Below are 72,089 nucleotides of genomic sequence, written 5' to 3'. Positions count from 1 at the left end.
CAAATACGTTGGAGTCATATTGGATTCCAAACTGAATTGGTCTGCTCACATCAGAGTCAAGAAAGCGTGCATGGCCTTCGGGCAGTGCAGACGAACTTTTGGAAAGACCTGGGGTCTCAAACCTAAATACATCTATTGGATTTACACGACAATTGTACGTCCAATACTGTCATACGGATGCCTTGTATGGTGGCAGAGGGGAGAGGTGGTGACAGTCCAGTCAAAGCTAAACCATCTACAAAAAATGGCGCTCATGGCGTTGACTGGTGCTTTCACCACGACTCCGACTGCTGCTCTTGAGGCACTTCTAAATATCAAACCATTACACATACACTTAAAACAAGATGCACTATCATGTGCATACAGACTGCAGGTTACTGGGCTTTGGAACAGTAATCATGTTGATCTTGCTACCAGTCATACACGATTGTGGTCACAAATGGTTACATGGGGTGAAGATATTCTTGCTCCCAGCGATATTATACTCACTTGTAGTTTTCCTTACAGGACATTCCATGTGAAGATTCCCTCTCGAGAGGAGTGGTTGTCTGGCTTTATGGAAAGACAACAACAAACGCAAGTGGTTTGTTACACTGACGGTTCTCTGATGGAGGGACGTGCTGGTGCTGGTGTCTACTGTCGTGAAATGAGATTGGAACAATCTCACTCACTAGGTAGATACGGTACTGTATTCCAAGCAGAAATCTTTGCGATTATGTGCGGGATGCAATCGGCCCTTCAACTGAGTTTGTCCGGCAGAGTTATAAACTTCTGCTCCGATAGGCTGCAATCAAGGCCCTTAGCTCAGACAAATCCCGGTCCAAGCTAGTGATCGCGTTCCGAACCCAAATTGAAAAACTAAGCATTGTCAACACTATCTACCTTGTCTGGGTGCCCGGATATAGCGGTATTACAGGAAATGAATGGGCTGACGAATTGGCCAGGGCAGGTTCAGCGATTGACTTCGTTGGTCCTGAGCCCGCGCTGCCAATTTCGACAAGTTGGATAAGGGAAAAAATACGGTCCTGGGCTTCGTCCGAGCACCGCAATTATTGGAGAAATCTACAAACGTGTCGCCAAATAAAGGCATTTCTAGAACAACCATGCCCAGTGGTTTCGAAAAATCTCTTACATTTTTCGAAGCTCCACTCCGGCATGCTGACCAGGGCTTTAACCGGCCACTGCAAACTCAATTATCACATGGCAACTATTCAGCGCGCTGAGTCTTTTTCATGTGATCTTTGTGAATCCGACTACGGAACCTCATATCATCTGATATGCAACTGTCCAGCGGTAGCGCAATTGCGATTTCGAGTCTTCAGCCGTCCCTATATAGACGAAACCATGTTTGAACGACTGAAACTCAGAGACACACTAAAGTTTCTTATCCAATGTGGTAAAGAGCTTTAGGCTTATTCGCAGGAAAGTTGAACTACTTGTGAGTTTAGCTTACCTGTTGTTTATTTTTGTTTTGTGCTGTTATTTTTCCCACACTTCCAATTCTACTTCCCCACACCTTCTTGTCCTTTCCTTCCGCTCAGGAAATGATGAAAACACACGGCAAGGTACAAATCCCCGACTATGTACGGGGAACGTGCCATTTGAGCCAATATATTGATTCCTGATTCAGGCAATCTGAGTGGTAGCAGTCGAGACTGCGTTCCACTTCTCCACCGATTGACACATCCGCTGAATAAGGGTATCAGGGGTTGTGTCCCAGCCACAGACGTCAAGCATTGCTACACCTGGGCAGTCCGGGCAGGCTGAAACCTCCGCGTGCCCAAACCTGTGGAGGTACTGTCGGAAACTGCCATGGCCTGACAGGAATTGTGTCAGGTGGAAGTGAACTTCCCCATGGGGTCTTCGCACTCAGCTCGATATGCTAGGTATCAGCCGGTGGGTCCACCTACCTTTCGAGGAGTTGTCCCACTCACGCTGCCATCTGGCGACCGAGGTCACCCTGGTGCGCTCCCGGGCTCCTCTATTTCCACGTAGCTCGAAGCACTCCTCATCTTCCCGAATGACCAGCCCGACTGGTATCATGCTCATCGTGTGATACCGTGCGGTAGACAGATATCACTCTGAGGCACATCACGCGGTAGGTGCTCTCCAGTTTCTGTAGGTAACTGGTTACCCTCAGTGCTCTTGACCATAACGGGCCGCCGTACCTGAGAATAGATACGGCAACGCCTGCCAGTAACCTACGTCTACTGGCGCACACCTTTGAGCTGTTGGACATCATTCTCGATAGAGCCGCAACAGCAGTCGACGCTCTCTTGCATGTATAGTCGACATGGCTGCCGAAGGTCACCTTGTCGTCTATAATGACTCCGAGAGACTTCAGACTTCGCTGTGAAGTGATCGCGACTTCTCCCACATGGATAACTGCATGTTGTGCCGACTTACGGTTGTTGACGATAACTACCTCCGTCTTATGATGAGCGAGCTCCAGGCCTCTCGCGCTCATCCATTCCTCCACCGTGTTGATCGCGTGTTCTGCGGTTAGTTCTACCTCATGGATTGACTCCCCGTAGACCTCCAAGGTTACGTCGTCAGCAAAGCCGACGATCTTGACCCCAGGAGGGAACTTCAGTCTCAGAACCCCGTCATACATGAGGTTCCATAGCACCGGGCCTAGGATCGAGCCCTGTGGGACTCCGGCGGTAATCGGAACCCTTTTGTGACCGGCATCGGTCTCGTATAGCAGTACGCGGTTCTGGAAGTAACTTTCCAGGATCCGGTACAGACCCACCGGTAGGCTAAGCCGGTGTAACGAGAGCGCGATGGCATCCCAGCTTGCGCTGTTGAATGCGTTCTTCGCGTCAAGTGTCACTAACGCACAGTACCGAATGCCTCGCCTTTTTCGTTGGATCGCTATCTCGGCAGTATTTATCACTGAGTTGAGAGCGTCCACTGTCGACTTACCCTTCCGAAAGCCAAACTGGTTGCTTGACAGGCCGTCCGTACCTTCCGCGTACGGGGTTAGCCTGTTGACGATGATCCTCTCAAGCAGTTTGCCAGTCGTGTCGATCAGACAGATAGGTTTGTACGCCAACGGGTTGCTTGGCGGCTTCCCTGGCTTCGGCAACAGCACCAATTTCTGCGTTTTACATCTATCGGGGAAACGGCACTCGTCAAGGCATCTCTGCATAGCTAGCCTGAACATGTTCGGGTTCGCAATGATCGCTGCCTTGAGAGCGTTGTTTGGAACTCCATCCGGCCCTGGAGCTTTCTTCATTGCTAGGCATTTCGCCACTGCGAGTAGTTCTTCATTCGTCACCGGAGCCACCATTTCGGCCGTGCCCGCACTGTCTCGTAGTGCAGGTGGCCAGGGGCTTGTGGCTCGAGACGGGAAGAGTACTTCGATAATCGTCGCCAACCGGTCCGGAGACCATTCTGCGGGTGAAGAGCCCCCTTTGGTCTTGGCCATCACAATCCTGTAGGCGTCACCCCACGGATTCGCGTTGGCACTCTCACACAGGTTGTCGAAACACGCTCTCTTGCTGCTTTTAATGGCATTGTTAAGGGTCAATTTTGCAGCTCGAAACACTTCACGGCGGTTCTCTCTTGCATCCTCGGTGCGAGCTCTTTGCTCCTACGTCTATCTCTGAAGCAGGCTGACCGTAGAGCTGCAATATCGGCACTCCACCAGTATACCGGGCATCTACCGTTTCTTGGCAGTGTTTTTCTCGGCATAGTGGCGTCGCACGCGCGTGATAGAACAGCTACCAGCGCATCCCCGCTTAGACTGTCGGTGTTGGCCACCAGTCCCAGGGCCGCGGTGAAAGCTTCGCTGTCGAAGTGATTGGACTTCCACCCGCGTACCTGACAGGGATCTCCCACCCTCGGATGCTGCACACCATAGTTGATCCTTGGTTGGCTCCAGGCATGGAATGGAGGGTAGACGAAGGCTACACCCATAGCGATCATTTAGCAATCCGCTAAATGATCGCTACGGGTGTAGCCTTCGTCTACCCTCCATTCCATGCCTGGAGCCAGACTCGGGCTGGCAAATGTTACGTCAATCCACGCCTCCACCCCGTTTCTACGGAATGTACTAACGGAGCCATTATTAGCTAGCACAGTATCGAGTTTCGCAAGCGCCTCCATTAGCGCTTGACCCCTGCTATTTGTACAGCGGCTGCCCCACTCCACTGCCCAAGCGTTAAAGTCTCCCGCTATGACTACCGGTTTCCGGCCCACTAGGTCTGACGAGAGCCTGTCGATCATCTGGTTGAACTGTTCTATTGGCCACCTTGGTGGAGCGTAGCAGCTGCAATAGAACACACCATTGATCTTGGTAATCGCAACACCTTCGACGGAGGAGTGTATTACCTCTTGAACCGGGAACCGTCCCGTTGTACAGATTGCCACCATTCCAGACCCGTCCAACACCCAATTGCCGTTGCCGGCAGGGATGTTGTACGGGTCGATAGGAGGGCGACATCTGTCCTCGACTCCGAGACCGACTGCTACAGCAACTGTTGGGCTGCTGCACAATGGTTAAGATTTAGCTGTGTGACGTTCACGGCTTCTTCTTATTTATCTCACCAAAGGGACACGAAGGTCCGCCCATAGCATGTTTATGGGCTTGCTTCTTAGCGGTGCAGATAAGGCACTTGTGCGCCTTAGTGCAACCCCGCTCCTTGTGCCCCTCCTCGCCGCAGCGACGACATAGTTTGCTCCTGTCTATGCCCTTACACTCGTAGGATTTGTGGCCGGACTCAAGGCACCGATAGCACCTATCCACTGAAGGCGGCTGGGGTATGCTAATTGGGCATACCGACCAGCCGATCTTCAGCTTACCTTTCTCGGTTACCTTTTTGGCACCGCCTTCAGTAGCCTGAGGTAGGCTACTTGGAGGCCAGAGGGTCCCCCTCTAAAACGCACAGAGACCCGCTCGATTGTCACGTCGCATTGCTCCTTGACGGCTGCGACGACATCTTCTGCGGTCGTGAACTCGTCCAGAGGCTTGCACTGGAGTTATTTCCGCCCCTAGCGACCTGACCTGGGCGCCTTCACCAAGGACATCTTGGGCCAAGGCCTTGTACACCGCACTAGATTGTGCGCCTCGCTTCAGCACCAGAAGCATTTCTCCTGTGTTGGTGCGTCTCACGCTACGCACATCTTTCCCAAGGGCCGAGAGGCTTTCGGCCGCCTTTATCGACTTTAGGACGTCGGCGTATTTGTCCTTGTTGGTTTTTAACCACAAGGCCTCGCCTCTGTCCTTGACCTTCTTCGCGGGCCGCGGTACCTCCGGTGTATGAGCCGGCTTCTTCTTGGTCACTAGCGTCCAGGGGTTTGCGCCCCCCTGCCCCGTTTGCGCCGGGTTGCTGGTACCTCCGCTCTGCCTAGCGAGGTCACTCTCGCCCTCGCTTACCTCGGCCAAACGGCGTTTGGCCTTAACGGATGCATGCCGTGTGGTGTCGGTTTTTGCACCCTCGCCTGGCGACTTCCTAGGGCGCTTCGCGTTCGACGCCGTCTTGCGATTGCCCTTGCCTTTTCCCTTTGAGGGGAGCTCGGCCACCGCTTCGAGCGACATGGCTGCTCCATAGAAGGTGAAGGCCACTGTCTGAGTACCTGTATCGACCTTCTCTCTTCCCTCCCTCTTGGAGGCCACTGTCTGGGTTTCTCTGTCGGACTTCTCCCGACATTCCACCCTCTTGGCGTAAGCCTGCTGTTCCTGTCTTGCGACACGAACAGCTTTCCGGAGCACCAGGAGGCTCTGCTTCAACTCCTTGCTTATGTTTTGCTTTGCGCTAGTGAACTCGATTATTGAATCGAGCTGCTCCACCACTTTGCGCATCGCGGATAGTGGCCAGTTGGTGCGTTGGTGCTGGGGAGTCACTGCTGTTATCAGATGCAGCACTCGTTGCTCCACTACTCTCCCCACGGGGGGGGGAGACCTCGCCAAACCACTTCTAGCGAAGGGGTTTGGCATCTCCCTTTGTTTATTTGTTTTGTTTTTGTTCTCCATGTTTGTACCCACGAGTTGCGCGAGAATAAATGTCCGCCACGCCAGAGCTCCACAGTAACGTGGTAAGGGACGCTTACTGTGGGGGTTGCCCAGGTACCCCACAGGCTCCGTTAACGATCGAGCATCTTTTTCACCCCCTCGATCACTCATCCCTCGGCACGGGTCGCTTCACGCCTTGGAATTGGGGTTATGACGTATCTTGCTTTACGTGGTGACCGCGGCCCAGATCTTCACAACCATCCTCCTTTACCAGGGCTTTGGACCTGTAGCTCTGGTTCTCAATAGTTCCAGGTACGTATATTATTACAGACATGCTACTATTCTACTATACTAATGTTGGAAAGTGCAAAAATCGCGTTTTTGGCAGTTTTTTTAAATTTGCTGCCGAAATTGACGACGTAACTAAACAATTTATATATTTTTATGAATCTTATACGAATACCTTTCGAACGAACTATAGGTTGTTGAAATCGGACTATTATCAAAAGAGATATTTATCATTAAATGCGGACGAAAGATTTTTATCATTTCCCATAGCCAGAAATAACACCAAAAACAATCAATGAATTAGTAGCGCAAAAACGGATAATATTAGGTCAATAGCATCTTCGGAGAATTTAAAGTATGCAATGTGCCCTTTCTTTTGGTATTGTGATTTTACTGATTAATCGCCCCAAGAGTGAGACATTTTCATGATTTTTTTTAAAATTTTGCCTTCAGCAAAATTGTAGCTCTTACTTTTGCGAATAACTTTACTGAAGACATCACATACATATTTCGAATACTTTAAAAGTTATGGCTTGTTGTTTGTGGATTTCTCTTTGTCGCCTATTTATTGTTCAATATAGTAACAATTCATTAAAATGAGCCAAATATTATTTCGATAAAATAAATTTCGTATTTCATTTTTCTATCTACAACCGCTAGAATAACCACCGAACAATTCCTAGTTGTCTAGATGGAACTTGATCACTTATCGGTGCAAACATTTTCATTTGCGCGAACCTTCTGACTTATAACCATCGGATTGATCTGAAACATATCTCGAAAAATGAAAAGCGAAATGAATAACTCCAAGCAGTGGTGTAGCCAAGAGGATGCTTTGAGGTTTAAATAGCACCCCCCCCCCCTCACAAAAATGGATTGAGGTTAAAAATTTATTGATGCAGACTGATTTAATTCAATATTACAATGATAATTATCTGATCAGTATATGGATAACCTATTGTTTGCAACATCATGAGGACCTTTGAAAAAATGTGGGAATGCGATCCTGATCTGTAACTGATCTATTGGTATTGATCTCACAGTTGTCTAATAAATTCAATATCAAATACTTGCCTAAAAACTTTCCAATAGAAACTCATTCCAGAGTTCTGAAATCAATCATAATCATAATCATAATTTCCTATCATGTTTAGTTCAGTTTTGAAGGGGTGTACTGTTATATGGATTAGGGTCTTTTTCAATAGGAAGCGAAACTGGAATTGCTTTAACACTCGGAATACCAAGGGGGTAAAAAAAATGGGAACGCTTACTTTGACCGGTCATATCTCAGCCGTTACATAATCGATTTTAAATCTATCTTCACCAATAGAAAGGTATATCTTTTGTGAACACGTCGAATTAAAAAAATAGAAGAATAGAGTTGTCTATAGTAAGTTACAGTAAAAAGAGAATAACAAAGTCAGTGAGAAAAAAATGGGAACGCTTCTTTGACTTGCCATATCTTAGCTGTTTGCTCACCAATTTTAATTATTTCTTCATCATTGGATAGGTAAATCTTTTATAAAAACAGTGAATAAAGAATGGTGGAAAGCAAATTTGTATATCTGAAGTAATTGTAAAAAAAAGTAATTGAGAGTCAGTGCAGACGAAATGAGTTTTTTCTGTTCAAACAATCGTATCACGACCATTTGTCAGCCAATTTCAATTTTCCTTACACCAATGCAATCCTTAGAGCTTCTAGACTTGTAATATATGCAATAAATAGTAGATTTTCAAAAATTACTATACTTTTTCGAGGTTTTAGGAGATAAGATTTTTACAATGTACGTGGCATACGGCATTGAAATTCTTTGCGACTTGTTAGTTTTACGATTTGAAAATTACCAGTTTACTCAATAGTTCTACATATTATACATGGATATTATTATATCAAAATGTTTGCACAAACGTGGAGAAACACAATATTGTATGTAAGTTACTTAATAATAGAGTGTGTTAGGACGATTCAGTAAATACGAAGAAGTTCAGAATTTTAAAATATTCGTCATATAACTTCAAATTTGAAGCGATGACCTATACATTTTAATACACCAGTCGATTGTAATTGATGGCGGCTACAATTTCTGAAAAAAGACATTTTTATATTTTCTCAAAAAATAGCCAAAAGTACGTAGAAGTACAGAAATTTCATTTAGTTCGCAAACAACGTCGAATTCAAAGCGATGGCCTATACCTTTTTATATACCAATCGATTTTAATTGATTTTGGTTACAATTTCTGGAAGAACAATTTTTATATTTTCTAAAAAATAGACAAAAGTACGTAGAACTACAGTAATTTCATTTAGTTGACAAATAACTTCAAGTATTCAAAGCTATCACCTATGCAATTTATACACCAATCGTTTGTAATTGATTTTGGCTATAATTTCTGAAAGAACAAATTTTTATATTTTCTCAAAAAATAGCCAAAAATACGTACAAGTACAGAAATTTCATTTAGTGGGTAAATAACGTCGAATTCTAAGGGATGATTTATACTTTTTTATACACCAATCGCTTGTAATTGATGGCGGCCACAATTTTTGAAAGAACACATTTTTATATTTTCTCAAAAAATAGACAAAATACGTAGAAGTACGGAAATTTGATGTAGTTGGCAAATAAGGTCAAATTCAAAGTGATGGCCTACACTTTTATATATACCAATCGATTGTAATTGATTTCAGCTACAATTGTTGCAAGATAAACTTTTCATATTTTCCCAAAAAACGACAAAAATACGTAGAAGTACAGAAATTTCGTCTGATTGGCACATAACTGCGAATTCCCGTACTTCTACGTATTTTTGACTAATTTTTGAGAAAATATAAACAATTGTTCTTTCAGAAATTGTAGCCGCCATCAATTACAATAGATTGGTGTATAAATAGTGTAGGTCATCCCTTTTAATTTGCAGTTATTTGCCAATCAAACGAAATTTCTGTACTTCTACGTATTTTTGTCGTTTTTTTAAAGAAAATATAAAAAGTTTATCTTGCAACAATTGTAGCCGAAATCAATTACAATCGATTGGTGTATAAAAAAGTATAAATCATCCCTTAGAATTCGATGTTATTTACCCACTGAATGAAATTTCTGTGCTTATACGTATTTTTGACTTTTTTTTAGAAAATATAAAAATATGTTCTTTCAGAAATTGTAGCCAAAATCAATTACAATCGATTGGTGTATAAATTGCATAGGTAATAGCTTTGAATACTTAAGGTTATTTGTCAACTAAATGAAATTACTGTAGTTCTACGTACTTTTGTCTATTTTTGAGAAAATATAAAAATTGTTCTTCCAGAAATTGTAACCAAAATTAATTATAATCGATTGGTATATAAAAAGGTATAGGCCATCACTTTGAATTCGACGTTATTTGCGAACTAAATGAAATTTCTGTACTTCTACGTACTTTTGGCTATTTTTTGAGAAAATATAAAAATGTGTTTTTTCAGAAATTGTAGCCGCCACCAATTACAATCGACTGGTGTATTCAAATGTATAGGTCATCGCTTCAAATTTAAAGTTATATGACGAATATTTTAAAACTCTGAACTTCTTCGTATTTACTGAATCGTCCTAACACACTCTATTATTTGGTAGCTTACATACAATATTGTGTTTCTCCACGTTTGTGCAAACATTTTGATATAATAATATCCATGTATATTATGTAGAACTATTGAGTAACCAGGGAATTTTCAAACCGTAAAACTAACAAGTCGCAAAGAATTTCAATGCCGTATGCCACGTACATTGTAAAAATCTTATTTCCTAAAAACTCGAAAAAGTATAGTAATTTTTGAAAATCTACTATTTATTGCATATATTACAAGTCTAGAAGCTCTAAGGATTGCATTGGTGTAAGGAAAATTGAAATTGGCTGACAAATGGTCGTGATACGATTGTTTGAACAGAAAAACTCATTTCGTCTGCACTGACTCTCAATTACTTTTTTTACAATTACTTCAGATATACAAATTTGCTTTCCATCATTCTTTGTTCACTGTTTTTATAAAAGATTTACCTATCCAATGGTGAAGAAAGAATTAAAATTGGTGAGCAAACAGCTAAGATATGGCAAGTCAAAGTAGCGTTCCCATTTTTTTCTCACTGACTTTGTTATACTCTTTTTACTGTAGCTTACGGTAGACAACTTTATTCTTCTATTTTTTTATTTGACGTATTCACAAAAGACATATCTTTCTATTGGTGAAGACAGATTTGAAATCGATTATGTAACGGCTGAGATATGACCGGTCAAAGTAAGCGTTCCCATTTTTTTAGACCCCCTTGGTAGTCCGCGTAACTTTTTACCCCCTTGGTATTCCGAGTGTTAATGTCTATGAAACTTAGAACTGCTCACCGAAAAATTGCATTACTTCCAACATTTGCTGAAAATGTTTTTTTTTAGGAATGCGTCGAGTTGAGACGAGAACGTTATAGAATTAATAACGAGAAAACTACCTTCCAAAAGTAGAGGAATTTATGAAAAATAGCGTTTTCCGTTCCGCCAATTTCGCAGGTTTAGTATCTTCGATGAATTTTACAAACGTTAAATAACACATCATTTGATAAAATAATTTGGCGTTATATCTTCAAGAAGAATTTACGGCGAATTTACTCTTCAAACAAATTTAGTTCCAGACTTAATGTCTTCAGCAAAATTTTGGGGAGTGCTATTACAAACCGCTTTGTTGAAGACATGAAGGTTCCATGTGTTCAAGGAATTGACATATTTTAGGCTATTTCTATTTAATTTTAAATTATTATAATTTTACTGGTTATGATAACTCTGATAATGATTTTATAAATTGGCATTATAAACGATAAAAGTTACATTTTATCCAAAGCGAAAGTTTGTGAAGCTCACAATAGAAAGTTATTTTAGAAAAAAAACTAGATTAGGGAACACTTCGTAAATATCATTTTATAACTAGCATCCATATACGTATTATTCAAGCCTGCAATAAATTTGTTTTAAATGAAAATCTCAACAAATTCGCTAAAGACAGCAACTCTGTTACAATTTTTTGAAAAACTGTTTCTACATAATTTTAAAACTTCCATGATGGCGGTTTCGTAATTAAGTCATTTGGACAGTAAGTTAGATTTTCACCAAATCCCCACCAAACCGAATTTCTGACTACGCCGACTCCAAGTAAGTAGAAACAAAGTCCTTCTACATTTGTCCACAAGAAACTTCTTCGAATTCTGCCTATCTATTATAATACATTGAAGTGTTTTAAGTATTGGGAAGAGCTTCAGAAAGTACGTTTTATTCAGCGTGGTAGTACAGAGCGAACTAACTATGTGATGATGGAGTGACGCGGTCCTATGCTAGCTCATAATATGTATTTGTTAGCGCACCCTACGACAGTGCATATTTGTGTTAGTTAGGCAAGGATGCATCACAGATATGAAGACAGATGAATATTATTACACGCTTTCTTTTCTTTGAAATCAGTAAAGCCATTCTCCGTAATGTTGGGGAGATTTAATTGAACGGCCACTACGACTAGTTCGACATCCCTCATGTGACAAGGGAGGACCATGTGAATTTGGTGGAGGGTGGGACAATGTGGAAGGAATGGTGGATTCAGGATTAGCAGGGGCTGGGACAGACGTCACTGCGTTAGGCAAGGTATCACCAGCTGCATCACTAACATTTGGATTTATCAGCTGAGGCTGAACAACAGAGGAAGGCGACTGATCTACCACGTTGTGTCGAGAAACTTCGAGCGGAATAACTGAACCATTTTGAGGCTGTTCATGATTTTGAGAATACTCGTTTCGCTGGTCTATAATTGGTGAATCTCGCACATCTGTGCTATCGTTTGTAGTACGTTTCATAAACCTGCGGTTACGTCTGAAATGATTTCCGAACCCGTCTTTTACAATGTAGGATCGCCCATTAACGTCACGCGTCACTGTACCATATTGCCATTCTTTCGAGTATTTCTTAAAAATAACACGATCTCCAACATTAAGCGGCAGCAAAGGTTTAGCTGTTTTATCATAGTTCTCCTTTTGAATGACACGTTTACGCTCAAACTTACTGCGGGCAACCCTTTCTTCAATATCTTTACGAACCAAAAGAGACTCATCAACAGGTAAACGCGTTTTAAGTAATCTTCCGAAAAACAGGTGGCTTGGTGTAAGCTGCATACCAGCAATCGGAGTCGTATTAAATTCAAGAAGACGATACTGGAATTGATCCACTTCACCAAGTTCAAAACATCGTTTCAAAATATTTTTGGCTATTGCAACAGCTTTCTCCGCTAGGCCGTTGCTTTGAGGATACCGTGGACTAGAGAAGATGAACCGGATGTTGTTCTTATTCGCATACCTCTCACACTCCAACGAATCGAACGGATTGTTATCACTGCGAATCTGTGTGGGATATCCATACGCATTGAAAAATTTATCGAACAATAAGCTGACACTTCGCATAGATTTATCCTGAAGCCGATCCGAGCAAATAAAACCTGAGTAGGCGTCGACCAACACCAACCAATCCTTACCACCATACTCATAAATATCCGTGGACACCTTCTGAAACGGATACTCCGGAGAATCATCCTGTGTAAGTGACTCTTTTTGATTGTTACGCTGGAATTTCTCGCAAGTCAGACACGATTTTACCATCTCCGAAACATCGTTGGTCATGCCTGGCCAGAAGAACTGCATTCTTGCCCTGGCTAAAGTTTTTTCTACTCCAAGATGCGGTGCATGAACCCACTTACAAATCAAGTGTTGCAATTTCGTTGGAACCACCAATCGATGATCTCTGAACAGTAAACCATTTTCGTAATGAAGCTCACTACGACATTTAAAGAACATCTGACTAAGATCATCGAGTCGGTGATATGATGGCCAACCCTGTTCGACATATCGAACTATGCGCATATAGCGCTCATCATTGTTTAAAGCATCCACATACAAATTGAAGTTATCTTCGGACATACATGCTTCTTTCACAAGTGAATGAACCACACCTTCCAGTTGAACATCAGTTTCACCAGTCTCTGGTAAAGGAGCCCTCGACAGACAATTCGCAACAAGCATGTCCTTTCCCGCAGTGTATACAATTGATAGACCTGGGTATTTAAGAAGCTTTAAGAACATTCGCTGTAGACGAGAAGACACCTCATCAATGTCCCGTTTAATGAGGGTCTCCAGTGGTTTGTGATCGGATTGGACTTCAAATTCACGACCATACAAGAAATAGTGAAAACGTGAGCAGGCAAAGACAACAGCAAGTAATTCTTTTTCAATTTGAGCCCATTTTTGTTCGCTACGCGACAGGGTGCGCGAGGCAAATGCTACTGGTCCATGATCTTGAAGGAGCACACAACCAAGCCCATCTTTGGAACTATCAGTTTGTATTGTACATGGCTTCGATGGGTCAAAAATGGCAAGAACTGGAGCTTTAGTTATGAACGAGAGCAGATCTTCTAATTCCTTTTCGTGTTCTGGAGTCCATACTCATTCCGCTCCAATGTAGGTAAGCTTGCGAAGATTTGCGGTGCGTTGTGACAGATTAGGAATAAACTTGGCAAGATATTTCATAAAACCAAGAAGTCGTGTAACTTCAGCCACGCATTGAGGTTTCGGCATTTGGGTAATTGCCCGTATATCCTTGTCCAATGGCTGGACTTTTCCGTCGCCGATGGTGCTTCCCATGAACTGAACTTGTGGCAACCGAAACTGAAGCTTATCTTGATTAAACTTGATATTATTCTTACGAGCGCGATCAAGAACTATTGCAAGGATTCTGTCATGGTCGGCTTTATCTTCACCCGCAATCGCCAAGTCATCAAAGTACACCTCAACACCGTCTATGTCGCCAAATATTTGAACCATTCTTCTTTGGAACATTTCAGGAGCATTGTTTAACCCAAACGGGACACGGTTCCACCGGAAACGGCGTCATAAAAGTCGTCAAATCAGAGCTCTTCACGTCAAGTTCCATTTGTCAAAATCCGTTGCTCAAATCAAGAACAGAGAATACACGTTTTCCTGCTAAACGACTAAACAGATCTTCCTGAGTTGGAATCAAAAAGTGTTCACGCTTGATGCATCTGGTTGGTTAGGCTTAGGATCGAGACAGATGCGCAGCCGCCCATTTGGTTTCTCCACTATCTGCATATTGCTCACCCAGTCGGTAGGATAGTCAACTGGTGAGATTATTCCCTGCTCCTCCATTTGTTGCAATTCCGTCCTCAAACGCTCATGCAGCGCTTGCGGTATTCGTTTTTTATAGTGGACAACTGGCGAAGAGTTTTCCTTGAGAACGATACTACACTTACCAGGAATTTTACCCAAACCTTCAAAAACATCGTGAAATTGTCTGATAAACTCTTCCTTGCTACTTGGAAACCTGGAGATAGCATTCAATCGCTTAACCAACCCAAAGGCAACGCAAGATGACAATCCAAGCAACGACTCAAAACGACCATCAACAACCAGAAACTCAGCAACCCATTTGGATTTGTCAGACGTATCGACACAAAGAAGTTTCACTTTACCGTAAACCTGAATTGTATTTCCAATGTAATCGAGCACAGGAGTATTCTCAAAATCATTAATTTTAACATTTAGCTTCCGGACAACGCTGATTGGAATACAGTTGACGTCGGACCCAGTATCCAATTTGAACTTGACAGGAATTCCACACACAAGATAAGTTTTTGTCCACCTTTCAACCCGACTGTTACAAGACGATGGGCCACTAACGTTAGCGCTTACTCTATAGGAAGTAGTTTGAGAATCAATACAAAAATCATTATCATATGCACTGTCGACCTGATCTGAACATAAAACATTACCTGCGTCACTCCAATTAACGGAATACACCGCCTTTCCGGATGAAGTTTTGGATTCCGTCCTCTGTAGCTTGCGGTTCGGTTCTTCATGTGACGTCTTCTTGCGGCAGCATTTTCTGAAGTGACCCACATCGCCACACGCATAGCACTCTACACGCATAGCTGGGCAGCTGCGGCGATGGTTTCGCACGTATGGTTGTCCACAATTGTAGCACTTGTTGGTATTCCGATTGATGACAGCAACTTCCTTCGGTTTAGTATCCTCCGCCTTGTCGCCGTTCGCCTTGATTTCCATCACAAGCAGCTTCAAAAATTTTGCACATCTCCACTACCTTGGACAGTGGCTCATCCTTCCCATCCAGAAGTTTTAGCTGCAACTTTTTATCATGTACTCCGATGATAATCTTGTCTCGAAGCATACGATCAGCATACGGAGCTTGACAAGAAGAGCACTTGAATTCACAGAACTGACTTTGAGTGCGCAGCTCTGTTTCGAAGTCACCGAAAGCTTGTTTTTCCTTTTGCGTAATCAAATTGAATTTGAAAGCTTCCATCGTGACGTTTCTGCGCGGCATGCAGTATTCGTCAAAAGCTTTGATGACCTGTACAAGTGTGAGTGCCGCCGCAACATCTGTAGCATCAGCAAACCTCTCTTCGTCGTTTTCTCCTTCCTCTTCGTCGTCGTCTTGCCCAAACATGTTCTCATTGCTGCTATTGTTTGGGTACAGCGTATTGAAGATTTCTACGCCTCGCGGTCCAATCAGCCACAGAAATGTTGCAATTTTATTCGCTTCACTTTCCTTGGTTTTGTTGTTGGCACGTAGAAAAATTCCAAACGCCTGCTTCCATGCAGGCCACTCCTTTGCCAGGTTAGATCCATCGAGCGGCTGGGGCAGCCGAAGATCGAATCCGGAAGCCATTGTTGGCTTTCGAAAAAAAACAACTTTTTACTGCTTTCTGCGATCCGTTTTGCAGACAGCGTACCGAATATGATATTCGAGACCGTTTCACTTTAATTCGCGAGCTTAACTTTACTTCCTGACACCATGTTTTAAGTATTGCGAAGAGCTTCAGAAAGTACGTTTTATTCAGCGTGGTAGTACAGAGCGAACTAACTATGTGATGATGGAGTGACGCGGTCCTATGCTAGCTCATAATATGTATTTGTTGGCGCACCCTACGACAGTGCATATTTGTGTTAGTTAGGCAAGGATGCATCACAGATATGAAGACAGATGAATATTATTACATGAAGACCCGATTGATGATCTTAAAATACGTTTATTTAGGCCCAAATGCTGTAGCTTAACGAGGCCGATAATTCATTTTTTTTTATATTACATGTCACATGTTAGTGGGGGAAGGGAAAGCCGTATTTAGGGGCGGCTTGCTCCCCTCTTATGTAAGTAAAGGAAAAAGGTAGGAAGTGGGATACATATTGTGTAATTGACATCGTCGTTTGCTGATTGATCATTGTGGCGGCTATGCACACTTTGTTGTAGTGTTGCAGTTTCCAGCCTGTAATCGCAGGGGCGAGGGGAGGGTCGATATTTCGGATAATTATTGGCACTCTATATCATCTGCATGTGCGGTATGTCATGATGTTCTGGATAGACGGTTATCAAGAAGAGTGTGCACCGAAGACTCGTGAAGCAATGCCATATTGTAGATACAGGGATAGGTTGGTGAGATTCTACTGTGAATGAGAGAGGGTAAAATGTATTAAACTTGGACATCAATGGTTTTCAAAAAGATATAGATAAGAAAAATATAGGGGTGGTCACGGCTTGCCAGGACGTCCCGGACTGGCACATAGGGTGATCTACCTCGGGCCCGAAGGGAATCTATTAGTTGGGACCTGGCAACACAGTACTCTGCACACAGCCAAACAACATGCTCGATGTCGTGATAGCCGTTCTCACAAACACAATGATTATTTTCAGCAAGCCCTATACGACGGAGATGCGCGTCAAACGAGTAATGGTTGGACATGATCCTTGACATCGTACGAATAAAGTCCCGGTTCACATCCAACCCCTTAAACCAAGCATTCTTTGATACCTTCGGGATAATGGAATGTAGCCACCGTCCCAGATGCCCATTGCTCCATGAGGTTTGCCAACTATCGAGCGTCCTCTGACGAGAGATACTGAAAAATTCGTTGAAGCAAATTGGTCTTTCGTAAGTGTCGCCTTCTAATGCGCCCACCTTGGCTAAAGAGTCCGCCTTCTCATTGCCCGCAATAGAACAATGTGACGGGACCCAAACCAAGGTAATCTGGTAAGATTTTTCAGATAAAGCACTCAGATATTCCCGTATTTTCCCCAGGAAATACGGTGAGTGCTTTCCAGGCTTCGCCGCACGGATGGCCTCAATGGAGCTGAGACTATCCGAAACGATGAAGTAATGGTCTGAGGGCAGGGTGTCAATGATCCCGAGAGTATACTGAATGGCAGCTAATTCTGCGACGTAAATTGAAGCAGGATCATTGAGTTTGAATGAGGCAGCAAGATTTTCGTTGAAGATACCGAAGCCTGTGGACCCGTCGAGAATTGATCCGTCAGTGTAGAACATTTTGGCGCAGTCGACTTGATGGTATTTGTTATAGAAAATATTTGGGATCACTTGTGGGCGAATATGATCCGGAATTCCACAAATCTCTTCCTTCATGGATGTATCGAAAAATACAGTTGGATCAGAAGTATCTAAGAGATGAGCACGGTTGACGTTATATGTAGATGAATTGATGTTCTGTGCCATGTAATCGAAGTACAAGGACATGAATCGGGTCTGAGAATTAAGCTCGACAAGCCTTTCGCAATTTGCAATCACCAATGGGTTCAGAATATCGCATCGAATGAGCAATCGATATGAGAGGTCCCAGAATCGATTTTTCAGCGGTAGAACGCCCGCCAGCACTTCGAGACTCATCGTATGGGTCGAGTGCATGCAACCCAAGGCAATACGCAAGCAACGATACTGGATTCGCTCCAGTTTGATGAAGTGTATGTTCGCAGCGGAGCGAAAGCAGAAACATCCGTACTCCAACACTGATAATATCGTTGTTTGGTACAACCTGATTAGGTCTCCTGGATGGGCACCCCACCATGTTCCAGTTATTGTACGGAAAAAGTTGATCCTTTGTTGGCACTTCTGTTTCAGATACCTAATGTGACATCCCCAGGTACCTTTAGAGTCGAACCATACCCCGAGATATTTGAATGTTGAAGCCTGAGCAATAGTTTGATCCATTAATTGAAGCTGTAGTTGCGCTGGTTCACGCTTTCTAGAAAATACGACTAGCTCAGTTTTCTCCGTGGAGAACTCGATACCCAGTTGGAGAGCCCATGCAGACAAATTGTCCAAGGTATCTTGCAGTGGTCCTTGCAAGTCGACGGCTTTAGGACCTGTAATAGAGACCACACCGTCGTCTGCAAGCTGCCTTAGCGTGCAGGAATTGACAAGACATTCGTCAATGTCATTCACGTAAAAGGAGAGAGGGAGAGAGGAGAGGGCTTAGACATGAGCCCTGGGGAAGGCCCATGTAGCTAAATCGTGATGTCGATAAATCGCCATGCGAGAAATGCATTTGTTTTTCAGACAACAGGTTTAGCAAAAAGTTATTTAAAATTGGCGAAAGACCATGCTGGTGCAACTTCTCATAAAGAATGTTGATCGAAACTGAATCGAAAGCCCCCTTAATATCCAAGAATACTGATGCCATCTGCTCTTTATTAGCATATGCCATTTGAATTTCTGTTGAGAGCAACGCAAGGCAATCGTTCGTCCCTTTGCCTTTGCGGAAGCCAAATTGTGTATCTGACAGTAAGCCATTTGTTTCGACCCAATTGTCGAGCCGAAACAGGATCATTTTCTCGAACAACTTCCGGATACAGGACAGCATTGCAATCGGACGATACGAATTGTGGTCGGAGGCTGGTTTTGGGTCTGGTTTAGGCCGATACGATGACCGCTCGGGTGTCTCCAGTCATGGTGGGACATCGTTCGTGTGGGGACATGTTACTAGAAGTCTAAGTAAATAAATTCAACAAGCGTCTTTTGGCAGAGTCTGGCAGATTCTTCAATAAGGTTAAGATAATGAGAATCTGGCCGCTATGTAACGATGTTTAAGTGGTGTATTGTATACTGCGACGAGCGGACGTGTGATTCTTCGCGGGTTCTGTAAGGCGGAGCAAATCAGGTGGGTATCTGTAAGGCTGATTGCCGCGTGATCAGAATAATGCAGCTCTGTTAGGCGGAGAAGTCGGTTGATCAACGTTATAGGCCGAGCGAAGCACGTGAACTATTCGATGGTTTCTGTGTTCGGTTGTGCCATAAGAGGGTGTCAAGGTGCGATTGTTAGCTTTAGACAACGGAAATTTAACTGAGTTTCTTAGCTTTCAAGAATTTTTCATCGCTTTATAGCGCGTACACTCGATAACATAGCTAGCTATACCCGTCGTTCGGAAGGTTTTATAAGCGGCAGCTTTCTCCGCGAAGATGATTAGTTGAGAAGACGTATGAGTACCACGGGTTGGAAGAGAACGTTTTAGGGGTGTGTTCACGTCGGTACTCGTTTCGTCTGAGTTTGAATCGCGCTATCGAGAATCGAGTTGGACAAAAACTTATATTCTTCCTCAGGGGGAAGTATCTGTGGTTGAATCGATAGTTTTGGGATATCTCAGCAGCGGTAGCTCTTCAATCAATGTTTCGTGTGAGGTCATAGGGAACATTGATTGGTGTCGATGGTCTTGACCCAGTGGTGATTGCAATTACAATTGGTAAGTGGTCACTACCGTGGGGATCAGATATTACCTTCCACTTGCAATCTAACCGTAGTGATGTCGAGCATAAAGATATGTCCAGTGCACTTGCTTGCGCAGCTGGTCTAGGATTTCGTGTCATTTCCCCTGTGTTCAGAATTGTCATATTGAAGTTGTCACAAAGGTCTTGAATTGTCGAAGATCGATTATCGTCGTATAGACAGCCCCACCCCGTACCGTGAGAGTTAAAGTCTTCAAGAAGCAGGCGGGGCGAGGGAAGGTGTTCAATCACATTGGAGAATCTTCGATATCCCATCATGGCCCTAGGAGGAATGTAAATAGAAGCAATGCAAAGATCTTTGCCTTTGATTGTTGTTTGACAAGCGACAACTTCAATGCCTGGCGTCGAAGGGAGGTTGATTCGATTGAAGGAGTAGCACTTTTTGATCCCTAAAAGTACCCCTCCATATGAGTCTTCTCGATCCAAGCGGATAATGTTAAAATCGTGGAAGTTGAGGTTTATATTAGAAGTTAGCCATGTTTCACATAGGGAAAATGCATCACAATGATTGTAATTTAGCAAGTGTTTTAATGAATCAATTTTGGGGATAATACTTCTGCAGTTCCACTGTAAAACAGTGATCAGATCCCTGATTCCGTCTAATAAGTTAGCCATCGAAGGATACGATCGCTGTAAGGAGGGGCCATTGTTCAGACAACTGTTTTAAAAATGTTCTTACTGTTGGTAGAATAGCAACCAGCAAGCTTTTCATAGGATCGGTAATGTTGAAAGCTGTGAATATCCAGTCCACAATGTCAGAAAATTTAAGGAATCCCGTTTTAGGTTGAGTTTCTGACTGTAAAATTGGAGCACTTGGGATTTTTGGTGCCCCGGGGAGTGCTGGGAACTCCTGGTTGTATCTCAATTTCCCAAAACCAGGAGGTATTATCTTCGGATTTGTACCAGCACTTCCAGTTGATGAATTATTTTTATTTTGTACCCTTGTTTGGGACAACCTAGGACCCTTACGAGGAAGTTCAGGTGAGTTTTGATTAGGTCTTTTCCTAGGGTTTCCAAGCGGAGCCAAAGAATGCCCCTCGCAAGGGTCGTTAGAGGCGTTATCGTCAGTTGGCAAGAGAGCGAATGGGTTTTCGGAGATAAGTGGGGCAGGTCTTTTAAGCATTTCTGCGTAAGAGCGTCTGGAGCGATCTTTGGCGGATCGCTTCAGTTTATCCGCGCGAAGTTTGTACGTTGGGCATGTCAAAAGTGCATGCGGATTCTCCCCACAGTAAACACACTTCTCAGCGGGGCTACTGCAAGTATCATCCGCATGGCGTTCCCCACATTTACCGCACCGTTGCTTGTTGCTACAGTAGGTGGCCGTGTGACCTAGCTGCTTGCAATTGGCACAGGCGTACAGGTAGACGAGCTCCTCCCACTTCAACGTAGCTCGGAAGTGCAGATCCGGCGAAGGTTACGCGAAACGAGTCTGATGGATAGTAATTACCATCTTCGATGGACTTTGAGTGCAATTGCTTGCACTCCAAAATCTTAACTGATTGAAGGTTAGGGTCCTTAAAGCGGCCAGCCCCATCATTCATCAGATCATCGACAGTTAGACCCGCATCACTTACCACACCGTCGATCTCCACATCACGAGAAGGGATGTAGACGCGATACTCCAGCGTAAAGAGGCTATTGCTAACGATATCATTGGCCTGTTTCAAGTCAGTAACGACTACGCGCAGTTTATCTGACTGAACCTTTTTAATCTCGGTTACGGCCGAGTAACGTTTTGTCAGCTCCCGTGCAACAGTTATGCTGTTTAACGGTTTATTTTTGGGCCGAAAGTATACCACCCAAGGACCAGCGGATCCATCCTGGTAAACCTTGACTCGGGGGGGCTGTGAGACATTGGGGGAAAGTGGGGGAAGTGGATCGACCATAATATTATCTGTCTCAGTATCAGATATACGTTCTTCTTCTTCATAATATTCCTCTTCGGAGGGTGATCCTCCTTTTTGGTTAATTTTGTTGCGGGAGCAACACGCTCGACCGCACTGTTTAACTTAAATCAAAATAAAAAATCAAAAGCAATAAAAAGAAAAAAAATCGATAAGAAAAGTAAAAAACGAAACACTTCACCAGTTGGTTCCTGACGAGCTGGTAGGTGAATTGATCCTTCGTTTGTTTTATCCGTCACCCGCGTGACCTTCACACAGTAGAGCTGATATAGCTCGTCTAAACAAAGCCGTCTTTCAGGCAAGAAAAATGTTTAGTAACGCACTTCACTGCACTACTTTAACTGATATCGTAGGTAACAATTATCACTCGCGGGACTGTTTATTAGTAATGCTTTACTGCAGCCTCTGCCACAGCAAGCACCTTCGTACCACCGAAAAAACTAAACCACACCGGAGAGAACAAAAAGCACTTGTTTCCCGGTACAAAGTTGGGTTACGAATGATGAAGACCCGATTTGATCAGCCCCAAATGAAAATATGTTTGATGGGCTCTAGCAGACAAACAAGGCTGAATTTGAGTAAATCCTTTTCGACCATGTTTTCCTTATCTTAAAAATGCAAATATACAAAAACAAAAAAAAATAATTTTTGCGCTAGAAGACTTTTAAATATTAAATAATCAGAAATAGTTATTGCACTACTAAAGGGAAGGAAATAATATTTTAACAAATGACAGAGATACCTACCAACCAATTTCCCGTGATCGAACATCTCGCATTGAGAAACGAAACAATAACCTAGTACAACGCCTCCAAAACCTAGAACTCATTGACAGAAAAACAGCAAGACACTTATCCACATACAACGCAGTTTGTCCTAGAATCTACGGACAACCAAAGGCACACAAACCAGGACTTCCATTACAGCCCGTTGTGCCCAACATCACCGCCCCCTCATATAAACTCTCAAAATACATCGGGAAAATCATCCAAAACTTCATCAACAGCCAGTACAACATAAAGAACCCGTTCACATTCTGCATATTCATCAATTCTTTAAAACTATCCCCAGAGTTCATCTTAATCTCATTAGACGTTACCTCACTTTTCACCTCTATTTCGAAGCATTAAGTCATTCACGATATCATCAATAATTGGAACTATATCAAAGAACAAACTGATATAAATTTGAATCTTTTTCTTGAACTAGTAGAATTTTGCATAGATTGTACCTATTTCAAATACAACAACCAACACTACCAACAAGTTTTCGGTACAACTATGGGCAATCCTCTATCGCCAATCTTAGCTGAACTAATTATTGAAAATTTTCTTAATTCAGTCATCCGGTTACTAGACTTCAAACCACCGTTTATCAAAAAATTTGTTGACGATCTGGTACTAGCGATTCCACCCGACAAACTACCACACGTACTCGAAGTTTTCAACACGTACAATGAAAACATCCAGTTCACCTCTGAATTGGAAACAAACGATTACCGTTCTTGGATATGATGCTCGTTCGGCAAGATGATCACCAAATAAAAACGGAATGGTATATGAAACCCAGCGGTAGGTTTCAATTTTTTTACTCTCATCATCCACTACATCAAAAGCTAAATATGGCTAAAAGCTATGTTAGCTGTGTGAACCGTTTATCGACCAACCTAAACACATCACAATAAGCTGCAATAATTGAACAACAACTAAGCCTTAACGACTACCCTAAGAGTCTACACTGCAGATTCATAAATCGCATGAATGAACACAGCGTTGCACCAGCAAACCAACCATCCGATATTCCGCAGCATACCTACCGTTCTATTGTATACATACCACAGCTGATCATCAAAATCGATAAACACCTGAAAAAAGAATACCCGAACATACAACTAGCAACATACAACATCAATACAGTAGGACATTTATTCTCCAAAATCAAAGACACCATCTCCACAATGCGTGGGACAAACTTCTTTCTCAAGGCACCAGCAACACCGATCCACAAATCATAACACTCTAATAAAAGAGAACGGACAGCACTTATGGACCACAGCATAGCATTTGAGCACAGGTTCGATTTAAAACGAAGCAAGATTGTAGACAGACACAACAGAAAACAGTAACTAGCATATCTTGAAGTTTTTCCACATTATGTCCACCGAAAATAGCATAAACAAAAGAACCGACACAAAGGGACTAAGTACTATATACGCAGGAATTATACACACATTAAAAACTCAAATCAACACAAACACAATCCCGATAGACAAGAAAATGACAACCCGGGAAATGTCATAGTTGCTATAAAAACTTGAAACACAAACACCAATGTGACAAAACTAGCAGAAAGAGATTAGGCAAACAGATAGATAGGAAATTTTTCAAACCGTACCAGCAGACTAGAAGTTCGATGCAAAAAGAGAAAATACAATCGACCACAAAAATATCGATGCATTTGCATATTTTTCAGACGCCATTACATTTTTACCAAGACGCTTTGATGTTAGAGATACACACACACTTAACAACAAAACTAAATCGCCTCTGTAAGTCTAACACACAGTAAACTCTCCCTAACGCAAAATGAAACAAAAAATGAAATATTATATAAAAATGAAATTAATTGTAGATTCTTTTAAAAAGGTGGAATAAACCACCGAAACGTCGAAGTTGAAGCGATACATTGTTTTTGCTGCTACCATAGACTGCATAGCCGAAAAAACCCATTCATATGTTCCTAATAAGATTATCTAAATTATAAAGCATTTGAAATTTTTTAATAGAAGTGACGGAAGGTTATCGAAAAGTTTCGTGAAAAGGAAAATTCCAGTAATGATAACGATTTTCCCTAATGGGTTTCGGGAGTGTTTTATTTGTTCTTTAGCATTAGGATTAGGGATAATAATTAAGATCAAAGATACTAATGGGAAGTCATTTTTAGAAAAAGTCGATATCGAAGTAAAGTTTGAACTATGCACGCATGTACTTCAGAGGTAGCTATCAAGAGCTGAAATTTCAGTGCATAGTTCTCAGCCGCATTGGGAATTTGAGTAAACGCTATTGAGTATGAACTTCAAAGCCATTCGAAAATTTGTTTTTCGAATTTTTTGACTCAGCACAACATATATAACCCCTTTAGGAAAATTCAGTTTTCCCTACACAATGCATTCATTGAAGAATTTGTATATGTTATTAACGGAGCATTAGCAGTAATTCGTTTGTATTTCTATTTTATGGGCCATTTTTCCGCTTTTCCATTAAATAGGTTAATATGAGATTTCTTGCACTGACATTGTCCTATGCTAGAGCGATTCTCTGAGTCCTGTCACTATCCCATGTAGTATGTGTTATCAAAAACATCACGAAGCATCAAGTTCTAAATGTTCTCAATCAAGAAATGTATCATCACAATGTTAGGTGGATTAAAAGCGTTTTTTTTTTTCATTTTGTTTGCTTTTAAACAGTAAAATGATTGAAATGAAAAAAATCAGCGATATTAAAAATTAATAGAATTAATAGAATAAATTAAATTGTGTATAATTAATGTTCTAGATCAAATGTATAAAATGAATGACTGAACAAAATTAGTCAGATTCTTAAAATAAATGTGTGAACTAGAACAATAATATAGAATTGCATAACACGAAAAAGTGAATAAAATAAATTAAATGAATGATACGAATAAGATGCATGAGATAATAAACTGATCGGAATGCAAACAAAGAATGAAATGAATGCAATAGATAAAATGAGGTCAAAAAAACAAAATGAATAAAAAGAATGCAAGATGAAAAAAATCATTAAAATGAAATTATAGATTTAAAATAAGTCAAATATTTAAAATGAAAAAAATAAACAAAGCGAATATAAGCCATGTAATAAATGATCTGCAAAAATGATCATATAGAATAAAATTTTAAAAAGTTATTTAAATGAAGTAAATGAATAAAAGAAATTGCACGAATTCCAAAACCATTGTTTCAGAATATTCTGAAATATTTGTGAAAATCCCATCGCAAAGAGCACACATATAGTTCGATAGTTCAGGGGTCTTTGGGCGCCATTTTTCCCTGTTCTAATTTGTGGAGATTTTTGGAATTTGATGCGTAATTTTTCATAAAAGTGCATTCCAATACAATGAATCTGCATTTTCAATAATATCAACCCAAAACAGGTGTTCTCAATGTCAATATCATCATTTCTGTCATTAAACAACCATATTACTACTTTGAAATGCCCAAGAATATCCGTAATTATAGTACATACAAACGCTCAGTATAGAATTGAATTAAATTGGAGTTGATGAAGTTTTCGGTGTTTGGTCATATGACTATTCTTAGTGAAACGTTTCGAAGGAGTAGCCCGTCATCTTCAGGGGAAAGGTGAATTTGAACACAAATAAGTTATAGTTTTCCCATAACACAAATATTTTGCAAATTTTGCCAGGACCACAAATATTTTCTTTTTCAAGTAGAATGTAATATTTAGTTTGTTTCCGCAAGTGGCTCTGTTCTACACTAAAATGGAAACCTATTTAATGGGAAACATAAGACAAAATTAGGTTTGTTATTAGGAGATCGGTTTATGGTTAGTGCTGCGACATTATTTTTGTACATATGGCGAATTATGTTAGAAATCTATTTTCTCACTACTAGATGGATTACTTGATCATCTGTGCATTCATATACCATCCAACGTCTATCTCACGATTGAACGCAATGCTTAATCCAACGGATGAATACATCAACTCTAGACAAATTTTCACTTTGAAGTGAATTTACACATTGATTTGCCTTTGAAGAAAACTTAATTTTTATTTATTAACGCATTAATTTTTGAGAAATAGTTAATTAATTTTTAAGTAAATTCACAAAATGTTTTCGGAATCGAATTCCTTGAATCACGCAGATGTGTTTTCATACCCCAATATTCAAAATCGGTTTAGTTTAGTTACCCCTAAAACACCCGTAAAGCAATACTCTGTATGCAACGATATCATTTTTAGTTAGTGAAAATTGGTAAGCGAAAAATTAAAATACAAATTGTTTAATGTTTGTGCAAAAATATTTTTAGTTTATGTAGAGTGAGAAAGTGGCCTCACAACAATAAATAACACGTGCTGTTGATCTGTGGTTCTGAAAAAGAGATACAGTAATGTTTCGATTATATCACTATGCGTTTATATCAATACTCGTTTATATCACCCTCGATTATATCACGGTTTTGTCTCGATTATATCACGCTTTTTCAAAAACGGACAAGACACACTACGTTTTGATCCAATTAAGTCACATGTTGTGTCCTGGTACTTTCAGGATTTTTTACAATTGATTTGCTTATTTACATGAAGGGTAATGAGCCTATTATTGGCTTTCGGATTATATATGATGAGGTCGGTCAAAAAATCGATCTTTTATATTAGTTTATCTTAAAGTACAGATTCTTAAGAAATCTGAAAGTATCTGAAAATCGGTATGTTTATAGATGTTTAAGCAGTAGAAGCAAAGTTGTAGCGCAGTTCCTTTACGTGAGCGTGGCGCGAAACTTTAAACGTGAATAATCTCGAAATCATGTTTTACCAAAAACTTTGTTGCAGTGAATAGGATTGCCAAAATATCTATCGGCCGATTCCAATTTTAGTTTTAAATTCTTCGTAACTTATTTGCCGTGACCTCAAGGGGCCGTCTGGTATAACGAGTAAACAAATTGACTTCTTTTTATTCACTTAATTGTTATCCAAAAGAAAATCTACCAAACATAATGAGAAAACCAAAATATGCGATATGGCAGGTCGTCGCTGTTGTGCTATCTTATGACAAACGCCATTTTGGGGTAAACTGAGTTAGATATGCCACATTACTTGTTTGAAAAATCTCCACAAAGTGGCGTTTTCAGAATTTTGAAATTCTACTTGGTTACTTAGATATAGCGAGAAACATGATGAGAAATTCTGAGTTTTTTGCTTCAAATCACTGTATCTAGGGATTTGCTCAAGTTATGTTGAAGTTTTAGATGTTTTTATGTGTGAAAATGTCTGAGGAACACAATGGCATAAACATTTTCAAAAGAAAATTACACGAGTTGTGAGAAAAACACAGTTTTAGTTTTAAACTGGAAATAAAGGATGTTTGGCAACACTGTTACCAAAAATAACATTTTTTTCTAGATTCCTTGACTCATTTCCTTCAAAATGCATTTCACCGATTGTTTATAGACCATATGCACGATTATGACACGTCATACAATTTTTGTCATCAATACACGCCTATGACACGTGTGAGTGCGACTTTTGTTTACATACATAGTAAAAACTCGCAACATAGTCAACCGATCTTCGTAATATTTGAGAGATTAATACAGAATAGATAGAAGCATCAATTGTCTTCTTTGGATTGATTATAGCATTTACAAGTCTCAAGATATTCAATCTCAAACTTTAAAAATCGTTTTTCTCGAAATGTGCTAAATGGCGCTTGTCATAAGATAGCACAACAGCGACGAGGTATGACGAGACATGCATTACTCTTGAATTAATGTGAATACTTTTCTTTTGAAAGGGTTGTCCTTTCAAAAGAAAAGTATTCACATTAATTCAAGAATTCATCAACAATTGGAGACGGGACTATCTCTATGGATGTAGCAACAACGAAAACTGAATCGTAGTCTCTTCGAATTCACTGATTTTAATATTATATGTAATAAGATATTTGTCCAAAACCTTAGCGTGCCAGATTCCTTCAAGTTTAGTTTTAAGTGGTTCAACAATTTTAAGAAACGGTACGGGATAGGTAAAGTGAAGCTGTGTGGAGAAAAATTATCCGCTGATGCCATACCGTTTGACCCAATGCGTTGAACAAAGATGGCAGACGCTGCTCTAACCAACGGTTTTAAATGGGTATTGTAATAATAGAAATATGGCAAAAATAGGCTCATTTAGGGTTGCCACCTCTGGAGAGACTTTGACCCGGAGATTTTCACTGATCTGGGGGGTGGTGGATTTTGAGTAGAACGAGACAGAAATTGGAATCAAAGCGATTGCTAGGCATTTTAGAGCACTTTAATCGCTTTTTATTACCACGTTAAAGCAAAACTGTAAATTTTTCACGCTTGATAACGGTTTTATCGGTTTAATGAGGTGTAGTATTTCACTTCGCCGACTAAGTGCCAAGAATACAAAAGCACCAGCTACTCTCACTGTGGAGGTCGAACGAGCATTGCTCTCCTCCACAACTAACAGGAGAAGGAGAGCAAAGGAGGCAGAGCTGCGACATCACACTATGTGGTGTCGGTTATTCGCTGCTCCCCTAAGACGATTTCGATAGATTTTCAGAGCAGCGTGCACTCAGTGCACTAGCGCGACTTCCGGAAGGTTAATTTGTAGTAAATTTTATTTGTTTTTCATTTTCATTGCTTTGTGAAAGAAATTAGCAATATTTGGTGAACTCTTCGCCACCTTGAAACGAAGGGTTAGTCGGGAAAAATAGAGTAATAGTTAATTTAGAGTTATTAAATATTTTGTAAAGAATCAATTATTTCCAAAAAAATTGAACCTATGCTTCTTCCCAGCAAACCCGGAGAAATTGATGTAAAACCCGGAGATCGCTCCCGAAAACCGGAGTTTCCGGGTCAAACCCGGAGGGGTGGCAACCCTAGGCTCATTACACTACTATGATTGATTATTTTTGACACTTTTGTTTATAGAAATACATGGGTTAATGCTTGAATGTAATTTTTTGTTTTGTTTTGAATATATCACGCTTCAAATATATCACGCTAAAATACAGACCGACCGTGATATAATCGAAACATTACTGTATTTGTAAAAATTCAGACTCCATAATCAGTAGTGCTAAGTGTCTGTTTTGTTAGCCTATTTTGCCCGGGCCAAATGCCCGTGGATATGAACGCTGAAGAAAAAGAGCCCGGTAGCTCTAGCCAGCCGTGTGCTACGCCTATTATTGATGGTCATGCGAGTGTTGAATGCTTCGGTCGATGTAAATTATCGACCCATGTACGTTGTCTACCCGGGGCGATGGAAGAAGAAATAGTACTATTGCAGAAGATCAACAATGTGCGAGGATAGGCACAGTAAAAAAAGATTACATGAAATTGCCAAAAAATTAGATGATCTCGCGGGTGTTATAGAAATGACAAAAAATTTCAAACAAACGGTTAAAAAAATAATATGTGGAGAAATAGTCCGAATTAATAAACGGTCTACTGACGCTGGTGGAGATAAGGATGAGCTGCCTCGACGTATACTAACGCGATCATCTGTCAAGCGGAGGAAAGTGGATGAGTGTGAAACCACATCGACGAAACACCAAAAACAAGCTTTGCGGATGCGGTGAAAGGTCGAACCGACAACAAAACTCTAGAACAAACCAAGCGAAAGGACTCCATTCAAAAGCCTGACCCAGTAGTCATCATCAGACCAAAAGTAGGTATACAGGTTGACGATGCGCGTGCTGAGCTGCGAAGGAAAGTGGATGCTCGAAGTGTGAATGTGAAGCAAGTGACTAACGGCAAGAATGGTGAGGTTGTAATTGCGCCGAAAGGTGACGAAAGGGTTGAGCTGTTAAAGAAACACGTAGCGCAAAACATGGATGGCAAATACGATGTCAGCGTCAGGGAGAATTTAAGACCCACTATCAAGCTAGTCGGTATGAGTGATGTACTGGATGAAAATGAACTGAGAGTAACATTAGTGATCCAAAATCACGCCTTTGAAAATCTGACGCACTTCAAGCTTCGAAAAGCATACCGCAATGAGAAATTTCTGTTCAACAACTGCAGCGCTATCATTGAACTCGATGCTAAAACGTTCACTGCGGTCATGAAGAATGAAAAACTTAATTGCGGGTGGTATCGATGCAGAGTGCTTGATGAAACAAAATCCAAAGCAGTTTTGGTCTTTCGTTAACGGGAAACGTAAATAAAATGGGCTTCCTTCCAGTATGTTCCTGCAAATGAAACATCAAGCACCCCAAGTGTTTAAAAAAGTATCGGCCAACTCCACTCAGGTGGAACATACCCTTCAGGACGTCCCTCATGATGTAATTAATTTAGGTATTATTCAATTTACTGACGAAGATATTCTAACTGCTATGAGAAAGCTAAAGTCTTCAACATCGGCAGGACCAGATGGTATTCCTTCCATTATACTGAAAAGATGCGTAAGCGCCTTGTGTACGCCTTTAAGACTAATTTTTAACCAATCGCTGTCGCAATCAGCGTTCCCCGTATGTTGGAAAAAATCAGTTATGTTTCCCGTTTTTACAAAAGGTGATTAGCAAAATGTTGCATGGAACTACAGCAACACTTAGATGCGTTCTCTCCGGGTGTCCAAGTGCTCCATAATATCTTTTACGCGTAGAAAAAATCCAATACTGTGGAACTACACCATCTCCTGGGAATTGCTAGAGAGAATTACAGTTGTCAGAGACCTCGGTGTACTTCTGAACTCACAACTGACATTCAGAAATCATTACTCTCATGTTACAGCACAGGCAAATAGAAATCTCGGTTTCATTATAAGAATCGCCAAAGAATTCACTGATCCATATTGTTTGCGGGCACTCTATTTTTCACTTGTTCGATCGGTCCTGGAAGCTTCAGCACTCATTTGGTGTCCTTATACGAGCATTTGGATCAACCGAATAGAAGCAGTGCAGGCAAGATTCCTCCGTTTTGCTCTTAGAACACTGCCGTGGCGTAACCCAACATACCACCGTACAGCGATCGCTGTCGTCTGCTCGATATGGAAACCCTAGTCAAAAGGCGGAACACATTTAGAGCAGTATTTGTTGGAAAGATATTAACTGGCCAAATAGATGCTCCAGATATTCTCTCACAAATACATGTCAATGTGCCCTCGAGAAGTCTCAGATCGCATAATTTTTTAAGACTCGAGTTTCAACGCACCGAGTACAGTCAAAACGAACCCATTAGGGCGATGTGTAATGTTTTTAATAGTGTTTATGACCATTTTGACTTTTCTGTATCTTGTGAGGTTTTCAAAAATAGGCTAAGAAGGTTGACTTAGATTTTATGAATCATTTTTTGTAATATTTGTATTTTTTATTTTTGTAATGCTGTGTACTATGTGATTATATTTTATTGTAGTGTGAATCCATTGTAATTAGGTTTTTACGCTCATTTGAGTATTGCTTTTAAGTATATCCTGAAATGGGCTTTTCCCATTCAACTACATTTCATGTAGACCAACATAGGTCAGATGAAAAATAAAAATAAATAAATATATAAATATCTCCGCCCTTCGTGAACGAGTTTTGACAATCTATAGCTGGTACGAACGGTATTTTTATAAGGCTTTCTAATTATGTGCACATAGTGCGACTGTATCGCTTTGTTCAAAAGTTATTTGCTCTAAGCCCTTTGTGTTCTGACAAAACCATCCATATCTCAAAAAGTAAACAACATATCGAAAAACAAAAATCATAGTGTCAAATGGCAACAAGCTTTCCATTTGAAACTAATTTCGTTGAGATCGGCTCAGTGGTTGGTGAGATAATTACATGACATTATTGCACATACAATCATAACACCCCCGCCCACCCACACACACACACCCTACCCTTAGCCTATATGGTGAGGGCGGCGGGAAGAGAGAAGGTCGATAGAGGTATCCAAACTGAGGCCTTCTCCATCATCGGTCGAGCGACGATGGCGCAGGAGGCGATAGACTTCGCTTTATAAGCCACAAAGCGCTTAATGGAGGGCAAGTCCGCGAAGCGGCCTAGGCAGTCACCTAGTGAAGGTGCGTGGGGTAACGCCAAACGACGTGCAACCAATAAGGCCAAACGTCGTTTGGAAGGTGCGGATCCAGGTGCGAAGGATCCCGCAGGGCGGCGACCCAAGAAAGCGACTTCTCAGCCCAAAAAGGCAAAAGTCGCCAACCGGGTGCAAAGCGTGGAACAACGGGGTACCAGCCAGCCGGCGCCATCGGCTGAAGATGGCGAATGGCAGCTGGTCAGTAAAAAGCGGAAGTCGCACCTCGACCCGCGAAGAAGTAAAAGGCGATAGACAGAGGAGAGGCCCTGTTGGTGAAAACCAACGAGGGTAGCTACGCTGAGGTCCTTAAATCGATGCGGGCGGCCGAAAGTCTCTCGAAATTGGGACAGGATGTGCGAAGCGTCAGATGCACCAATGATGGCGAAATAATCTTGGTGCTGGAACGTAGTGCACAATCCAGCGGAGTGACATATAGGAAATTGGCCCAAGACGTCTTGAGAAACGGCGTTCAGGTGAGGTCCTTGGGAGCGGAAGTGACTCTCCAGTGTAAGCAACTGGATGAGGTCACAAACGCAGAGCACGTCGTCTCAGCCGTACAGGAGCAGTGCAGCGTAGAGATCGATCTGTCCTCTGTACGTCTAAGAGAGCGGATGCTTGGCACGCAGGTAGCCACTTTAAGGTACCGGTCGCGGAAGCCAAAAAGGTAAGCGGAAAAGGGAAGTTGAAGATCGGCTGGTCAGTATGCCCAGTAAGCATACCCCAGCCGCCTTCAGTGGACCGGTGATTTAAATGTCTGGAGCCAGGCCACAAGTCATACGACTGTAAGGGCCCAGACAGAAGCAAGTTGTGTCGCCGCTGCGGCGAGGAGGGGCATAAGGCGTGTGATCAGCTGATCACTGATCACCTAGCAATACGCTTTAGGATCAACTATGGTGTGCAGCATCCGAGGGCGGGTAATCTCTGCCAGGTAAGCGGGTGGAAGACCAATCACTTCGACAGCGAAGTTTTCACCGCGGCCCTGGAACTGGAGGCCAAAACCAAGAGTCTAAGCGGGGATGCGCTGGTAGCTGTCCCACCACGCGCGTGCGACGTCACTATGCCGAAGAAAACCCTGCCAAGAAATGGTAGACGTGCGGTATATTGGTGGAATGCAGAGATTGCAGCCCTACAATCAGCTTGCCTCCAAGCTAGTCGTAGGATGCAGCGAACCCGCACTGAGGAGGTAAGAGTGGACCGCCGTGAAGTGTTCCGAGCTGCGAAATAGGCCGTTAACAAGGCCATCAAGAGCAGCAAGAGAGCGTGTTTTGACAATTTGTGCGAGGGTGCCAACGCGAATCCGTGGGGCGATGCCTAGAGGATCGTGATGGCAAAGACCAAAGGGGGCTCCTTACCCCCCCGAACGGCCGCCGGATCGGTTGGCGAGGATTATCGAAGTACTCTTCCCACAAGTCCCTGGCCACCTGCGCCGCAAGGCACGGTGGGTAGGGACGACATGGTGGCCCCGGTGACGAATGAAGAGCTACTTGCAGTGGCTAATTCTCCAGCAACGAACAAAGCTCCAGGGCCGGATGGAGTCCCAAACAGAGCTCTCAAGACAGCAATCATAGCGAACCCGAACATGTTCAGGTTAGCTATGCAGAGATGCCTTGACGAGCGCCGTTTTCCGGATAAATGGAAAAGGCAGAAGTTGGTACTGTTGCCGAAGGCCGGGAAGCCGCCGGGCGACCCATCGACGTACAGACCAATCTGTCTGATTGACACGACTGGCAAATTGCTTGAGAGGATCATCCTCAACAGGCTAACTCCATACGCAGAAGGTACGAATGGCCTGTCAAGTAATCAGTTTGGTTTTCGGGCGAGAGCACTGGAAGTAACCAGTTACCTTCGCAAACTGGAGAGCACCTACCGCTTGATGTGTCTTAGAGTCACATTTACCTACCGCACGGTATCAAACGATGCATCCTGCGTGATAGCGGGCATGGTGCCAGTCGGCTTGGTCATCCGGGAAAACGACGAGTGTTTTGAATTGCGTGGCAATAGGGGAGTCCGCGAGCGTGCCAGGGTGACATCGGTCGCCAGATGGCAGCGCGAATGGGATAACTCCTCGAGAGGTAAGTGGACCCACCGGCTGATACCTAACATATCGAGCTGGGTGGGAAGACCCCAAGGGGAAGTTCACTTCCATCTGACACAATTCCTGTCAGACTGCCCAGGTGTTGACGTAACTGCGGAACACATACTATTCGTATGTCCCCGCTTCGGCGTCGAAAGAGGAACAATGCTAGACGTCTGCGGATGGGACACAACCCCTGAAACCCTTATACAGGGGATGGGCCAAGCGGTGGAGAAGTGGAACGTAGTCTCGACAGCTACCACTCAGGTTGCAGAGAATATGACGTGCCGAGCAGCAGGCGATGAGCATGACTAATTTGGAATTGGTTAGCTAGAGAGGAATGGGTTATGCACGGAGAAATGAATGAATGGTCTGCTCATGCCGAGATGGGAGGGTCGTAGCGTAGCGTAGATTGCTGGTACCTATCGCTATTGACACCTTGTGGCACCATTGGAGCCCAATGGAGTTTAGTCGCCCGACACACCAGTACACTCCCGTATAGTAGGTAAGCAACTACTAAGTACGTGTGCTGGGAAAGTGCGTAAAAAACACACACACAGGGGGACAGGAAGGACAGGAGTCTAGAGGTTTAACGAACCAACCGGTGCCAACCGGTACATCAGGATCGATGCCAGTAACATCCTGATTATGGCATACTGGTCATGGCGAACGTCAACGGACAGAACACGGATCACGAATAGGATGGCGACAGGCGTGCTGTTCTACTCCCTGAGTAAGGAAGGATGACACCGACTTGAAATGGCGAGTGGGCTAACAGCATGGCTGCCTCCGTCCCAACAAAACCCTGGCAGGTCTCCAGGTACGTTCGAAACTCGTCATCATTTGGTTGGTGGTACTAGGTTCGGTTGGAGCATTCCCGATTTACGTCGATCCGGCTCTGAACACTACTCCCCATGAAGGATAGTGTCAACCCTTGCATGACCTCACTACTGCTTTTGGCATCATAGATAATCATGGGATCGCGATAGGCGACTATGTGCAGCTAGTGGAGATAGCGGCCAGGAGTTGGGACCCAATAAAATGGAGATAATATAAACGGAGCAGGCACGGTGAATCCGTTTGCCAGAGGTGGGTTGGTGAGGTCACCACCACCAATAGTAGCTGAAGTCATTCAGCAAGAACAGAAGGAGGGGAAAGCAACAGCAGCAGCAAAAACAGCCAGAGCAGAGCGGAATGAGCTGCACCCCACAAACGCCAAAAGTAGTGGCAGCGAAGCACTTGGTGGAGGAGCTCCACAAGTTTGTGGACACGAGAAACAATGTTCATAAAGATATTAAGAAGATGGTCATCAGAATCCGGAAGGCGCTACTGTCTGCCGTGAAAGAGTATGATACGGCAACGCAGAGGGTGGATGCAGCTGAGCGAGCATTGGCGTCGGCTAAGGCCACTATCCTCCTAGCCCCTCCGAAACAGGGTAAGGAGAGGCAGATTGGAGTGGAGAACACGTCAGTTCCCATAACTTCAAAGAGGACAAGATCCTCGCCAGGAGATGAAAGACCAAGCGGGTCAAAGAGGCAGACGCTCGAGGACGCTGTTGCTGCCGAACGAAAGTACGCCACCTTACAGGGTGAAAGCTGGCGCACCGTTGTAGGTCGGAAGGAGAAACACGGGAAACAGCAAAAAAGGAGGACCAAAAAGGGGAGCAGAAGAGAAAATCAGAACCTTCGGCTCGTCAGAAGGCGCCTAAGGGAGAAGCCGTGCTCGTCAAAGCAAATGACGAGACTACGTACGCAGCACTGCTCAAAAAGGTCAGAGAGGACCCGGAGCTGAAAGATTTGGGGGAAAACGTGGTAAGAGTCAGGCGTACCCAAAAAATGAGATGCTGAAGAAGAATACCACGACTAGTAACTCGACCTTGCAGGAGAGTATTACTAAATCAATGGATGGAAAGGTAGAAATTAAAGCCTTAAGCCCGGAGATGGTAATTGTGTGCAAGGACCTTGATGAAATCACGACGGTAGACGAGCTGGGAGGTGCAATGAAGCAGCAATGCAACCTGGGCGAGCTGTACATGACGATCCGGTTAATGGAGGGATACGGAGGAACGCAGACAGCGATGATTCGTTTACTGGTAAACGCTGCAGACAATGCACTGTAGGTAGGTAAAGTTGCAGTTGGATGGTCGAGATGCCTACTGAGAGCCGCCCCACGAGTAAATAAACAAGCGGAGAAATGCTTCAAATGTTTAGGCTTTGGACATTTAGCAGGGGCTTACAAAGGCCCGGACAGATCCGGGATGTGCTGGAAATGCGGAAAATCAGGCCATCTTGCGAGAGACTGCACGCATAGACCGAAGTGCTTGCTTTGCACCCCAGCGGAAGGAAACGACCATCACACGGGTGGCTTTAAATGCCCAGCCTACAAGAAGGCGACTGCAGACCAACGGTGATGGAGATGACCCAGATAAACCTGAATCACTGTGATACCGCACAGCAACCGTTGTGGCAGTCTACGACAGAAACTATGTGCGATGTCCCTTTGATCGCAGAGCCTTATCAAGTCCCCCCTAATAACGGTAACTGGGTGGCGGATAGAACAGAAACCGCTGTGATACAAGTAATGGGTAGATTCCCTATCCAAAAAGTGGTAGAACGTTCATATGAGGGTTTCGTGATAGCCAAAATCAACAGCATCTTCATGTGTAGTTGCTACGCTCCTCCAAGGTGGACAGTAGAGCAGTTCAGCCTGATGCTGGAGCAGTTAACCGAGCAGTTGATCGGTCGGAAGCCGGTAGTCATTGGTGGTGACTTCAACGCCTGGGCTGTGGAATGGGGCAGTAGAGTACCCAACACAAGAGGGTGTATCCTGCAGGAAGCTCTAGTGAAGTTAGACGTACGATTGTGCAATGAAGGTTCTGTTAGCACATTTCGAAGAGACGGGAGGGAGTCCATCATTTTGGTGTAGCTTTCGCTTAGTGGTAGAGATGTCACATTCACTGATTTTCTTGGAAGGATTTGCAAAAACCTTCGGGTTTGTAGATTAATTTGAAAAATATTTTCTTATGATTCACTGGTAAAAGTACAGAATTAACAAGCGCAAACTTAACAAATCAAAGAAAGCCCCTGGTCCGGATGGAATACCAAACGTGGTACTGAAAGCTACGCTACGATCCTGGCATATCCGGACATTTTCAGGATAGTGCTGCAGAGGTACCTAAATAAAGGCAACTTCCCCGAAATGTGGAAGGTCCAGAAGCTGGTGTTGCTGCCAAAGCCAGGGAAGCCACCTGGCGATCCGACCTCGTACAGGCCCATATGCCTGCTGGATACACTCGAAAACCCCTGGAAAGGATCATTTCTAATAGGTTGACGAAATTCACGGAGGGTGAGCGCGGACTGTCTAAGATGCAGTTCGGTTTCCGCAAAGGAGCATCGATAGTGGTCGTCTGGAGTGCTGTGCTGAAAGCCAGTCGGAACCGTGAAAAGCTTAACAGGACATTTCGGCTGCTGGCCGTACGAGTCGCGATGGCCTACAGAACAATATCGTCGGAGGCAGTATGCGTTATTGCCGGGATGATCCCCATCTAGACTGAGTAGACCGCGAAGAGACACCACCAGTCGCGGGTCGTCGGAGCACCAGCGAACCGGACGCCCTGCTCCACCGGAATCGCCGAACTGACCTCGACACCTGGCTGGCTGACTCGGCTTCGGGAGAGCTCCTCTCGCCGGGGAACTCTCCTTCGGGGTAGGCTAAGTCCACCGTCAGGGACTAGACCGAATAGTTCGCGAACAAGTCGGGACCTCAACAAGTAAATGGCGCTGTATTAGTCTAAGTCTCGACTCACAGCCAGCTTACCGACTGCAATGCAAAAATTGAATTAGGGTGTGTGCTATGCACATAAAAACCCCTCCCCAAAGTAAAGCCGTAGGGTAGTGCCGGGGAGAAATCAGGTTCTGGGAAAGAGCAGTGGTTTTTTAGCTTGGTCGGGTGATGGCAGCCCAAATCCGTTCCCTGAGACATTAGGGTTTTTGTACATTGTCCCTGTCTCAGGGCTTTCCATAAATTTTTTTACTGCTCTCAAAAAACACACACACTCACGCGCGCTCTATAAATGGATAGTCCGCACCGTAGCCGCAAAAAAAAAATAATAAAACCGCACCGCTTACCGCAACCACACTGCATTTACCTTACCGCACCGCGCGGTAATGCGGTAAAATTCATGTATTTTTTAAAATTGTGTTGAAATTATTCATTTATTTTTTATTACCATATATAATAAAGTGTTATTCTTATTTGCACGAAAATTAACTTTGACGAACTCCTCAGAATGTAACATTCATGAAAAAAATCACATTTTGCAATTTTTAATAATAAAATGCCCTACATTTTGAGACCAATACTTTCGAAACAACGTAAAACATTGTCATTCCTCTAAAACGGGAACGTGCCATTTGAGCCAATATATTCTGATACCTGATAGCCTGCTATAGCGTAGCGATTTTTTTGCTTCTGCTTTGTGCGACGTCAGAAAATAGACTGACTTGTACCATTTGAGAAGGACGCAACTAAATTTATTCTGCTACGGGATAACACGATTTCGATCAACATTAATAAAACTCGTGTTAGACCCACAGTTCAGGAAGTGGAACAATTAGTTAAAGTGAAAGTGGAGCTTAATCTCGCTGAAGTTACGTACATTCAGGTACATCACGTAAAAAACTGTGTTTTGATCACGTTTAGAAGCTTAGCACAGGCCGAAAACTTCATTGCAAAGAACAACATGCAACACGAGGTAGAGTTTAATAACACCAGAATCAAGATCCCCGTGCATATGGAAAACGACATGGTGGACGAACGTATCCATGATTTGGCCCCGCGCACGAAGGAAGATTTCATCAAACGAATCATGTCGCAATATGGAGAAGTAGAATCAATTACGAATGACACCTGGAGAATTTTTTTCACCGGCATTCCCAACGGCGTTCGTATTGTGAGGATGCGAGTGACTAAACCAATACCTTCTTACATGACTATCGAATGCAAATCATCGAAGGATGGCGTGACATATAAGCAAACAATGCTAATCACATATCCCGGGCAGACCCAAACATGCCAATTATGTAACCATACAGCCCACTACGGAAAAACATGCGCCGGAGCAACTAGTCAAAACTCATCTACTACAGCCAACAAGCCTAACAAGCAGCCGCCGACACCTACAGATAAACCAAAAACAACGATCCAATTAACCAATAATGCAGGTACAACGACCACGACAACCGCTCCTAAACCAAGAACTAGCATCGCCAATAAAGAAGCAAATACCGATGAAGACGGATATACAACAGCGACCCGTAAGAATAAGAACCTATGATCGTGAACAGCAAGAAAGCAGTACCGATGACGACATGGACGGGAACGATAACGCGAGAGAAGGTAGACTGAATGACCCCAAGTGGCTTCACCGCCAAGGAAAAAGATCTCAACACGCATCAGCAGTTTGCAAGATCTGGCAGACCGACATTCTTATTTTTTTTTATTTCTACTTATTGTAAAAAAAATTAAAAGACCAATGGCTCAGTTGTGCTAACGCATTGAGCCGGTTCAAATAAAACTTTAGATTAAAAAAATGGTAAAAGTTTTAATTCACTTTTTAATACAGACTGCAGACTTCATCAATTTTTTTTTTGCGGTAATACCGCGCGGTAAAAGCTTATTTCCCGCACCGTATCCGCGGGAAAAAGTCTCTCACCGCACCGCAGTTTTTGTGGTGCAGGGGTGGTAAATACCGCGCGGTTACGGTAATTACCGCAACTGCAACGAACCCTACAAACAGACGTCCCAATTTGTCGAGCCAAGTCTATTGGTATGTAAGACTCGGCCCTCCGGGCCTCGGAAAAAGTTTTCAAAGTTTGAGCGAATCCTATACATTTCTTTTGTAAGAAATGTAAAACCGTCCTAATAGATATGACGGATTTTGTTACAATAGACAAATCTGAAAACCTTCAAACTGGGTGGTTTTAGAATAGAGATGTCGAGAATATTCATGTTGATTGGGATATAGAGAAATTCGCTAAACGGCATGTCGCCATCTTGGTTTTCAAAATGACGTCAAAAATCAATCTCTGGCATCTACTCGTCAAACCCGTTCCGAAAATACTCATATTGATTGGGTTGTAGAGAATTCAGAATTTGCCACAAAAAATGGGGTGCCGATAACCGACTGCAGTGTGTCCCACATAAATACGTTCACTTCATTTTTTCAGGATAACTTTTTCTTTATTTGAATAAACTGGACCAAATTTTCAGCATTTGTTTTAAAACTTGATAAGCGATGTTCCTCGAAATTTCGAAGCTGTGGTGCGTTCCATTCGTTTGCTTAAGTGAAAAAGTGGTGTCCCACATTCATACGTTCACCCTACTATTTTTTGGACAACTTTTTTTCTTTTTACACAAACTGCTCCAGATTTTCAATGTTTGTTTTACAGCGTAATCAACGATTTTTTTCGAAGTTTGGAAACCCTGGTACATCTTATTCATTTGCTATGGCAATTTAAGTGAAAATGTGGCTCTTATTTATCCGTTTACCCTATTTTCTCAGAATAATTTTTTTTTCATTGAAACGTACTGCACAAAATTTTCTAAGTTTATTTTAAAGTTAAATTTACGATGTTTCTCAAAATTTGGAAGCTTTTGTGCGTTTTCGTTTGTTATGGAAGTTCAAGTGAAACCAGTAACTGGAACAACTGTTGTTCCTTCATTTCCCGTTTACTAAGGAAAAAAAAATAGTTGTTCCCAAAAATGCTTTACTCAAGTAAATATACAGTAATAATCAACACTACATATATCAGTCAATCGAATTCCCATCATTTTTGAATATTAGTTTCATTCGCTTCGGCATTTAATTATTCCGATTTTTTATATTTCTTGCTCTGTTTTTGTACATTGTCCCTGTCTCAGGGCTTTCCATAAATTTTTTTACTGCTCTCAAAAAACACACACACTCACGCGCGCTCTATAAATGGATAGTCCGCACCGTAGCCGCAAAAAAAAATAATAAAACCGCACCGCTTACCGCAACCACACTGCATTTACCTCACCGCACCGCGCGGTAATGCGGTAAAATTCATGTATTTTTTAAAATTGTGTTGAAATTATTCATTTATTTTTTATTACCATATATAATAAAGTGTTATTCTTATTTGCACGAAAATTAACTTTGACGAACTCCTCAGAATGTAACATTCATGAAAAAAATCACATTTTGCAATTTTTAATAATAAAATGCCCTACATTTTGAGACCAATACTTTCGAAACAACGTAAAACATTGTCATTCCTCTAAAACGGGAACGTGCCATTTGAGCCAATATATTCTGATACCTGATAGCCTGCTATAGCGTAGCGATTTTTTTGCTTCTGCTTTGTGCGACGTCAGAAAATAGACTGACTTGTACCATTTGAGAAGGACGCAACTAAATTTATTCTGCTACGGGATAACACGATTTCGATCAACATTAATAAAACTCGTGTTAGACCCACAGTTCAGGAAGTGAAACAATTAGTTAAAGTGAAAGTGGAGCTTAATCTCGCTGAAGTTACGTACATTCAGCTACATCACGTAAAAAACTGTGTTTTGATCACGTTTAGAAGCTTAGCACAGGCCGAAAACTTCATTGCAAAGAACAACATGCAACACGAGGTAGAGTTTAATAACACCAGAATCAAGATCCCCGTGCATATGGAAAACGACATGGTGGACGAACGTATCCATGATTTGGCCCCGCGCACGAAGGAAGATTTCATCAAACGAATCATGTCGCAATATGGAGAAGTAGAATCAATTACGAATGACACCTGGAGAATTTTTTTCACCGGCATTCCCAACGGCGTTCGTATTGTGAGGATGCGAGTGACTAAACCAATACCTTCTTACATGACTATCGAATGCAAATCATCGAAGGATGGCGTGACATATAAGCAAACAATGCTAATCACATATCCCGGGCAGACCCAAACATGCCAATTATGTAACCATACAGCCCACTACGGAAAAACATGCGCCGGAGCAACTAGTCAAAACTCATCTACTACAGCCAACAAGCCTAACAAGCAGCCGCCGACACCTACAGATAAACCAAAAACAACGATCCAATTAACCAATAATGCAGGTACAACGACCACGACAACCGCTCCTAAACCAAGAACTAGCATCGCCAATAAAGAAGCAAATACCGATGAAGACGGATATACAACAGCGACCCGTAAGAATAAGAACCTATGATCGTGAACAGCAAGAAAGCAGTACCGATGACGACATGGACGGGAACGATAACGCGAGAGAAGGTAGACTGAATGACCCCAAGTGGCTTCACCGCCAAGGAAAAAGATCTCAACACGCAGCAGCAGTTTGCTCAACAAGATCTGGCAGACCGACATTCTTATTTTTTTTTATTTCTACTTATTGTAAAAAAAATTAAAAGACCAATGGCTCAGTTGTGCTAACGCATTGAGCCGGTTCAAATAAAACTTTAGATTAAAAAATGGTAAAAGTTTTAATTCACTTTTTAATACAGACTGCAGACTTTATCAATTTTTTTTGCGGTAGGGGAATTGTGGGAAAAACCGACACTGTGGGTAAAACCGACACCCCACAACTTTTCCTAGAAATCAAATTTTTATTCATTTCATAATGATACAATATTATTGGTACGTTTATTTAGAGCATTTGAAGAAAAATTGGATTTACGTTAGTGCGCCGAATGTCATAAAAATTAACAAAACATTCTACAGCAGCGTTCATACTCGTCTGGATGTAAAATTTCGTTGGTAGATTTTAAGGTTTTAACCGAACGAAAGCTTTTCAAATCACCCCATTTTTCAGTACCTATTATTATCGGCCTGTCCTATGATCAACTAGGTGCATTGAAGACGAGTTTGAAAAATTCAATATTTTTAATAGCTTTTATAAAAAAATGTGCGCTGTTGGGGTAAAACCGACACCCTATGGTTAGGGTAAAACCGACACCCTGTTAAGATGGTTGTGTATAGTTGCGATTCATTTCAAAATACTGGGGATCTTTGTGACACTTCAATTAGCCTATTAGAACACTATAGTATTAGCAGAAATACATAGAAATACTTTTATTGTGTTTATTTCTTGTAAGTCTCTTTAAAAATCAAAAATTGGAATTTTTGCTTATCTGATTCTAACGAAGCTTTTGCTATTTCTGCAAAAAGGTCATCAAACCGAATTTATAGTGTTCTCTTGGTTTGTCATAGACGAATTTTATCACAATGAGACAATGATCTTATGTATACTCCAATAGATCGTTGATGATCAGAGTCCGAAAAATCAAATCTGAAAAAGATAGTTTTACTAAGAAGTGTGTGTGTCACTTATAAGTGAATGAATCCAATTAGCAGAACGTAGAACACCTGAAAATCTTCTCTTATGAAATAAAATGACACTGGAGGTTACAATGATGTGCGCAAGGATTATTTGGAAATACTCATATCTATAAATAATCCTATAGCATAAAATACTCTTATTTATAGTACTACGCTTTCGAACTTTCTTCCCCTCACTACATGATGAAGCAATAAAAAGCACATATTTGCATCATACATACTCACACTTTATTAATCACGCATATATCTCATGTTTAATAAAGATAAAGATTTTAATAAAGTGGAGAGAAAATAAATTAAAGGGGGTGTCGATCTTACCCCTATGGGGTGTCGGTTTTACCCGCAGTGCTTACAAATAGTCACTTTGTTTTCCAAGTTTTACAACCAATATTTTTTAATGAAATTAATTTTTTGAAGCGCTGAAAAAATTAAGTCTTGTTAAGAATTTTCTGATGAAGAATTCTGCTTAAAAATTATAATTTTATTGGTTTTGTGGCAACTTAGAAAAAGTGTTAAGCTTAAGGTGTCGGTTTTAACCATAATTCCCCTAATACCGCGCGGTAAAAGCTTATTTCCCGCACCGTATCCGCGGGAAAAAGTTTCTCACCGCACCGCAGTTTTTGTGGTGCAGGGGTGGTAAATACCGCGCGGTTACGGTAATTACCGCAACTGCAACGAACCCTACAAACAGACGTCCCAATTTGTCGAGCCAAGTCTATTGGTATGTAAGACTCGGACCTCCGGGCCTTGGAAAAAGTTTTCAAAGTTTGAGCGAATCCTATACATTTCTTTTGTAAGAAATGTAAAACCGTCCTAATAGATATGACGGATTTTGTTACAATAGACAAATCTGAAAACCTTCAAACTGGGTGGTTTTAGAATAGAGATGTCGAGAATATTCATGTTGATTGGGATATAGAGAAATTCGCTAAACGGCATGTCGCCATCTTGGTTTTCAAAATGACGTCAAAAATCAATCTCTGGCATCTACTCGTCAAACCCGTTCCGAAAATACTCATATTGATTGGGTTGTAGAGAATTCAGAATTTGCCACAAAAAATGGGGTGCCGATAACCGACTGCAGTGTGTCCCACATAAATACGTTCACTTCATTTTTTCAGGATAACTTTTTCTTTATTTGAATAAACTGGACCAAATTTTCAGCATTTGTTTTAAAACTTGATAAGCGATGTTCCTCGAAATTTCGAAGCTGTGGTGCGTTCCATTCGTTTGCTTAAGTGAAAAAGTGGTGTCCCACATTCATACGTTCACCCTACTATTTTTTGGACAACTTTTTTACATTTCTTATAAAAGAAATGTATAGAATTCGCTCAAACTTTCAAGATTTTTTCCGAGGCCCGGAGAGCCGAGTCTTATATACCAATCGACTCAGCTCGACGATTTGGGACAATGTCTGTGTGTGTGTGTGTGTGTGTGTGTCTGTGTGTGTCTGTGTGTGTGTGTGTATGTAACGGACAAATTCTCATTCGTGTTTCTCAGCAATGGCTGAACCGATCTTATCCAAACCAATTTTAAATGAAAGAACTAAAAAACAGTATGAACGCTATTAATTTGTTTTTGATTCTGATGTTTAGTTTCCAAGATATGAATGTTTAAATGCGTAAAAATGGCGTTCTTTGCAGTTTTTTTTGAATTATCTGCCGAAATTGACAATATAGATTAACAATTTATATATTTTTAGACAGCTTTAACGAATACCTTTCGAACAAGCTATAGATTGTTGAAATCGGACTATTATCAAAAGAGATATTTAACATTAAATGCGGACGAAAGATTTTTATCATTTCCCATTGCCAGAAATATGACCAAAAACATGTAATCTATTATTAACGCCAAAACGGCTTATTTTAGGTTAATAGTATCTTCGGAGAATTTAATGGAGGAAATATGCCCTTTCTTTTGGTATTGTGCTTTTGCTGATTAATCCCCCTATGAGTGAGATATTTTCACAAATTTTCTTGGAAGTGATTATATCGAAATGATGCCTTCAGCAAATTTGTAGCTCTTACTTTTGCGAATAACTTTACTGAAGACTTCAAATATCTATTTTGAACACTTTAAAAGTTATGGCTTGTTGTTTGTGGATTACTCTTTGTCGCCTATTTATTGTTCAATATAGAAATAATCCATTGAAATAAGCCAAACATTATTTCGACAAATCGAATTTTGTATTTCATTTTTCTATCTACAACCGCTAGAAATAATCACCGCACCGAACACTTCCAAGTTGTCTGGAAGGAACTTGATAACTTATCAGTGCAAAAATGTTCATTTGTGCGAACCTTCTGACTGCAATTTTTCTAACTAATGACCATCGGATCGATCTGAAACATATCGGAAAATGAAAAGCCAAATAAATAACTACAAGCAACGGCGTAGCCCAGAGAAGGTTTTGGGGTTTAACACCATACAACCCCCCCCCCCACCACACCCAAAAAAAATATTGGATTGAAGTTGAAAATTTATTGATGCAGACTGATTTAATTCAATATTAAAATAACAATTATCTGATCCGTTGATTGATAACCTGTTGTTGTAAACATCATGAGGACTTTTGATAAATTGTCGGAATGGGGTACTGATATGTACCTGATCTATTGGTCTTCATTTCACAGTTGTCTAATAGCATCAATATCAAATTCCTGCCTGAAAACATTCCAATAGAAAATTACAGAGTTCTGTAATCAATCATAGTCCTCAGATTTATTTTCAAATTGATCTCGTTTTTGTAGAAATGTACTGTAATAAGGGTCTTTATTTAATAGGAAGAGAAGTTAAAATTGATTCAATGTCTATGAAACATAGAACTGCTCACCAAAAAAATGCATAACTTTCAACATTTGCCAAAAATGTTTTTGCCTTTCTCATTCACTCTAAAATTCGTCAATCTAATCCCGACCCGGAGGGCCGAGTGTCATATGCCAATCGACTGAGTTCGTCGAGATCGGAAAATGTCTGTGTGTGTATGTATGTGTGTATGTGGAAAAAATGTGACCTCTGTTTCTCAGAGATGGCTGGACCGATTTGCACAAAGTTAGTCTCAAATGAAAGGTACAACCTTCCCATCGGCTGCTATTGAATTTTTTATTGAGTGGACTTCCGGTTCCGGAGTTACGAGTTGAAGAGTGCAACCACACAGCAAATTTCCATATAAACTGAAATGAAAAATTTTCAAAATCAAATTTGTATTTTGACTTTTTTTGGACTTTGGTACATTTTTGTCTTTCTCATATAGAAAGGTTATGCAATCACTCTAAAAATCGTCAATCATACCGGTCCGGAGGGAGTATGCAGTGAGGGGTAGCTACTTTAAAATTAAAACTAGTTTAAAATTTCTTAACAAGTTGAAAATTTTCGGCAGGATCTGGAGCTCCCGGACCTTTCTCCATGATCCGCCCCTGGTTTCAAGCGACGTTTCAGTATCACATAGTATCTCAAGATCGTGGCTGTCGATCCATTGTATGTATGTGCAAATCGTACTGAACATGTAATATTCATTTCCACCATTGTATTGAACATAACCAGCCATGGAATCGTAGTCTGGACAAATGAGACAAGCACAATTGCACCACTAGGTGGATTAAGACAGGTTTTTTGGGAATGCGTCGAGTTGAGACGAAAACGTAATATGATTAATAACGAGGATAACACTTTCCGAATGTAGAGAGAAATTTATGAAAAATAACGATTTCCATTCGATTCTAGCAGGTTCTGATCGATTTTGATGAGCATTTGATTTTTGTTGTATGACCAATTATATGTATAGGTCAAATGTTTAAAATCAGTAATTTAAGGTCAAGATAGAATCATTTTGAAACCGCCAACTTCGGAGGTTTAGTATCTTCGATGAGTTTTACAAACGTTAAACAGCGCATCATTTGATAAAATAATTTTGACGGTATATCGTACAAGAAGTATTTATGGTGATTTTTCTCAGGTTAATATTCATGACTACAATAAAGTCTCAACAAATTCGCTAAAGACACGAACTCTGTTACTATTTTCTGAAAAATTAATTCTGCATAATTTAAAAACTTCAAAAAATTACGGTTTCGGAATTATGCCGTTTGGACAGTATGATCGATTTTCACCAAACCGAATTTCTGGCTACGCCGCTGATTTTAAGTAAGTAGAAACAAAGTCGTTCTACACTCGTTCAAAAGAAACTTCTTCGAATGCTGAATATCTATTATAACACATTGAAACCCCGATTTTATCAGCAAAATATGAACATATGTTTGATGGGCTCTAGCAGACGAACAAGACTGAATTCGAGTAAATCCTTTCTTGAGCATGTTTTCCTTATCATGAAGATGGAAATATGCAAAAATAAAAAGTTCATCATAATCAGAAATAGTTATCAGACTACATCAAGGGACGGGAAGAATATTTTAACAGCTTCAGTTTATTATAAAGAAAAAAAAATTGCCCGATTTAGTCAATGTCCCCATTTTGTCAGCCTAAAATACACCATGAGACTGATAAAAATGGGTCTTTATTGTATGTATTATTCACTGTGTTTCACATTAATAGGTACATTTCATTTTTGGGGATTTTTATTGTATCGAACTACAACAATTTTTAGGTAATTTTCAAGGGGTTTTTTATAGACTTCTTCCAAAATTTGGCGAACCTATTCCAATTCGTATACCAATTAATTGGTATACTTAAGGGTTAATATGTTGCAGATAGAGAAAATACTGAAATTTTCAGCTTTTTACATTTCTTATAAAAGAAATGTATAGAATTCGCTCAAACTTTCAAGATTTTTTCCGAGGCCCGGAGGGCCGAGTCTTATATACCAATCGACTCAGCTCGACGATTTGGGACAATGTCTGTGTGTGTGTGTGTGTGTGTGTGTCTGTGTGTGTGTGTGTATGTAACGGACAAATTCTCATTCGTGTTTCTCAGCAATGGCTGAACCGATCTTATCCAAACCAATTTTAAATGAAAGAACTAAAAAACAGTATGAACGCTATTAATTTGTTTTTGATTCTGATGTTTAGTTTCCAAGATATGAATGTTTGAATGCGTAAAAATGGCGTTCTTTGCAGTTTTTTTTGAATTATCTGCCGAAATTGACAATATAGATTAACAATTTATATATTTTTAGACAGCTTTAACGAATACCTTTCGAACAAGCTATAGATTGTTGAAATCGGACTATTATCAAAAGAGATATTTAACATTAAATGCGGACGAAAGATTTTTATCATTTCCCATTGCCAGAAATATGACCAAAAACATGTAATCTATTATTAACGCCAAAACGGCTTATTTTAGGTTAATAGTATCTTCGGAGAATTTAATGGAGGAAATATGCCCTTTCTTTTGGTATTGTGCTTTTGCTGATTAATCCCCCTATGAGTGAGATATTTTCACAAATTTTCTTGGAAGTGATTATATCGAAATGATGCCTTCAGCAAATTTGTAGCTCTTACTTTTGCGAATAACTTTACTGAAGACTTCAAATATCTATTTTGAACACTTTAAAAGTTATGGCTTGTTGTTTGTGGATTACTCTTTGTCGCCTATTTATTGTTCAATATAGAAATAATCCATTGAAATAAGCCAAACATTATTTCGACAAATCGAATTTTGTATTTCATTTTTCTATCTACAACCGCTAGAAATAATCACCGCACCGAACACTTCCAAGTTGTCTGGAAGGAACTTGATAACTTATCAGTGCAAAAATGTTCATTTGTGCGAACCTTCTGACTGCAATTTTTCTAACTAATGACCATCGGATCGATCTGAAACATATCGGAAAATGAAAAGCCAAATAAATAACTACAAGCAACGGCGTAGCCCAGAGAAGGTTTTGGGGTTTAACACCATACAACCCCCCCCCCCCCCACCACACCCAAAAAAAATATTGGATTGAAGTTGAAAATTTATTGATGCAGACTGATTTAATTCAATATTAAAATAACAATTATCTGATCCGTTGATTGATAACCTGTTGTTGTAAACATCATGAGGACTTTTGATAAATTGTCGGAATGGGGTACTGATATGTACCTGATCTATTGGTCTTCATTTCACAGTTGTCTAATAGCATCAATATCAAATTCCTGCCTGAAAACATTCCAATAGAAAATTACAGAGTTCTGTAATCAATCATAGTCCTCAGATTTATTTTCAAATTGATCTCGTTTTTGTAGAAATGTACTGTAATAAGGGTCTTTATTTAATAGGAAGAGAAGTTAAAATTGATTCAATGTCTATGAAACATAGAACTGCTCACCAAAAAAATGCATAACTTTCAACATTTGCCAAAAATGTTTTTGCCTTTCTCATTCACTCTAAAATTCGTCAATCTAATCCCGACCCGGAGGGCCGAGTGTCATATGCCAATCGACTGAGTTCGTCGAGATCGGAAAATGTCTGTGTGTGTATGTATGTGTGTATGTGGAAAAAATGTGACCTCTGTTTCTCAGAGATGGCTGGACCGATTTGCACAAAGTTAGTCTCAAATGAAAGGTACAACCTTCCCATCGGCTGCTATTGAATTTTTTATTGAGTGGACTTCCGGTTCCGGAGTTACGAGTTGAAGAGTGCAACCACACAGCAAATTTCCATATAAACTGAAATGAAAAATTTTCAAAATCAAATTTGTATTTTGACTTTTTTTGGACTTTGGTACATTTTTGTCTTTCTCATATAGAAAGGTTATGCAATCACTCTAAAAATCGTCAATCATACCGGTCCGGAGGGAGTATGCAGTGAGGGGTAGCTACTTTAAAATTAAAACTAGTTTAAAATTTCTTAACAAGTTGAAAATTTTCGGCAGGATCTGGAGCTCCCGGACCTTTCTCCATGATCCGCCCCTGGTTTCAAGCGACGTTTCAGTATCACATAGTATCTCAAGATCGTGGCTGTCGATCCATTGTATGTATGTGCAAATCGTACTGAACATGTAATATTCATTTCCACCATTGTATTGAACATAACCAGCCATGGAATCGTAGTCTGGACAAATGAGACAAGCACAATTGCACCACTAGGTGGATTAAGACAGGTTTTTTGGGAATGCGTCGAGTTGAGACGAAAACGTAATATGATTAATAACGAGGATAACACTTTCCGAATGTAGAGAGAAATTTATGAAAAATAACGATTTCCATTCGATTCTAGCAGGTTCTGATCGATTTTGATGAGCATTTGATTTTTGTTGTATGACCAATTATATGTATAGGTCAAATGTTTAAAATCAGTAATTTAAGGTCAAGATAGAATCATTTTGAAACCGCCAACTTCGGAGGTTTAGTATCTTCGATGAGTTTTACAAACGTTAAACAGCGCATCATTTGATAAAATAATTTTGACGGTATATCGTACAAGAAGTATTTATGGTGATTTTTCTCAGGTTAATATTCATGACTACAATAAAGTCTCAACAAATTCGCTAAAGACACGAACTCTGTTACTATTTTCTGAAAAATTAATTCTGCATAATTTAAAAACTTCAAAAAATTACGGTTTCGGAATTATGCCGTTTGGACAGTATGATCGATTTTCACCAAACCGAATTTCTGGCTACGCCGCTGATTTTAAGTAAGTAGAAACAAAGTCGTTCTACACTCGTTCAAAAGAAACTTCTTCGAATGCTGAATATCTATTATAACACATTGAAACCCCGATTTTATCAGCAAAATATGAACATATGTTTGATGGGCTCTAGCAGACGAACAAGACTGAATTCGAGTAAATCCTTTCTTGAGCATGTTTTCCTTATCATGAAGATGGAAATATGCAAAAATAAAAAGTTCATCATAATCAGAAATAGTTATCAGACTACATCAAGGGACGGGAAGAATATTTTAACAGCTTCAGTTTATTATAAAGAAAAAAAAATTGCCCGATTTAGTCAATGTCCCCATTTTGTCAGCCTAAAATACACCATGAGACTGATAAAAATGGGTCTTTATTGTATGTATTATTCACTGTGTTTCACATTAATAGGTACATTTCATTTTTGGGGATTTTTATTGTATCGAACTACAACAATTTTTAGGTAATTTTCAAGGGGTTTTTTATAGACTTCTTCCAAAATTTGGCGAACCTATTCCAATTCGTATACCAATTAATTGGTATACTTAAGGGTTAATATGTTGCAGATAGAGAAAATACTGAAATTTTCAGCTTTTTTCTTATACAATATTACGAAAGATTATTAAACAATTTTTCTTAATAAGTTTGTGAAAATTATAAACTATTTGAAATTTTTTAATAGTATAATCAAATATATTTGTATTTGGTATAATTTTTTTTATTTAACCGTGATTTTTTAATAAATAGTGACCATCGCTTCACAACGTAGTCTATTTTTCATGGCTTGCGGTGAGCACGATCTCTCGAATTGCTGAACTGAAAATTATGGAATAGAAATTAATTTTTAGTATTCTTTACTTTACTCGCCGCGCAGATAGCTCTGAATTAGACCCGCTGGTGCCCTAAGACGATTTCGCTAGATTTTCAGTACACTGTGCACACAGTGCATTAACGCAAGTGACGGAAGGTTATCGAAAAGTTTCGTGAAAATGAAAATTCCAGTAATGATGATGATTTTCCCAAACGGTTCGTTTTCGAGAGGTTTTTATTTGTTCTTTGGCATTAGGATTAGCGATAATAATTCAAATCAAGGATACTACTGGGAAGTCACCTTTAGAAAAAGTCGATGTCGAAGTAAAATTTGGAACTATGCACGCATGCACTTCAGAGATAGCGTGAAATCCGGAGCTGCGATTTCATTTCAACCCTTTTTTGTGAAAATGGCGATACTTACAAATGTAAACATAAGGCTTTTTTCATACATGCGAATGAGGGCTTTGAAACGCAACAAATTAACCTAAAAATTTTGATTCTACGATATTGCTTTCTTAAACTACAGCAAAAAATACAACGGGCGAAACTGTATTTTTGTTTGTTTATTTAAAGTTTCGCCCTCCACGCTCCATGCAAACAAACAGGGCGATACTTTTTTTGCTAGCAGTTTAGAAGCGAAACTGTCATTTTCGTATTTTTTAGGATTATCAAGCTGATATCAGCTGTAAGTAGTAACAATGATCGCTATTGAAAAAAACCCCGAACGAAATCGGTGGTGTAGAACTGTAGTTATTGTAAAAAACGTAAGAACGATACTTCAATGCTGATAGGTGGGACCGAAAAAGTAAACAATCGCCAAAGGGTAAAGTATAAACTTCAAATCGATTAAAAAAAAATGCGATTTTTTTGGCTCAGTACAATATATATAACCCCTTTAGGAAAATTCAGTTTTCCCACCACAATTTAGATATTTTATTAACAGAGCATTAACAATAATTCGTAGCTATGTCTATTTTATGGGCCATTTTTTCGCTTCCCATTGATTTGATTTGAGATTTCTAGCACTGATGTTGTCCTATGCTGATTTGAGCGATTCTCTGAGTCCTGCCACTTTCCCATGTAGTATGTGTTATCAAAAACATCGCGAAGCATCAAGTTCTAAATGTTCTCAAACGATATAATATCCGAAGAGAGTGATAAGAGTTATAAGAAATGTCTCATCACACTGTTAGGTGGATTAAAAGCGTTTTTCTTATACAATATTACGAAAGATTATTAAACAATTTTTCTTAATAAGTTTGTGAAAATTATAAACTATTTGAAATTTTTTAATAGTATAATCAAATATATTTGTATTTGGTATAATTTTTTTTATTTAACCGTGATTTTTTAATAAATAGTGACCATCGCTTCACAACGTAGTCTATTTTTCATGGCTTGCGGTGAGCACGATCTCTCGAATTGCTGAACTGAAAATTATGGAATAGAAATTAATTTTTAGTATTCTTTACTTTACTCGCCGCGCAGATAGCTCTGAATTAGACCCGCTGGTGCCCTAAGACGATTTCGCTAGATTTTCAGTACACTGTGCACACAGTGCATTAACGCAAGTGACGGAAGGTTATCGAAAAGTTTCGTGAAAATGAAAATTCCAGTAATGATGATGATTTTCCCAAACGGTTCGTTTTCGAGAGGTTTTTATTTGTTCTTTGGCATTAGGATTAGCGATAATAATTCAAATCAAGGATACTACTGGGAAGTCACCTTTAGAAAAAGTCGATGTCGAAGTAAAATTTGGAACTATGCACGCATGCACTTCAGAGATAGCGTGAAATCCGGAGCTGCGATTTCATTTCAACCCTTTTTTGTGAAAATGGCGATACTTACAAATGTAAACATAAGGCTTTTTTCATACATGCGAATGAGGGCTTTGAAACGCAACAAATTAACCTAAAAATTTTGATTCTACGATATTGCTTTCTTAAACTACAGCAAAAAATACAACGGGCGAAACTGTATTTTTGTTTGTTTATTTAAAGTTTCGCCCTCCACGCTCCATGCAAACAAACAGGGCGATACTTTTTTTGCTAGCAGTTTAGAAGCGAAACTGTCATTTTCGTATTTTTTAGGATTATCAAGCTGATATCAGCTGTAAGTAGTAACAATGATCGCTATTGAAAAAAACCCCGAACGAAATCGGTGGTGTAGAACTGTAGTTATTGTAAAAAACGTAAGAACGATACTTCAATGCTGATAGGTGGGACCGAAAAAGTAAACAATCGCCAAAGGGTAAAGTATAAACTTCAAATCGATTAAAAAAAAATGCGATTTTTTTGGCTCAGTACAATATATAACCCCTTTAGGAAAATTCAGTTTTCCCACCACAATTTAGATATTTTATTAACAGAGCATTAACAATAATTCGTAGCTATGTCTATTTTATGGGCCATTTTTTCGCTTCCCATTGATTTGATTTGAGATTTCTAGCACTGATGTTGTCCTATGCTGATTTGAGCGATTCTCTGAGTCCTGCCACTTTCCCATGTAGTATGTGTTATCAAAAACATCGCGAAGCATCAAGTTCTAAATGTTCTCAAACGATATAATATCCGAAGAGAGTGATAAGAGTTATAAGAAATGTCTCATCACACTGTTAGGTGGATTAAAAGCGTTTTTCTTTTTACACAAACTGCTCCAGATTTTCAATGTTTGTTTTACAGCGTAATCAACGATTTTTTTCGAAGTTTGGAAACCCTGGTACATCTTATTCATTTGCTATGGCAATTTAAGTGAAAATGTGGCTCTTATTTATCCGTTTACCCTATTTTCTCAGAATAATTTTTTTTTTCATTGAAACGTACTGCACAAAATTTTCTAAGTTTATTTTAAAGTTAAATTTACGATGTTTCTCAAAATTTGGAAGCTTTTGTGCGTTTTCGTTTGTTATGGAAGTTCAAGTGAAACCAGTAACTGGAACAACTGTTGTTCCTTCATTTCCCGTTTACTAAGGAAAAAAAATAGTTGTTCCCAAAAATGCTTTACTCAAGTAAATATACAGTAATAATCAACACTACATATATCAGTCAATCGAATTCCCATCATTTTTGAATATTAGTTTCATTCGCTTCGGCATTTAATTATTCCGATTTTTTATATTTCTTGCTCTGAGCTTGTTTTAGAATGATTAGATTGCTTTCTTGAACTTTGCAACTGACGAATACTGCTTCTATTATTAACACCAAAACGGCTAATTTTTGGTCAATAGTATCTTCGGAGAATTTAATGGAGGTAATATGCCCTTTCTTTTGGTATTGAGGAATTCCACGAAGATCCGTCCGAAAATCTTTAAAATCGTGACCGACCATCTTCGATTCCGATGAAACTTTACACGTTTCACCGGCATGGAAGACTAAACATTTTCCACAGGTAATAAGATTATTTTGCCTCAAGAGCAACTTTTCAAAAGGGCGTAGAGGTTTCCACGTGTATGAATTTCAAATTTTTTTTGTTCGATTACTGTATTTTATACAGCAAAACTATCGGAGAACGAGTTACAGGGAATGAATACTTCTGCCCGAAAAAATATGCACTGAAAAAAATATGTCATTTTAAAAAAAAAAAAAAATTATTTTAAAAATTTAAATTGCGAAAAAACCCATTTTTTTAATTTTTTATATTTTGTCAACAAAAACCTAAAGAGAAAAGAAACATTTTGAATGTGATTGCATGATGGATAACTTATCGGTAAAAAAGTTTTTCTAATAATAACTTTATACATGTTTTTAAATTTACTACTAATTGACATACAAAACTGTAATTTTATTACGGAATATAATTCTAAGCTTCATTTAAAATCAAAATGCATTTAACAAAAATCTTCCAAAATGCGATAGTTTTCGAGATATTTGGAATTTTGCACCAACTAAAACAATTAATTCGTGTAATTATGCTCTTTTTAAAAGTTATTCGCATTACCCCATCATTAAATTTCAACAATCTTGCTTTGCTTTCATGTAACCTTCAAATAGTTTACAATATCGCCTTGATATCAAAGGGAAAGTTGCAGTAAAGTTTTTGGGCCTTTTGAAAAGCCCTATTATTGTTGATGGAGAAACGCGAATAACTTATGAAAAGGTCGTAATGAAGCAAAATAATTGTGTTGTTAAAACAAAAGTTATAATATCTCGAGAACTAATACATTTCAGAAAATTTTTGTTATAAGCATTTCGATTTAAAATGGCGTTTAGAATCATATTCAAAATTTATTTTTGACTGCAAATAGTATGAATTATAAAAATATGTCAAAAGTTGTTGTTAGGAAAACTTTTTTATTGAAAGTTTCTCCATGATCCAAATACACTAAAAAAGTTGCTTTTACGTCTTTAAAACGATAAACATTAGATTGTTGACATTTTATGATGGGGTAACGCGAATAAATTTTAAAAAGAGCATAATTACTCGAATTAAATGTTTTTGATGGAGCAAAATTCCAAATATCTCGAAAACTATCGCATTTTGGAAGATTTTTGTTAAATGCATTTTGTTTTTAAATAATGCTTAAAATGATATTCTGTAATAATATTACAATTTTGTATGTCAATTAACATGAAATTTAAAAGCATGTATAAAGTTATTGTTAGAAAAACTTTTTTACCGATAAGTTCTCCATCATGCGATTACATTCAAAATGTTTCTTTTCTCTTTAGGTTTTTGTTGACAAAATATAAAAAATTAAAAAAATGGGTTTTTTCGCAATTTTAAGTTTTAACATAAATTTTTGTTTTTTTTTTAAATGACACAACATTTTTTTCAGTGTATATTTTTTTCGGGCAGAAGTATTCATTCCCTGTAACTCGTTCTCCGATAGTTTTGCTGTATAAAATACAGTAATCGAACAACAAAATTTTGAAATTCATGCACGTAGAAACGTTTACGCCCTTTTGAAAAATTGTTCTTGTATCAAAATATTCCAATTGCCAGAGAATATCATGGAGATTCATAAATCGAACACACCTGCAAAGTTTCGTTCGAATCGACGATGGTTATATTTTGCGGTCGGCCGGTTTCTCATGGAATCCCTCTATTGTGCTTTTGCTGAATAATCCCCCTATGAGTGAGATATTTTCATAAATTTTCTAGGTAGTATTGAAATGATGTCTTCAGCAAATTTGTTCTTACTTTTGCGAATAACTATACTGAAGACATGAAATATCTATTTTGAATACTTTAACAGTTATGGCTTGTTGTTTGTGGATTACTCTTTGTGGTCTATTTATTGTTCAATATAATAATAATCCATTTAAATAAGCCAAACATTATTTCGATAAAACGAGTTTTGCGTGTCATTCTTCTATCTACACCCGCTAGAAATAATCACCGATCAATTCCAAGTTGTCTGGAAGGAACTTGATAACTTATCAGTGCAAAAATGTTCATTTGCGTGAACCTTCTGACTGCAATTTTTCTAACTTAGAACCATCGGATCGATCTGATACATATCGGAAAATGAAAAGCGAAATAAATAATTCCAAGCAACGGCGTAGCCAAGAGAAGGCTTTGGGGTTTACCACCATACACCCATCCCCCCCGCGCACCCAAGAAAAATTGATGGATTGAAGTTAAAAATTTATCGATGCTGACTGATTTAACGCAATATTACAATAAGAATTATTTAACCTGTTGTTGTAAACATCATGAGGACTTTTTTAAAATTGTCGTAATGAGATCCTGATATGTAACTGATCTGTTGGTCCTGATTTCACAGTTGTCTAATAATATCTATTTCAAATACCTGCCTGAAAACATTCCAATAGAAAATTCCAGAGTTCTGAAATCAATCATAATCCTCCGATTTCCTTCCTTTTACCGTAATAAGGGTCTTTATTTAATAGGAAGCGAACTTGATTCAATGTTTATGAAACATAGAACTGCTCACAAAAACATTGCATAACTTTCAACATTTGCTAAAAAAGTTTTTGCCTTTCTCATTTAGTCTAAAATCAGGCCAGCCATCTCTGTTTCTTAGAGATGGCAGGACCGATTTGCACAAACATAGTCTCAAATGAAAGGTACAACCTTTCCATCGGCTGCTATTGATTTTTTTATTGATTGGACTTCCGGTTCCGGAGATACGGGTTGTAGAGTGCGACCACACAGCCAATTCCCATATAAACTTAAATGAAAAATTCTCAAAGGGGGGAGTAACGGAAAATTTCAAAATCAAATTTTTATTTTTGATGTCAAGTGACTTTAAAATGCATGAAACGTTGAGATTGGATGTAGCATCGAAAAAAATTTTTTTGACGAAAATTGACTTTGGCACATTTTTGCCTTTCTCATATAGAAAAGTTATGCAATCACTCTAAAAATCGTCAATCATCCCGGCCCGGAGGGAGTATGCAGTGAGGGGTGTCTACTTTAAAATTAAAACTAGTTTAAAATTTCTTAATAAGTTGAAAATTTTCGGCAGGGCCGGGACCTCCTTGATCCGCCGCTAGTTTCAAGCGATGTTTCAGTATCGACACATAGTATCTCAAGATCGTGGCTGTCGATCCATTGTATGTGAAAATTGTACTGAAAATGAGCGACCGAAAATAAAAGTCGTAAGGACAGAACATGCTTCATAAAACTTGTTTCAAATATATTAGAATATAAAAACCGACTTAATCCACCTAGCAGTGAGATGAGACATTTCTTACACATGTCACTGTTGGATCATTCATTAATTTGTTTATTAGTTTGCAGTTTCTGGTCCTGCATGAATAAACTGAATAAAATATAGAAAATCAATAAAACGAACCAAAATAAAAATAATTAAGCAAAAAATGCAAAACTAAATGTTTTCAAATTCATAAAATGAGTACAATGATTTATACAAATCAAATAAATAAAACACATAAATCAAATTGGATTAGCTCATTAAATGAAAAATTAGTCAAAATTTAAAAATGGTTATAAAATTAATTGAACAAATTAAATTGACTGAATAAAATGAATCAAATGGAACAAATGGATCAAAAGGATCAAATGAATCAAATGAATCAAATGAATCAAATGAATCAAATGAATCAAACGAATCAAATGAATCAAATGAATCAAATGAATCAAATGAATTAAATGTATCAAATGAATCAAATGAATGAAATGAATCAAACGAATCAAATGAATCAAACGAATCAAATGAATCAAATGAATCAATTGAATCAATTGAATCAAATGAACCAAATGAATCAAATGAATCAAATGAATCAAATGAATCAAATGAATCAAATGAATCAAATGAATCAAATGAATCAAATGAATCAAATGAATCAAATGAATCAAATGAATCAAATGAATCAAATGAATCAAATGAATCAAATGAATCAAATGAATCAAATGAATCAAATGAATCAAATGAATCAAATGAATCATATGAATCATATGAATCATATGAATCATATGAATCATATGAATCATATGAATCATATGAATCATATGAATCAAATGAATCAAATGAATCAAATGAATCAATTGGATCAAATGAATCAAATGAATCAAATAAATCAAATAAATCGAATGAATCAAATGGATCAAATGAATCAAATGAATCAATTAAATCAAATGAATCAAATGAAACAAATTAATCAAATGGATGGAACGAATTTAATGAATCCATTTTCACTGGATTCATTAAATTTTATTAATGAATCCAGTGAATTTTTTCTTATGAATCCAGTGAATTCATTTAACTAGAAAAAAATTAATTGATTAAAATGAAAGATACGGCGATATTAAAAAGTTATAAATTAATTGAAAAAAATAAATTGTGTCAAATAAATAATTTGGATGAAATGAATAAATCTGAAAAATAGTCAAATAATTTAAATAAAGAAACTAAAACATGTATGAACTAGAAAATAACAAAGAGTGCATAGAAGGAAAACAATGAATAAAATAAGTTAAATGAATTATATGAATAAAATGTACTAAAAAAATGAACTGATCAGAGTGAATCCAAAGTATGAAATGAATAAAATAGATTAAATGAACCCAAATGAACAAATTGAATAAAGAAAATGCTGAATGAAATAAATAATTAAAATGATATACTTAAAACTAGTCAAATATTAAAAATGAATAAAATAAACAAGACGAATAAAATCCATGAAATGAAGAAACTGAAAAAATTGGCTATTTAGAATTAAATTAAAAACCATTTTTGAATAAAGTAAATGAATAAACCGGATTGTACGAATTTGAGAACTATTGTATCCGAAAGTTATAAATTGTTTTGTTATCATCTGAAAAATGGCTAATTAATATGCAATGAACTTTTTTAAGTTTTCATTTTTTTTTGTTTTCACCTTTTTGTTTTCGTTGTTCTTTTGTTGGCGGTGTCGTTTAAAATTATCTGGTGTTTCTACCTTATTGATGGACCTTCATTAGTTATCAGGAACCTGGAACGTTCAATTTCTTTTGGAGTTGTCATTTTGGTCACATATGAGTAAAGCCATGTCAAGTGATCCTCGATTTTTTCGCAAAATCACCGATCTTCTTAAGGTATATTTTATTGTATAGGGATTATGGTGAATAGCTTTTGGTATTAATATTTCGTTACAATTCCTTTTTTTCTTTAAGATATTAACCCTTAAACTTTATTGCATGATAAAATTGAAAATTTTATATCTCAAAAACTACTGAAGATAATTCAATGAATTTTTGCACACTTATGGCATGATATTTGCACTATCTTATAAAAATATTTTTACTTTATAATTGCGTGAATAACGGTACTTTGCATCTATTTAAAATTTTCAATTGTATTTTTTCTTGTGTTCTTCACGCTAAAAAATTTCAAAACGTATGTTAAGTTATGCGGCAATCTTTCACCTTCAATAATCTGTATTTATAATTTTTCATTTTTGTTCCTATCGAGAGTTATGGAGGATTTTGTAACAGTGCGCTGTTTCAACGCACGGCCCACTTTGATGCAACCCGCGAGAACGTTCATATTGGCAACGTCGCACGTCACTACGTCAGAAAGCGCATCGTGTAGGAAGTGCGCATCGCATGACTAAAAGAAACCATATCTCTCGATTAGCGCAAAAGGGCAAACTTTTCAATACGAATTATCGAAGGTAATTTTTTTCCGGATATTTTGAGATGCGTTAAATTTTTTTGACTGAAGTGCAACGAAAATTATAGTTGTTAAATATATTTTTTATTATTATAATTTAACGCTACTAACGATTAACATCTTTAAAAACCCTTTTGTTAGTCAAAATTCATCTACGTTATATCCAAATTCTTTTTTAGTCTACAACATTACTATATGAAAGTGGAAAATCTTATGCCAACAGCATTTTATTTCACGTTTTTATTTTCACCGAGTGAACAACGATGTGTCTTTTGAAAAAAGTTTACGTAAAATCTGTTGTTCAATCGCATCGATGTTGGGGTTTTTTATCACTATTGTTTCTGTTAATTCTGTTGATTGGTGGTTCTCCAAGTTCTGGTACGATATTATTTATTTTTGTCGAATTTCAATTATTCATCAACGATTTTTATTTCAAAATCCTCGTTACAGTTTTCCGCATGTACCTGTTGAGTCATCGAATATTCCAGTTCCATTACTTTGGCAAACACTATAAGAAGAAAAATTAAACGCGTAAATTTTCCTATATTTTAAACGCGTTATAGAGGAACCCATTACTATAAACATTGGATGTAAAATCGAAAATTTAAGGAAAATTGTGTTTTGTTCATGTCCATATTTATTTTCGTTGTATTTTTTGCGCCCATTACGACATATGCTACACATGTGTTGACCAATATAATTTTTAAATTTATCACTCCACATGGATGCCATAAAAACAAGATACGACGAATATATTTATGATTTTTTTAACGGAATACATCATTCGTGTGATCGACCCATATTTATAACATAAATCAATCGAATGTTTTTTTGAGCAAATATTGTATATCTTGAGATAATATAGCATTTCGTCCAGTTCTCTCTATATGGGAAACACCCAAGTGCGATCGAAACAAAAACAAACGTCAAAACGTTTTCTCACTCGCACTGATGCAAATTAAATGAGCGCGTAATTTAACGCACGACCCGATGACGCATGGCTGAAAAGGCGCTATGTGGATTTAAGAAATGATTCACAATCTACCTCTTAGACAGAACCAAGTGAAAATAAAACGTGGTGAAGTATGTCAATTTGTGAAAAATATGCTAACGCAGATTAAAACATGCCCACTGCTCAACTTTGCTCATCGGCTGGCAACAACCGAGCGCACTTGTCCGAGGTATTGAGTGACAGAAAATTAAATAACTCTTGAACAATATAATAACGCTAAAGAGCATGCAAATTACTCAGAAAAAATTCACTTTCAATTATCCATAAAGAAAAGCTTGTCTTTTTGCTTTAATCTCAGAGATGCCATTTTTGAACATGAGATACGCTCCTTCAAAGCGATGCGCATTAGGACGTTGCGACGTGCGGCATTGCCAATAGGTACGTTCTCGCGGGTTGCATCAAAATGAGCCATGCGTTGAAACAGCGCACAGTTACAAAATCCTCTATAACTCTCGATAGGAACAAAAATGAAAAATTATAAATACAGATTATTGAAGGTAAAAGATTTTCGCATAATTTGACATAAGTTTTGAAAATTTTTAGCGTGAAGAACACAAGAAGAAATACAACTGAAAACGTTAAATAGATGCAAAGTACCGTTATTTACACAATTATAAACCAAAAACATTTTTATAAGATAGTGCAAATATCATTCCATAAGTGTGCAAAAATTCATTGAATTATCTTCAGTAGTTTTTGAGATACAAAATTTTCAATTTTATCATGCAATAAAGTTTAAGGGTTAATATCTTAAAGAAAAAAAGGAATTGTAACGAAATATTTATACCAAAAGCTAATCACCATAATCCCTATACAATAAATTATACCTCATGAAGATCGGTGATTTTGCGAAAAATTCGAGGATCACTTGACATGGCTTTACTCATATTCATTTGTCATTTTGGTCACATATTCCAAAAAAAAAAGATTTTTCTGTAGAATACCTAAATATGCGCATTTGGAAATAGTAAAGTAAGTCAAGGTCACATATGCTTTCAAACCCCTTAAACGGAGAGCGACAGAGAAAGAATGCGATTCGTGAATGAGACAGTAGAATTTTCAAAATTTTCATTTGTATTGTTGTAAATAGTGTGAAGTTGCTAGAATATGTGGATAGTACCAATGCCGTGTATTCAGGTGAAAATAATGTACTCTCTTTCCAGTCATCCTTATAGCACAGACCTACCAGACATGACAGAAAATTTAACGGCTTTTTCAAACGTTAATTTATCATGCTCATTACTTTCCGTGCTCACCGCAAGAGGCGCGTAACCATATGAGCGGCTGTTATTGTCGTTATTGTTATTGTGCCAAATAAACAGTTTTAGATTGAAACACGGTAACGATTGTCACGGTAAAGATAGATACGTCTACCTTTATCAGGACACATGTTAGTGAACTCGGGTGATTCGTAGTTATTCTGCCTAAGCTCGACCCTCATTAACAGAAGGCAAAGATTAAGCCCGTACGATATTAAGCCTGTTCTAATGACCCTGCCACTTCTAGTTTTCCGACCTGTTTACTTCACATCCTTGCTCTCACTTGAGTACTATGGCTCTAAGTTTCATAACTTTCCCTACCCAGTAATCTTGCAAAACTAAATGTTTTCAAATTCATAAAATGAGTACAATGATTTATACAAATCAAATTAATAAAACACATAAATCAAATTGGATTAGCTCATTAAATGAAAAATTAGTCAAAATTTAAAAATAGTTATAAAATTAATTGAACAAATTAAATTGACTGAATCAAATGAATCCAATGGAACAAATGGATCAAATGAATCAAATGAATCAAATGAATTAAATGAATCAAATGAATCAAATGAATCAAATGAATCAAATGAATCAAATGAATTAAATGAATTAAATGAATTAAATGAATCAAATGTATCAAATGAATCAAACGAATCAAATGAATCAAATGAATCAAATGAATCAAATGAATCAAATGAATCAAATGAACCAAATGAATCAAATGAATCAAATGAATCAAATGAATCAAATGAATTAAATGAATCAAATGAATCAAACGAATCAAATGAATCAAATGAATCAAATGAATCAAATGAATCAAATGAATCAAATGAACCAAATGAATCAAATGAATCAAATGAATCAAATGAATCAAATGAATCAAATGAATCAAATGAATCAAATGAATCAAATGAATCAAATGAATCAAATGAATCAAATGAATCAAATGAATCAAATGAATCAAATGAATCAAATGAATCAAATGAATCAAATGAATCAAATGAATCAAATGAATCAAATGAATCAAATGAATCAAACGAATCACATGAATCAAATGAATCAATTGAATCAAATGAATCAATTGGATCAAATGAATCAAATGAATTAAATAAATCAAATAAATCGAATGAATCAAATGGATCAAATGAATCAATTAAATCAAATGAACCAAATGAAACAAATTAATCAAATGGATGGAACGAATTTAATGAATCCAGTGAAAACATTTTCACTGGATTCATTAAATTTTTTTAAATGAATCCATTGATTTTTTTTTAATGAATCCAGTGAATTCATTTAGCTAGAAAAAATTAATTGATTAAAATGAAAAATACGGCGATATTAAAAAGTTATAAATTAATTGAAAAAAATAAATTGTGTCGAATAAATAATTTGGGTGAAATGAATAAATCTGAAAAATAGTCAAATAATTTAAATAAAGAAACTAAAACATGTATGAACTAGAAAATAACAAAGAGTGCATAGAAGGAAAACAATGAATAAAATAAGTTAAATGAATGATATGAATAAAATGTACTAAAAAATGAACTGATCAGAGTGAATCCAAAGTATGAAATGAATAAAATTGATCAAATGAACCCAAATGAACAAAATGAATAAAGAATGAAATAAATAATTAAAATGAAATACTTAAAACTAGTCAAATATTAAAAATGAATAAAATAAACAAGACGAATAAAATCCATGAAATGAAGAAACTGAAAAAATTGGCTATTTAGAATTAAATTAAAAACCATTTTTGAATAAAGTAAATGAATAAACCGGATTGCACGAATTTGAGAACTATTGTATCCGAAAGTTATAAATTGTTTTGTTATCATCTGAAAAATGGCTAATTAATATGCAATGAACTTTCTTAAGTTTTCATTTTTTTTTTGTTTTCACCTTTTTGTTTTCGTTGTTCTTTTGTTGGCGGTGTCGTTTAAAATTACCTGGTGTTTCTACCTTATTGATGGACCTTCATTAGTTATCAGGAACCTGGAACGTTCAATTTCTTTTGGAATTCAAAGTTGTCATTTTGGTCACATATTCAAAAAAAAACTAGATTTTTCTGTAGAATACCTAAATATGCGTATTTGGAAATAGTAAAGTAAGTCAAGGTCACATATGCTTTCAAACCCCTTAAACGGAGAGCGACAGAGAAAGAATGCGATTCGTGAATGAGACAGTAGAATTTTCAAAATTTTCATTTGTATTGTTGTAAATAGTGTGAAGTTGCTAGAATATGTGGATAGTACCAATGCCGTGTATTCAGGTGAAAATAATGTACTCTCTTTGCAGTCATCCTTATAGCACAGACCTACCAGATATGACACTCGAGGTCACTAATGTGTTGAGAAAATTTAACGGCTTTTCAAACGTTAATTTATCATGCTCATTACTTTCCGTGCCCACCGCAAGAGGCGCGTAACCATATGACATGATTGACAAGAAGGCCCAAACGCACACTACTGAGCGGCTGTTATTGTCGTTATTGTTATTGTGCCAAATAAACAGTTTTAGACTGAAACACGGTAACGGTTGTCACGGTAAAGATAGATACGTCTACCTTTAACAGGACACATGTTAGTGAACTCGGGTGATTCGTAGTTATTCTGCCTAAGCTCGACCCTCATTAACAGAAGGCAAAGATTAAGCCCGTACGATATTAAGCCTGTTCTAATGACCCTGCCACTTCTAGTTTTCCGACCTGTTTACTTCACATCCTTGCTCTCACTTGAGTACTATGGCTCTAAGTTTCATAACTTTCCCTACCCAGTAATCTTTAGCCATTGAATGTCGTTAAAACGTAAAAAAGATTGAAACAAGGATAAAACTTGGGTTCTACAATTGTTTTTCATAATCGTTCGTCTTGAAATCAAGACTTTAAGTGAGTATGACGAAAACGGGGGCGTAAATTTTTGAGAAGATTGTTTAGGGAGCAATGTCCGGAGGAAACAGTGGGCATCTAAGTGAACCGCAACTCCTTCTTTCTCACATAGTGTAGATTCCTGCAAAGAAATCTATACATTTCTCGGAATTCGGCGTCTCTTCCGTATGATTAATGGTTGTTGTTAGTTGCTGTGGTCTATAATAAACACTTACGCATATCAATGTACCGCCATGTCAAATACATGAAAGTGTCAAACAGATGGTAGAGTTCAAAAGATCGCCACCAGGCGGTGATAGTGTGCAAAGCGAAATTAATTTCGAAGCGATGGTCACATTTTTTTCAATGAATTGTTCTTTGTGTCATTTCTGGTAGGTCTGTGCTTATAGTGTGTATATTTGTTCGTTCGGAATTCTCGTTCAGGAAATATAGATACCAAACCAATACTACGAAAAAGAAATGGTTCAAATTTTCAGGATAAGTATTTAATTTATTGGAAACGCAAGCGCTATTGAAAGTGTCACTTGATATAAAACTGCTCTTGATGGATAGGCATGCTTGACATTACAAGTCTTTATTTTCTGCGAATAAATATGTTTCTAGTTACATTGGTCATGAAAAGGATACCTTCGTGTTCATTTGTTGTTACACAGTAATGTGTATGACAAAAACGTAGTCAGATCAAACGTTTCAGTACACAGTACATCCAACGCCTCTCTACTAATTGTGACTGCCATTGAAACATCAATTGCATTTTACTTAGTAGAGAGCAAAAATGGACAACGATAAGTTAGAAGAAACATTTTACTTACCCATCGAGAATGGGGTCTGTCGGAGACTTCTTTTCCTGGATCTAATTTGTGGATATTTTTGGGCTTTGATCCGTTATTCTTCATAATAGTTCTTACCAATACAATGAACATATATAAAAGTTTCAGGTTATCGGAAGATCTTATCACACAACTTAGAAATGGATAGAGAAACAGCAAGAAATATGTGAGTCGTGACAGTTACCACGAACACGAAGGAAAGGAGAGAGAGTGAGAGAGTAAGTGAAAGAGAGAGAGAGAGAGAGAGAGAGAGAGAGAGAGAGAGAGAAAGAAAGAGGGAGGGGTGGGATATATTGATTCCTTACGTCCTTATTATAAATAATGTAAGTAGTAATTTTTACCCCATAACCAGTATAAATAACCTAAATCTTGCAAAAGAGCTAAATTTTCACTAGAGTTTTAGGATTCGTAAATACAGTTGCTTTCGGTTATGCCGCCAGTATAATTATATGAGAAATTTTTTATCTCAATGCTAGGTGAATTACTTGATGATCTATGTATCAATATACCATCAACATTTAACTCACGATTGAATGCAACGCCTAATCTAAGGGTTAGTACATACATAAATACAACTTTAGAAAAAAAATCACTATGAGCACATTATTTTATCTTCGAAATGAACTTCCATATAAATTTTTGAGAAATAATTCATTTATTATAGAGGTAATTCACAAAAAATTTTCAATATCGAATTCCTTGAATCACGTAGATGTGTTTTCATACCCCTATATTCAAAATCGGCTTAGTTTTGCCCCTAAAGCACCAGTAAAGCAAGGTCTCCTTTTTAACCCTTTCATGCCCAACTTTTTTCTAGTTTAGGTAGAGTTTCAAAACTATTTTTCCTTGAAAACGGTGGGGTCAAGAAACACGAAAAGCCTTTTTTTCATAAAGATAGGTGCTTCCCTCGCAGTGTTAGAAGCTGCTCAATTTTCACCTTCCAATGCTCAATACAATTCTCCAAGAATATTTACAATAGTCCAATTGCGTGGAGAACGTAGCGGAAGACAGTCTAAATTGATAAAATTTATCAGTTTTCAATATTATTGCAACATAACGAAGATATACGAAAAATTCATTTTCCGTCATCAACGTAAGCTGTCCCTGGCAGCACTGCTCCGTCGGAATCAAATCAGACTAATTGCAATAACTTCAGTTCTAGAGGTGATCCTTGTAACTGTTAATACTCAAATGAAAGGCAATAGTCACATTTATTAGCCTTACTTGTTTTTGTGAGCTAATCTTGACTCAATCAAAAGTTATAGCTGTTTAAAAACGTTGTTGTCCACAAACAACATGGGCATGAATGGGTTAATTAGTGAAAATTGATAAGAGAGGAATAAAAATACAAAATGTTTAATATCTCCGCCGCTGGTGAACGCATTTTGACAATCTATAGCTTGTTAGAAAGGTATTTTCATAATCTTTTTATTTCTATTTAGTTTGAGCGATGTGATCGCTTTATTCGAAAGTTATTCGCTTAAAACCTCTTTTGTTTTGACAAGATCACCCATATCTCAGAAAGTAAACAACATATCGAAAAACAAAAATAATAGTGTCAAATGGTAACGTTAGGCCTTTTATTTGAAACCAGTTTCGTTAAGATCGGTTCAGCCATTGCTGAGATAATTACATGACATTTTGTACATACATACATACACACACATACAGACATTGTCTCAATTTGTCGAGCTGAATCGATTGGTATATGAGACTCGGCCCCCGGGCCTCGGAAAAAGTTTTCAAAGTTTGAGCGAATCCTATACATTTCTTTTGTAAGAAATGAAAAACCGGGTATAAACTTCAAGCATAAAAATCGGACTGGGACATTTCTTTGTAAGAGTCGAATGAAAAAACCTTCAGTAAAAGAACCGGAAAGAAATATATCCGATTCTTACAAAGTAGCTTTTTTTAGCCGACTTTTAATCTTGAACATCAAGATATACGGATGCTCCTACGAGCGATTTATTTATTCTAAAACAATTTTTGTACTGGAGGTTCATTTTTGCTGAGTTATATGGATGAAAACTTTTTAAGCGAATCTTATGCTGAAGAATTTCTATCCGATTTTTATGCTTGAAGTTTATTTCCGATTTTTATATTTTAATATGTTTGAAACGGGTTTTGCGAAGCATGTTCTATCCTTGCGACTTTTATTTTCGGTCGCTCATATTTAATATACATATCCACCGTTGTATTGAACATAACCAGCCATGGAATCGTAGTCTGGACAAATGAGAAAGGCGCAATTGCACCACTAGGTGGATTAAAACAGGTTTTTATTTTGGGAATGCGTCGAGTTGAGACGAAAACGTAATATGATTAATAACGACTTCCACTTTCCGAATGTAGAGAGAAATTTATGAAAAATGGCATTTTCCATTCGACTGTAACAGGTCCTGATCGATTTCGATGAGCATTTGATTTTTGTTTGTTGTATGACCAATTATATGAATAGGTCAAATAAATGTTCAAAAACAGTAATTTAAGGTCCAGATAGCATCATTTTGAAACCGCCAATTTCGGAGGTTTTACAAACGTTAAACAGCACATCATTTGATAAAATATTTTTGACGTTATATCGTCCAAGAAGTGTTTATGGCGAATTTATTCAGGCTAATATTCATGTCTACAATAAAGTCTCAACAAATTCGCTAAGGACACGAACTCTGTTACTATTTTCTGAAAAAATATTTCTGCATAATTTTAAAACTTCAAAAATTATGGTTTCGGAATTATGCCATTTGGACAGTAAGATCGATTTTCACCAAACTCCCACCAATACGAATATACGCTACGCCGCTTCAAGTAAGTAGAAACAAAGTCGTTCTACACTCGTTCACAAGAAACTTCTTCAAATGCTGAATATCTATTATAATACATTTAAAACCCGATATCAGCCACATATGAACATATGTTTGATGGGCTCTAGCAGACGAACAAGACTGAATTCGAGTACATCCTTTCTTGAGTGTGATTTCCTTATCATGAAGATGGAAATATGCAAAAACAAAAAGTTCATCTTCTTTAAAATTTTATGCTAGAAATTAAATAATCAGAAATAGTTATCAGACTACATCAAGGTACGGGAAGAATTATATTTTTATATTTTTGGGGATTTTTTATTGCATCGAACTACAACAATTTTTAGGTAGTTTTCAAGGGGTTATTTTATCGATTTCTTCCAAACGAACCTATTCCAATTAATTGGTATACTTAAGGTTTTATATGTTGCAGATAGAGAAAATACTGAAATTTTCAGCTTTTTTTTCTACACAATATTACGAAAGCCTATTAAACAACTTTCCCTAATAAGTTTGTGAAAATTATAAACTATTTGAATTTTTTTAAGTTTTATTTTTTTATTAAACTGTGATTTTTTAATAAACAGTGACCGTCGCTTCACAACGTAGTCTATTTTTTATGGCTTGCGGTGAGCACAATCTCTCGAATTGCTGAACTGAAAATTATGGAATAGAAGTTAATTTTTAGTACTCTTTACAAATTTAACTCGCCCTAAGACGATTTCGCTAGATTTTCAGCACCCAGTGCATTAACGCAAGTGAAGGAAGGTTATCGAAAAGTATCGTGAAAATGAAAATTCCAGTAATGATGACGATTTTCCCAAACGGTTCGGTTTCGAGAGGTTTTCATTTGTTCTTCGGCATTAGGATTAGCGATAATAATTCAAATCAAGGATACTACTGGGAAGGCATTTTTAGAAAAAGTCGATGTCGAAATAAAGTTTTTGAACTATGCACGCATGCACTTCAGAGGTAGCGTGATATAAGAAGCTGCGATTTCAATTCTTACTTTTCAGTCGCGTTGGAAATTTGAGTAAAGTATAAACTTCAAATCGATTAAAAAAATCGATTGTTGTTGGCTCAGCACAATATATAACCCCTTTAGGAAAATTCAGTTTTCTCACCACAATACATTGATTGAGGAATTTGGATTTTATTACAAGAGTATTAGCAATAATTCGTTTGAATGTCTATTTTATGGGCCATTTTTTCGCTTTCCCATTGATTTGGTTTGAGATGTATGTGTTATTAAACACACGGCGAAGCATCAAGTTCTAAATGTTCTCCAACGATATAATATCCGAATAGAGTGCCAAGAGTTATAAGAAATGTCTCATCACACTATTAGGTGGATTAAAAGCATTTGCTTAGTGAAAGTAAAAAAAACAATTTTTTTCACTTCAACTACAATAACAAACGAACGAAATGCGCCAAAGCTTCGAAATTTTGAGTAACATCGTAAATTTAGCTTTAAATAAACTTGGTGCAGTACGCTTCAATGAAAAAAAAGTTATTCTGAGAAAATAGGGTTAACGGATAAATAAGAACCACATTTTTCACATAAATTGCCATAACAAACGAATAAGATGCACCAGGGTTTCAAAACTTCGAGAAAAATCGCTGAAAATCTGGAGCTGTTTGTGTGAATAGAATAGAAATATGCAAAAATAAAAAAAATCAATCTGCTTTAAATTTTACGCAAGAAGACCCCTTAGGGGAAGCTTATATTAAATATTCAGAAATAGTTATGGGACTACAGGAACTAAAGAATAATA

Source organism: Topomyia yanbarensis, chromosome 1 (genome assembly GCF_030247195.1).
Source record: "Topomyia yanbarensis strain Yona2022 chromosome 1, ASM3024719v1, whole genome shotgun sequence".
Taxonomy (NCBI): Eukaryota; Metazoa; Arthropoda; class Insecta; order Diptera; family Culicidae; genus Topomyia; species Topomyia yanbarensis.
This window is presented reverse-complemented; position numbering follows the sequence as displayed.